This window comes from Panulirus ornatus, chromosome 11, assembly GCF_036320965.1.
Source record: "Panulirus ornatus isolate Po-2019 chromosome 11, ASM3632096v1, whole genome shotgun sequence".
Classification (NCBI taxonomy): Eukaryota; Metazoa; Arthropoda; class Malacostraca; order Decapoda; family Palinuridae; genus Panulirus; species Panulirus ornatus.
The window spans coordinates 15,759,765-15,831,853 of NC_092234.1; the positions used below are offsets into that span (position 1 = coordinate 15,759,765).

Below are 72,089 nucleotides of genomic sequence, written 5' to 3' on the forward strand. Positions count from 1 at the left end.
ACAGCTGTCATAACGACACTGTACAGTTGTACACACACCACACACAGCTGTCATAACGACACTGTACAGTTGTACACACCACACACAGCTGTCATAACGACACTGTACAGTTGTACACACCACACACAGCTGTCATAACGACACTGTACAGTTGTACACACACCACACACAGCTGTCATAACGACACTGTACAGTTGTACACACCACACACAGCTGTCATAACGACACTGTACAGTTGTACACACACCACACACAGCGTCACTGTACATGTAACCACAACACTGTACATGTACAGTTGTACACACACCACACACAGCTGTCATAACTACACTGTACAGTTGTACACACACCACACACAGCTGTCATAACACTGTACAGTTGTACACACACCACACACAGCTGTCATAACGACACCTGTACAGATTGTACATACCACACACATACAGCTGTCATAAACGACCACTGTACAGTTGTACACACCACACACAGCTGTCATAACGACACTGACAAGTTGATACACACACCACACACCAGCTGTCATAAACGACACTGTACATTGTACACACACCCCCCCACAGCTGTCATAACGACACTGTACAGTTGTACACACCACCACACACAGCTGTCATAAACGACACTGTACAGTTGTACACAACAACACAGCTGTCATAACGACACTGTACAGTTGTACTCCACCACCCAACACACAGCTGTCATAACGTCACTGTACAGTTGTACACACAACCACACCATCTGTCATAACGTCCTGTACAGTTGTACACACACCCACAACACAGCTGTCATAACGACCCACTGTACAGATGTACACCCACACCACCCACAGGCTGTCATAACGACACTGTACAGTGTACACAACACCACACACAGCTGTCATAACGACACTGTACAGTTGTACACACACCACACCACAGCTGTCATACGACACTGTACAGTTGTACCACACAACACACACAGCTGTCAACGTCACTACAGTACCCCCCACACACAGCTGTAAACGACATGTACAGTACACCACCACACACACGCTGTCATAACGTCACTGTACAGTTGTACACACACCACACACAGCTGTCATAACGACACTGTACAGTTGTACACACACCACACACAGCTGTCATAACGACACTGTACAGTTGTACACACACCACACAGCTGTCATAACGTCACTGTACAGTTGTACACACACCACACACAGCTGTCATAACGACACTGTACAGTTGTACACACACCACACACAGCTGTCATAACGTCACTGTACAGTTGTACACACACCACACACAGCTGTCATAACGTCACTGTACAGTTGTACACACACCACACACAGCTGTCATAACGTCACTGTACAGTTGTACACACACCACACACAGCTGTCATAACGACACTGTACAGTTGTACACACACCACACACAGCTGTCATAACGGCACTGTACAGTTAATTTTCAGTGTTACGTATAGCTTATCTTTGGGTATTATTTACCTTCGTTATGTCTCTTTGTACTTGTCTTCTATTGCCATTTGTTTATTTACGGTATAATTGCGCGTCTCTCTCTCTCTCTGTCTCTCTCTCTCTCTCTTTCTCTCTCTCTCTCTCTCTCTCTCTCTCTCTCTCTCTCTCTCTCTCTCTCTCTCTCTCTCTCTCTCTCGCCGTTGGCCAGGTGTGTGGGGTCTGGACCCGCTGTCTGCAGGACTGGGGCGAGGTTAGGTAGACAGGGAGACAGACGGCTGTATGGACAGATAAGACACTCGTGATTGCCACTCGTGGAACTTTGATAAAAGTTCACAAAAGAGAAAGTTCAAAATTGAGCCTTTTTTTTTTTGTATATATAATCCAGGTCTTCCTACGCGGGAGTGGATTCCTCATAAGCATTCTCATTCTCCTCCCGCTGACCCTCATAGTCGTCCCGGCTACCTTCATTTCGTCCCAGCAAGCCTCATATTTCTCTCTGACCCTCACTCGCCCTAGCTAGTAGCCTCATATTCGTGAGGGACCGTCTTGCTCGTCCCAGCAAGCCTCATATTCGTCCCAACCTTCCTCATTTCGTCTTAGTGACTCATAGTCGCCTCATTGAACCTCATGTTCGTCCAGTTCATATCAGTCCCATCAACTCCTACAAGACCAATACATTTACCTCCAAGATGATGAAACCTCTCTCAGAACATGAAGAAAATGTACCCCATCCTCCAGAACTGATAGATTTACCTCCATGATCATAAAATTTAGCCTTAAAATCGAATGAAATTACCTCAAGTCTTTCAGACACCTTAGAGTTAGACATAATATCCCTATTAACGAAATTATATCATAAAACCCGAAAAGATATACCGCGTCTCCTGCAAACATACGTAGATTTACCCTAATCTTCCTTCTAATTCTATCTTCATATTGAGCAGCCTACCCCCCTACTTCCCTCAAAACAAGTAGATCTACCACTAAGGCTGTGAAAGTTCAAGTTAAACTCGATGAAAAAACACCTCTGCAGCTCCTGCAGGAGCCCAAGTTGTACCTCCAGCGGTGTGGGAATATTCGTGTGAGGTTCTTGTGAGGTGTTGATGTTTACCTGAGGTGGTGAACTTGGTCGGCTGGAGGGGAGCCAGCGGTGCCTCCAGGTAGTACAGTTAACATACTGTCAGATATTTACCTCATGACTTCCCCCCTCTCACACTAACCTTACCTGTGGTGTACCTCATGCCTCCACCTCACACTCACCTTGCTTAGTATTTACCTCAGTACTTCACTGTACACACACACACCCCTTCACCAAGATCTGTTCCGTCCCTTCCCTTCATATTTCCTTTGCTTAAGATTTACCCCATCTCTTCCCGTCACACTCGCCCTACATAAAATGTACCCCATCTCTTCCCGTCACACTCGCCCCACATAAGATTTACCCCATCTCTTGATGGTCATCTTCCCTAAGATTTGCCCTTTATTCCACCCCCTCCTCACTCATCTTATTAAGATTCGCCCCATCACTTCCCTTCACACTGTTTCCCTTCAGGAGTTCGTGGTGTCCCATCACAAGTCCTTGGTCTTCCCGCTCCTCCCTCCCTTCCTTCCTTCATCTCGAGACCCGTGCCAGTCCTCAGGGGTCCTGGTTATCCAAGCCCAGGTCTAAAAGTTCCCTCTCAGGTCTTGCCATCACTTTTCAGGTCCTGGTGTCCGTAGGTGGATAACGTTTCTCCTCAGGTCCCTGGTGTACTTTCACAGGTCCTGGTGTACTTTCACAGGTCCTGGTGCACTTTCCCAGGTCCTGATGTACTTTCACTGGTCTTTATGTACTTTCACAGGTCCTGGTATACTTTCACAGGTCCTGGTGTACTTTCCCAGGTCCTGATGTACTTTCACGGGTCTTTATGTACTTTCACAGGTCCTGGTGTACTTTCCCAGGTCCTGATGTACTTTCACGGGTCTTTATGTACTTTCACAGGTCCTGGTGTACTTTCACAGGTTCTTGGTGTACTTTCACAGGTCCTGGTGTACTTTCACAGGTCCTGGTGTACTTTCCCAGGTCCTGATGTACTTTCACGGGTCTTTATGTACTTTCACGGGTCCTGGTGTACTTTCCCAGGTCCTGATGTACTTTCACGGGTCTTTATGTACTTTCACAGGTCCTGGTGTACTTTCCCAGGTCCTGATGTACTTTCACGGGTCTTTATGTACTTTCACAGGTCCTGGTGTACTTTCACAGGTTCTTGGTGTACTTTCACAGGTCCTGATGTACTTCACAGTTCCTCGTGTACTTTCACAAGTCCTGGTGTACTTTCCCAGGTCCTGGTGTACTTTCACAGGTCTTAGTGTACTTTCACAGGTCTTAGTGTACTTTCACAGGTCTTAGTGTACTTTCACAGGTCCTGGTGTACTTTCACAGGTCCTGATGTACTTCACAGGTAATGGTGTTCTTTCACAGGTCCTGGTGTACTTTCACGGGTTCCTGGTGTATTTTCAGAGGTCATGGTGTACGTTCACAGGTGCTTATGTACTTCATAGGTCATGATGTTCTTTGACGGGTCCATATGTACTTTAACAGGTTCCTGGTGTACTTTCCCAGGTCCTGGTGTACTTTCACAGGTCCTGATGTACTTCACAGGTAATGGTGTTCTTTCACAGGTCCTGGTGTACCTTCACAGGTCCTGATGTACTTCACAGGTTCCTGGTGTACTTTCACAGGCCATGGTGTACTTTCATAGGTCTTTATGTACTTCACAGGTCCTGGTGTGCTTTCACGTGTCCTTATGTACTTTCACAGGTTCCTGATGTATTTTCACAGGTTCCTGGTGTACTTTCGCAAGTACATGGTGTACCTTCACAGGTCCAAGATGTATTTTCACAGGTCCCTGGTGTATTTTCACAGGTCCTGGTGCATTTTCACTGGTCCTGGTGTATTTTCACTGGTCCTAGTGTATTTTCACAGGTCCTGGTGTATTTTCACAGGTCCTGGTGTATTTTCACAGGTTCTGGTGTATTTTCACTGGTCCTAGTGCATTTTCACAGGTCCTGGTATATTTTCACAGGTCCTGGTGTATTTTCACTGGTCCTGGTGTATTTTCACTGGTCCTGGTGTATTTTCACAGGTCCTGGTATATTTTCACAGGTCCTAGTGTATTTTCACAGGTCCCAGTGTATGTTCACAGGTCCTAATGTATGTTCACAGGTTCTAGTGTATGTTCACAGGTCCCAGCGTCTCTTCACAGGTCATAGTGTATGTTCACAGGTCCCAGTGTGTGTTCACAGGTCCTAGTGTATGTCCACAGGTCCCAGTGTATGTTCACTGGTCCTAGTGTATGTTCACAGGTCATAGTGTATGTTCACAGGTCCTAGTGTATGTTCACAGGTCCCAGTGTATGTTCACAGGTCCTAGTGTATGTTCACAGGTCCCAGTGTATGTTCACAGGTCCCAGTGTATGTTCACAGGTCCTAGTGTATGTTCACAGGTCCCAGTGTATGTTCACAGGTCCTAGTGTATGTTCACAGGTCCTAGTGTATGTTCACAGGTCCCAGTGTATGTTCACAGGTCCCAGTGTATGTTCACAGGTCCTAGTGTATGTTCACAGGTCATAGTGTATGTTCACAGGTCGTAGTGTATGTTTACAGGTCCCAGCGTCTCTTCACAGGTCCTAGTGTATGTTCACAGGTCCTGGTGTATGTTCACAGGTCCTAGTGTATGTTCACAGGTCCCAGTGTATGTTCACAGGTCCCAGTGTATGTTCACAGGTCCTAGTGTATGTTCACAGGTCATAGTGTATGTTCACAGGTCCTGGTGTATGTTCACAGGTCCCTGTGTATGTTCACAGGTCCTAGTGTATGTTCACAGGTCCCAGTGTATGTTCACAGGTCCTAGTGTATGTTCACAGGTCCTAGTGTATGTTCACAGGTCCTAGTGTATGTTCACAGGTCCCAGTGTATGTTCACAGGTCCTAGTGTATGTTCACAGGTCCCAGTGTATGTTCACAGGTCCTAGTGTATGTTCACAGGTCCTAGTGTATGTTCACAGGTCCTAGTGTATGTTCACAGGTCCTGGTGTATGTTCACAGGTCCCAGTGTATGTTCACAGGTCCCAGTGTATGTTCACAGGTCCTAGTGTATGTTCACAGGTCCTAGTGTATGTTCACAGGTCCCAGTGTATGTTCACAGGTCCTAGTGTATGTTCACAGGTCCCAGTGTATGTTCACTGGTCCCAGTGTATGTTCACAGGTCCCAGTGTATGTTCACAGGTCCTAGTGTATGTTCACAGGTCCTAGTGTATGTTCACAGGTCCCAGTGTATGTTCAGTGTATGTTCACAGGTCCTGGTGTATGTTCGCAGGTCCCAGTGTATGTTCACAGGTCCTAGTGTATGTTCACAGGTCCTAGTGTATGTTCACTGGTCCTAGTGCATGTTCATAGGTCCTGGTGTATGTTCACAGGTCCCAGTGTATGTTCACAGGTCCCAGTGTATGTTCACAGATTTTGGATCAGGTTTTGTAGTAGTGACGTGAGGCGAGGTTAGATAATGTTTAGTTCGTCTGTTTATTGAAATGTTGTGACTTAAGAACAAGATGTGTTTATGTCAGGTTAAGTTGTGCTGATGGATCATACGTGGCATCTGATCTCTTCAACTGTTAGGTCCTGCATCACTGAGGGTCGTCGTGACATGGTTAAGGGTTTGTTTGAGATTCGATAGTAGAAGTTTCTTGTTCACTATGTGAAGACGTATAGAAATACATAGAGATAGTAGAACACATGCGTACTCATACTTACTTAGATATTAGTGCATCTGCTTGCTAAAGATGTGTGATAATACAATAACAAAATATAATAATGTACGAATCATTTGGTAACCTCACATCATGTTAAGGTAGCAAGGGCTATTTCAACACATACGTTACGATCCCGTATACTTAACGCTGGAAAGTAGAACATAGGGTTGACGACCCCTCCTTATCAGTGAGCTATCAAGGGGTTATGTGGCACATCCTTCGTCAGTCCCTCCTGTCACAACCTGGTAATGATGATGATGATGACGTTCTAAACCAAACCTATCGTGACGTTACTCTGTTATATGAGGACGTCCAGGGACGGTGGAGGGCCAGGGACGGTGTTCAAGATATGGTGAACAGTTCACTCAAAAGTCTCGATTATGAGACAAAACGAATCATTTATTTAGGAATTTCAATGCCTTTTTCTTTGATTATTATCTAGAATATATTCAAATTCCTTACTTTTCTCTCGTTTGGGGAAAATCCCCCTTTATCGTCCACTGTGTGTGTGTGTGTGTACCTGGGAGAAATGTACCACAGATCCGCCGGGAGTTTACCACTAGGTAAACAATTTGGTAAACTCCAAGAGCGGAAGGAGTGATTATTTAGAATGGAAACCCGTCCAGATGTGAGTTGCCACAGATATAGCACGTGGCAACGGTGCCAACTCATATCTTTGTTGGCGTCCGCGTCTGCCAACGTATTACTTTATAGGGCTGATATTTTGGGGAGGTTGTGATGGTAAGGTGTTGTAGATGTTCACAACCGAGGGAGATACAAGTGGTGGTAGGTTAATGTAGGCTAGAGGAGGGTGATAGCGACGTGTGGCATCTGACGCGGCAAGAGATCTCGACGCCTAAGTTTGGATCAATAGGAGGCGAACGCCAGTCCGCGATGGCAGCGAGGATGGGACAGACGTGAGGTAATTGCGGGGCTCTCCTCTTGCTCTTTGGGTAAATATTTTGCTTCTTGCGATCTCCTGGTGTTGGTGATGCTACATAGTGGCAGCAGTGGTGTGATCTAGTGACGCCATGTGTACCAGTGGTGGCGGCGAGGCAGGACCTTCAACAGGGAGACGTATATTTGGGTTGCATTGAAGTCCTCGGCCGTCCGTCTAGCCCCAGGCCGAACCGAAACCTGTGAAGGGGAAGCAGGTGCCATATTCGTCGCCTTGTGCCTTACCTGGATACCTTACGACTCGTCAGACGTGATATTATGTGCAGGGAAGAGTAGGGAGAGTGTGGGAGAGGTGAGAGGTAGGGAGGGCCGGCGAGTATTTATAGCCGAGGTGAGGGAGGAGGTAGTGAGTGCCTTGGCTGGTGTGGCCGCCGCTAGCGGCGCGCAGTGCCACACCGCGCCAACTTCAAACTCCCCCGCACACGTCTCCCACACCGGCCGCCCTCTCCCCCCAGCCTTTGCAAATGAATTATTATACGAGAATACGCCTGTGTTAACGCGGGGGAAGTGCGTACTCTTCAGGGGGGAGGCCTTCGTGTGTAGACGTAATCCAGGATGTGCAGTGGCTGTAATAACAGTGATGGAACGTGACTACATACGCATGGTAGTCATGTGACTCACGCACTTCACGTCACCGCCAAGTGATACCTGCTTACTAAAGAGTTGATTGTCTCCCATATTAATGAGTGAGTGTCGACGTGATGACAGAGATGTGACTCTCGTGACACAGAGATGATGTGTGGCTTGCGACGCGCCACCTCACACTGGCTGAGGTGTAGGAGGGTTGAGTGTATACAGGACGATGATGTGCACGTAATGTGTGATGCATGATGGTCCGGTCTGCTCGTCCAGGGAGGCGCGTCCGATGATGGATGAAGTGTTACTGGTTGTCGTCATACGTGGTTATGATGTGCTGATGAATAACTGGAAAGTTGTGTAAATGAGGTTATAATTTTGATTTATAATTATATATGGCTACTTTTTTTTTACTTGATTTATAAGTAAGATATGGGAACGTTTTAGAACATGATGCAGTGGTTATATTGCTCTGTTCAGTGATGGTTATCACAGATGTTGCTTACTCTTATGACTGACGGAACATTGTCGTGTTTGGGTTGTAGTACAACTGTACAAGTGTCGTGTGGCCATGTGATGGTTGGTGTCATGTTATTTCAACGTGATGTAGTCAACCTAACGTATGTACGTAGTGTAAACGATCATTGATATTGTTTTTCCGTGTTTGGCTTGCCTCACATATGGGTCATGTTGCTTGGTAAATGATAGCTTTGTTGATTGGTTATGTGGCTGATAAGTCAACCACATGGTTTGCCCAGTCTGTTGGTTGCTTCATTTGTTTAGTTGCGTACCTATGCTTTCTCGTATTTGATGTAGTTGATGGTTTGTCATGGTTGCGTCATACTGTGGATGTTTCAAGTGGTGGTTGTACCATATATTGTGATCCATGCTTCATGTAGAGTGCGTTTCGTTGCATTCATCATATGTTCTTCACCATGTGGTGCTTTCTTCGTGTGTTGGTCACTTCATGTGGTGGTTATGTGGTAGTTATGTTGTGTGTGTTGCTCAATTCATGAGGTGTTTACATCATACGATGTTCACGTATGTGGTGACTGGTTCTGATTTGGTTACTTCATATTGGATTATGGAGTTGTTGCCTCTTGTGATTGTGAAATTTGCTTCAGATGACTGACAGCTTTGCTTCATGCAATGATTCCCAGACGTGTACATTATGTGATGGTTGCTTCATGTGTTTTAGCATCTTGTGATGGTTGCTTCATGTGTTGTTGTAGCATCTTGTGATGGTTGCTTCATGTGTTGTATCATCTTGTGATGGTTGCTTCATGTGTTGTAGCATCTTGTGATGGTTGCTTCATGTGTTGTTGTAGCATCTTGTGATTGTTGCTTCATGTGTTGTAGCATCTTGTGATGGTTGCTTCATGTGTTGTAGCATCTTGTGATGTTTTCTTCGTGTGTTGTAGCATCTTGTGATGGTTGCTTCATGTGTTGTAGCATCTTGTGATGGTTGCTTCGTGTGTTGTAGCATCTTGTGATGGTTGCTTCAAATGTTGTTGTAGCATCTTGTGATGGTTGCTTCGTGTGTTGTAGCATCTTGTGATGGTTGCTTCGTGTGTTGTAGCATCTTGTGATGGTTGCTTCATGTGTTGTAGCATCTTGTGATGGTTGCTTCGTGTGTTGTAGCATCTTGTGATGGTTGCTTCATGTGTAGTAGCATCTTGTGATTGTTGCTTCATGTGTTGTAGCATCTTGTGATGGTTGCTTCATGTGTAGTAGCATCTTGTGATTGTTGCTTCATGTGTTGTAGCATCTTGTGATGGTTGCTTCATGTGTTGTAGCATCTTGTGATGGTTGCTTCATGTGTTGTAGCATCTTGTGATGGTTGCTTCATGTGTTGTAGCATCTTGTGATGGTTGCTTCATGTGTTGTAGCATCTTGTGATGGTTGCTTCATGTGTTGTAGAATCTTGTGATGTTTTCTTCGTGTGTTGTAGCATCTTGTGATGGTTGCTTCATGTGTAGTAGCATCTTGTGATGGTTGCCTCATGTGTTGTAGCATCTTGTGATGGTTGCTTCATGTGTTGTAGCATCTTGTGATGTTTTCTTCGTGTGTTGTAGCATCTTGTGATGGTTGCTTCATGTGTTGTAGCATCTTGTGATGGTTGCTTCATGTGTTGTAGCATCTTGTGATGGTTGCTTCATGTGTTGTAGCATCTTGTGATGTTTTCTTCGTGTGTTGTAGCATCTTGTGATGGTTGCTTCATGTGTAGTAGCATCTTGTGATGGTTGCTTCATGTGTAGTAGCATCTTGTGATGGTTGCCTCATGTGTTGTAGCATCTTGTGATGGTTGCTTCATGTGTTATAGCATCTTGCGGTTGTTGCTTCATGTGTTGTAGCATCTTGTGATGGTTGCTTCATGTGTTGTCATCTTATGACTACATCATTTCAAGATTATGTGAAGCGTTCCATGTAGTGCTCCGTGTGTTAGGTGTTCTGTGAGATTACTGCTTCTCGATTTTTTTCATGTAATTACTGCATGTTAAAGTTGTTTCATGTGATGGTTACTTCACATGATAGTTCCTTAATGTAATGGTTGCTTTATGTGATGGTTGTTTCACATAATAGTTACTGAATGTAATGGTTGCTTCATGTGTTTGTTGTTTCACATAATGGTAATGCAATGGTTGCTTCATGTTATGGTTACGTTACATGATGGTCATTTAATGTGATGGTTACTTCACATAGTAGTTACTTAATGTAATGGTTGCTTCATGTGATGGTTACTTCTTATAATAGTTACTTAATGTAATTGTTGCTTCATGTGATGGTTACTTCACATAATAGTTAATGTAATGGTTGCTTCATGTGATGGTTACTTTACATAATAGGTACTTAATGTAATGGTTGCTTCATGTGATGGTTACTTTACATAATAGGTACTTAATGTAATGGTTGCTTCATGTGATGGTTACTTTACATAATAGGTACTTAATGTAATGGTTGCTTCATGTGATGATTGTTTCGTTTAATAGTTACTTAATGTAATGGTTGCTTTATGTGATGGTTACTTCACATAATAGTTACTTAATGTAATGGTTGCTTCATGTGATGATTGTTTCGTGTAATAGTTACTTAATGTAATGGTTGCTTCATGTGATGATTGTTTCGTGTAATAGTTACTTAATGTAATGGTTGCTTTATGTGATGGTTACTTCACATAATAGTTACTTAATGTAATGGTTGCTTCATGTGATGATTGTTTCGTGTAATAGTTACTTAATGTAATGGTTGCTTCATGTGATGATTGTTTCGTGTAATAGTTACTTAATGTAATGGTTGCTTTATGTGATGGTTACTTCACATAATAGTTACTTAATGTAATGGTTGCTTCATGTGATGATTGTTTCGTGTAATAGTTACTTAATGTAATGGTTTCTTCATGTGATGATTGTTTCGTGTAATAGTTACTTAATGTAATGGTTGCTTCATGTAATGTTTGGTTCGTGACCTGGTTCTCTCGTATGCTAGTTTATGTGATGGTTTGTATATGCGTCACCAGACGCAGGCTCTGTATAATGATCCTGATGATAACTGATGTGTTATCATGGTTGATCCATGTGATGTTTCTTCCACATATTGGTTACTTCATGTAATGAATGTTTCAGTTGATGGTTACAACATTTTATGGTTTTTACATATGATGGTTGCTTCATGTGATGGATCTATGATGGTTGCTTCATGTGATGGTCCTATGATGGTTGCTTCATGTGATGGATCTATGGTTGCTTCATGTGATGGACTTATGATGGTTGCTTCATGTGATGGTCCAATGATGGTTGCTTCATGTGATGGACCTATGATGGTTGCTTCATGTGATGGTCCTATGATGGTTGCTTCATGTGATGGACCTATGATGGTTGCTTCATGTGATGGACCTAGGACCTATGATGGTTGCTTCATGTGATGGACCTAGGACCTATGATGGTTGCTTCATGTGATGGACCTAGGACCTATGATGGTTGCTTCATGTGATGGACCTAGGACCTATGATGGTTGCTTCATGTGATGGTCCTATGATGGTTGCTTCATGTGATGGTCCTATGATGGTTGCTTCATGTGATGGTCCTATGATGGTTGCTTCATGTGATGGTCCTGTGATGGTTGCTTCATGTGATGGATCTATGATGGTTGCTTCATATGATGGTTGCTTCATGTGATGGACCTATGATGGTTGCTTCATGTGATGTTCCTATGATGGTTGCTTCATGTGATGGACCTATGATGGTTGCTTCATGTGATGGACCTAGGACCTATGATGGTTGCTTCATGTGATGGACCTATGATGGTTGCTTCATGTGATGGATCTATGATGGTTGCTTCATGTGATGGACCTAGGACCTATGATGGTTGCTTCATGTGATGGACCTATGATGGTTGCTTCATGTGATGGTTCTATGATGGTTGCTTCATGTGATGGACCTAGGACCTATGATGGTTGCTTCATGTGATGGATCTATGATGGTTGCTTCATGTGATGGTTCTATGATGGTTGCTTCATGTGATGGACCTAGGACCTATGATGGTTGCTTCATGTGATGGACCTATGATGGTTGCTTCATGTGATGGATCTATGATGGTTGCTTCATGTGATGGACCTAGGACCTATGATGGTTGCTTCATGTGATGGACCTATGATGGTTGCTTCATGTGATGGTTCTATGATGGTTGCTTCATGTGATGGACCTAGGACCTATGATGGTTGCTTCATGTGATGGATCTATGATGGTTGCTTCATGTGATGGTTCTATGATGGTTGCTTCATGTGATGGTCCTATGATGGTTGCTTCATGTGATGGTTCTATGATGGTTGCTTCATGTGATGGACCTATGATGGTTGCTTCATGTGATGGATCTATGATGGTTGCTTCATGTGATGGTTCTATGATGGTTGCTTCATGTGATGGTCCTATGATGGTTGCTTCATGTGATGGGCAGTGTGCGGTACGGGCAGTGTGCACTACGCACAGTGTGCAGTATGGGCAGTGTGCAGTACGCACAGTGTGCAGTATGGGTAGTGTGCAGTACGCACAGTGTGCAGTACGCACAGTGTGCAGTATATACTGGGCAGTGTGCAGTACGCGCAGTGTGCAGTATGGGCAGTGTGCAGAACGCACGGTGTGCAGTATGGGCAGTGTGCAGTACGCACAGTGTGCAGTATGGGCAGTGTGCAGAACGCACAGTGTGCAGTATGGGTAGTGTGCATTACGCACAGTGTGCTGTATGGGTAGTGTGCAGTACGCACAGTGTGCAGTATGGGTAGTGTGCAGTATGGGTAGTGTGCAGTACGGACAGTGTGCAGGATGGGCAGTGTGCAGAACGCACGGTGTGCAGTATGGGCAGTGTGCAGTACGCACAGTGTGCAGTATGGGCAGTGTGCAGTACGCACAGTGTGCAGTATGGGTAGTGTGCAGTACGCACAGTGTGCAGTATGGGTAGTTTGCACTACGCACAGTGTTCAGTATGGGCAGTGTGTAGTACGCACAGTGTGCAGTACGCAATGTGCAGTACGGGCAGTGTGCAGTACGCACAGTGTGCAGTATGGGCAGTGTGCACTACGCACATTGTGCAGTATGGGCAGTGTGCATTACGCACATTGTGCAGTATGGGCAGTGTGCAGTACGTACAGTGTGCAGTATGTGCAGTGTGCGGTACGCACAGTGTGCAGTATGGGCAGTGTTCAGTACGCACATCGTGCAGTATGGGCAGTGTGCATTACGCACAGTGTGCAATACGGGGAGTGTGCAGCACGCGCAGTGTAGTACACGCAGTATGCAGTACGGGGAGTGTGCAGTACGCGGTGTTCAGTCCGTGCAGTGTGCAGCACGCGCAGCATGCAGTACGGACAATGTGCAACACATACAGTGTGCATTACGCGCAGTGTGCAGTGTGCAGTACTGGCAGTGTGCAGCACGCGCAGTTTTCAGCACGAGGAGTGTGCAGTACGGACAATTTACGATACGGGCAGTGTGCAGTACGCGCAGTGTGCAGCACGCGCAGTGTACAGCATGCGCAGTGTGCAATACCGGCAGTGCACAGTACGCGCAGTGTACAGTACGTGCAGTGTGCAGCACGCGCACTGTGTGGTATGGAGTACGGGCAGTGTGCAGCACGCGTAGTGCAGTACACGCAGTATACATTACGAGCAGTGTGCAGCACGCGTAGTGTGCAGTACGGGCAATGTGCAGCACGCACAGTGTGCAGTACGAGTAATGTGCAGCACGCGCAGTGTGCAGCACGAGTAATGTGCGACACGCGCAGTGTGCAGCACGGGCAATGTGCAGCACGGGGAATACAGTACGCGCAGTGTTCAGTAAGTGTAATGTGCAGTACGCGCAGTGTGCACTTCAGGCAATGTGCGGTACGGGCAGTGTACACTACGTGTAGTGTGCAGCAATCTCAGTATTCAGTACGGGCATTTTGCAGCACGCTCAGTGTGCACTACGCGCAGTATGCAGTACGGGCAGTGTGCAGTACGCGTAGTATTCAGCACGGGCAGTGTGCAGTACGGGCAGTGTGCAATACGGGCAGTGTGCACTACGGGCAGTGTGCAGTATGGGCAATGTGCAGTACGCGCAGTGTGCATTAGAGGCAGTGTGCAGTACGCGCAGTGTGCAGTATGGGCAGTATGCAGTACGTTCAGTGTGCATTATGGGCAGTGTAAGTACGGGCAGTGTGCACTACGCGCAGTGTGCAGTACGGGCAGTGTGCAGTACGCACAGTGTGCAGTACGTGCAGTGTGCAGTATGGGCAGTGTAAGTACGGGCAGTGTGCAGTATGCGCACTGTTCAGTATGCGTAGTGTGCAGTACGCGCAGTGTGCAGTATGGGCAATGTGCAGTACGCGCAGTGTGCATTAGAGGCAGTGTGCAGTACGCGCAGTGTGCAGTATGGGCAGTGTGCAGTACGCGCAGTGTGCAGTATGGGCAGTGTAAGTACGGGCAGTGTGCACTACGCGGAGTGTGCAGTACGGGCAGTGTGCAGAACGCACAGTGTGCAGTACGCGCAGTGTAAGTACGGGCAGTGTGCAGTATGCGCACCGTTCAGTATGCATAGTGTGCAGTACGCGCAGTGTGTTGTATATTAATCCTCCCATGATGTCATTATTGTGCGTCAACATCACGTGAGGAGGTCACGTGCCGGAGAATGGGTAAGGTGAAGGGAAGACGAGGGGAAACATCTGGGGCGGTGAGGGGATTGTGGTAAGGTAAGTGAGGGTAGGGGAAGGCGGGGGGAGGGGAGTTAGCTGCCGGGGAAGGGGGTGTGAGCTGCGGTATGTGCCAGCGGAGGCTCACCGACACGATGCCTGACGGGCGCTGGGAATGGTGAGTGTGACGTGTGGGAAAGTGTGTGACGGGAATGGGGATTGTGACGTGATAGAGAGAGAGGGTGCTGGGAATAATAATAATAATAATGATAATGATAATTATAGTGATAGTATGTTACCTGACGTTGTTATTCAACTTGGCTTATCATTATATTCAAATTGAACACAGTTAGAGATTTTGATTGAACTTAATTTCTTTCCTCATCTTTCTCATCTGTTGACACATCCTAGTTTCGTATTGGGTCTGTGATTCGTCCTTGTAGTTCGAACCAGCGTTCCCATCGTCGCCAGAGCAGTATACCACAGCTTTGAGCCAGCTAGCCAGGTGCTGTGGCCGCATAGCATGACTCACAGCATGTGTATGCGATAGAATTTTTTTTACAGCATACATGTAATACACAGGTTTACCCTTGATGCAGCATAGCATGTTACATTACTGAACACAGAGCATAGCATAGCAGTTCCTATAGCATTGCCTCCAATACGCAATATATATATATATATATATATATATATATATATATATATATATATATATATATATATATATATATACACACACACACACACACACTCACTCACACAGGGTGGTAAATGTGGGAGTTTTTGGACACATTCAACAGTCCTTCAAAAGACTCACTCCATCACATCTTCACTTTATTTTTGTCTGTTCCCACATCCCTACGTGCGGCGCTCATCAGCGATGTTCCCATTTGTCCACATGATGTTGTTCTCACCTGTTAACCTCCATGTAGAACATGCTTATCCTCCCTGAAGTTTGCTGAAACTCGCTCTCTCCGAACTCTCCTCTGCCTTCATTCTCAGCCCCTTGCTCCCGCCTCTCGACCCCCTGCCGCTACCTCTTACATCTCCCTACAATTTGTAGTCCTCTCCTACAGTAACGCCCATACCTATCTCTAATTTGCTTTCACTTGCAACTTCCTCATTCCACCATTCACTACCCGTTCTCACACCAGTCCACCACCCACCGTCCGCGTACCACACACTTCATACATACATCCAGGCATTGCTTCCCTAAATACCCCCATTCCTCAAACTACTCCCCAGCTTTATTTACACTCACCTTTTGCCATTCTGCACTCAAATCTCTCCTGATATCATTGCACTCAAGGTTCTTTTCCAAACTCACTCACTCACTTTCACCACCTTCTTCCAACCCATAAAGTTTTTCTCTTTTCACTAATGGCTTTACAGACCTTCGCCCTCGTCTCCACTAGACATCCCCACGAGCTACCTCTCTCCAACACATTCAAATCTAAGAGTCTCTCCTCTGCACGCCAGTCAGTTGGTACATAATCCAGTAATGCCCACTTTCCATCACCTCTACTTACGTATGTGTATGTATGTCCCTCTCTTTAAACCAGGTATTGCCAATCACCAGTCCTTTTTCAGCACACAACTGTTTACCATTTTCATTCACAGTACTGGTCACCCACGCCTCCCCTCCCCTCAGTTGCCACATTACCTACTTGTGCGTTTAAATCACTCATGACTAATACTTGGTCCCTTGCATCAAAACTGCTAACGCACTCACTCAGCTCCTCCCAAAACACTCGTTTCTCCTCCTGAGTCCACTTGTTTCCAGGTGCAGAAGCACTGATCATCACTATCTCTCGTAATGTACTTTCAGTTTTACCCACAACAGTCTGGGGTTCTCATCCTCACAGTCTCTCACACATTCTCATAACTCATGCTTGAGCAGCATTGCTACCCCTTCCTTGCCGTCTTACCCCATCCATTAACTTTACCCCTGAAAACATCCTAAACCACGCCTCTCCTCCCTCTCTCCTTGAACATCAAGGTTTCTCTCCTCAAATATGCTGTCTTTCTCCATCTTCTTTTCACACACACACACGCATATATATATATATATATATATATATATATATATATATATATATATATATATATATATAAAATGTCTTTATGGGTCTCCCGCAGAATCTAGCCCAAGATGTAGTGATGTGTGTGGGGAGAGGGAGTGCAGGACAATTGAGCTGTAAGTGTTAAGTGTGTGTTCGTTGTGGTCGCTACGTCCTGGGTAAGATGGGTCGTGTTGAGTGGGTGTGTTGTAGTGGTGGCTGACGTCCACGACGGAGGAGGGAAAGTCTAGTTCGTGTGTGTGTTTATTGAGTGTGGCTTCAGGTGTGTGTGAGTGTGTGCGGTGGTTTAAGAGTGAGGTGGGAGGAAGTGGTTCAATGCTTGTTGCTTCATTTCAGTGTGGATTTGTCTCGTTTTTGCTGGGGGTTGTGTGGATGATGGGTGAGTAGGAGTTACTGAAGTGTGAGGCTGGGGTGAGGGTTTTTATCTCTACCTGGGGGTTGACGGGTAGTTACGCAGGGGGGTTTACGTAGCAGGGGTCCAGCCGTGTTGTAGAGACGACATGGGATGTAGACGGCAGTGTACATGAGCAGGGGAGAGTTGATCATACAATGTCTGGGTAAAGCTGGGTATTGTATATATAGAAGCACTAAAATAATTTCGGTTACTTTATAAGTAAATGGTTGGTACTTTGTCGTAAATGATGGTCGGTGTTTTGTAAATGATGGTTGGTACTTTGTGAATGATGGTTGGTACTTGGTCATTGATGGAGGGTTGGTATTGTGTAAATGATGGTTTGTAATCTGTAAATGGTGGTCCATACTTTGTAAATGATGGTTGATGCATTTTAAATGATAGTTTGTACTGTGTAAATGATGGATGTAATTTTGTAATTGATGGTTGGCACTTTGTAAATAATGGTTGGTACTTTGTAAATGATGGTTGGTACTTTGTAAATGATTGGTGGTACTTTGTAAATGATGGGTGATACTTTGTAAGTGATGGGTGGTACTTTGTAAATGACAGTTTGTACTTTGTAAATGATGGTTGGTACTTTGTAAGTGATGGGTGGTACTTTGTAAATGACAGTTTGTACTTTGTAAATGATGGGTGATACTTTGTAAGTGATGGGTGGTACTTTGTAAATGATGGGTGATACTTTGTAAGTGATGGGTGGTACTTTGTAAATGACAGTTTGTACTTTGTAAATGATGGGTGATACTTTGTAAGTGATGGGTGGTACTTTGTAAATGACAGTTTGTACTTTGTAAATGATGGGTGATACTTTGTAAGTGATGGGTGGTACTTTGTAAATGATGGGTGATACTTTGTAAGTGATGGGTGGTACTTTGTAAATGATGGGTGATACTTTGTAAGTGATGGGTGGTACTTTGTAAATGACAGTTTGTACTTTGTAAATGATGGGTGATACTTTGTAAGTGATGGGTGGTACTTTGTAAATGATGGGTGATACTTTGTAAGTGATGGGTGGTACTTTGTAAATGACAGTTTGTACTTTGTAAATGATGGGTGATACTTTGTAAGTGATGGTTGGTACTTTGTAAATGACAGTTTGTACTTTGTAAATGATGGTTGGTACTTTGTAAGTGATGGGTGGTACTTTGTAAATGACAGTTTGTACTTTGTAAATGATGGTTGGTACTTTGTAAATGTAAACTGTAAAATAAGCGTTTTTGTCTGTCCGCCTGTGGTCTGTTGACACTGTGGAGATGTTGCCACATGCACGACGATGATAGCAGCACGACCACCCTTGTACACACGACGGTACGACCTTACGAACACACAGGCACGACCCTCGATCGCTACCGCTGTATACGACCTTTTGGTAAACACGTCCTGACCCCTGACCTCAGGTTAAGGGTCATTGTACCGTAAAATGTCCCGTAAATACGACTTGGTCAAGGTGGGGTTACCACATGCTTCTGGTGTGGGTAGGTCAACAGAGGCCATCTTGGTGTACGTGTGGGAGACATGGCTGTGTTGTGAGTGGCAGTTGTGATGGAGGTTATTACAACACAAGGCACAGTAGGGCAACACTAGGTTGTTAAAGATGTTATGCGTCTACCTCTGGGTGATGGTAGATAGATAGGCTGATTTACAGTTGTAAAATAAAGATATGAAGTGAGGAGCGTGGTTCTGTAAATGACGTGGTGTGGTGACTAAAGGCAACTTGGTGATTTAAAGTCGTAAATCGTAGGTATGGCAGTGCGCATATCGCCTCAATGTCCACGATAACGAGAAGAAAAATACATTGGGTGTAATGTAAATTGTAGCAAAAAAAAAAAAAATATATAGAGGACAGGTGGTAGCTTTGTAAATGAAGTGATGATTTACAGTTTGAGGCCGTAGTAAATCATATATAAATAACTAACTGTAAAAATAGTGTACGAATTGTAAAAAGATGTAAAAAAAAAAAAAAAGGTATATAGATAACTAACTGTCGTGAAAATAATGTATACGAATTGTAAAAAGATGTAAAAAGAAAGGGGGAAAAAGAAAAAGAAAAGATAGGGCGTGGAGGACACCATTGTAAATGAGGTGGCACACGTGTGGTAGAGAGGTGGGGGGGGGGGGGGGAGAGGGGCGTTGGCTCCGCCCCTCCCCCCTCCCTCCTCCTCCACCAATCAATATCTTGCTGTATCACGCCTTTTCCAACACCCTCTCCATCTTTCTTTGGGGGAGGGGGGTCTTCCTTCTCCAACACTGGGTTGTTTCCCCGGCCCTGGGATCTACTCCAACACTGGGTTCTCCCCAACACGAGGCGCTCTCTCTCTCTCTCTCTCTCTCTCTCTCTCTCTCTCTCTCTCTCTCTCTCTCTCTCTCTCTCTCTCTCTCTGCCAGGTATAGAATATCTCCAACACAACACTGTATAATCTCCAACACAACACTATATAATCTCCAACACAACACTCTAAAGTGTATCTTGTGTATATTTGTCCTCCCGACCCTTCACCAACATTCCGCCGTCTCCCACACTCCTCCACCGCTCTCTCCAACACTGGCGCTTCAGAGTTCCCGATGGTTCTCCAACATTGCTGTGTGTGTGTTATATTAAGATGTGTCTTGGTGACCCAGGTTGAACATGACTTGCTGGTTCACAACACTCGTGTGTCTTCCGAATTCTGCCATCTACAACACTGCCACACCCATAGTGCTGCCATCTACAACACTGCCACACCCATAGTGCTGCCATCTACAACACTGCCACACCCATAGCGCTGCCATCTACAACACTGCCACACCCATAGCGCTGCCATCTACAACACTGCCACACCCATAGCGCTGCCATCTACAACACTGCCACACCCATAGCGCTGCCATCTACAACACTGCCACACCCATAGCGCTGCCATCTACAACACTGCCACACCCATAGCGCTGCCATCTACAACACTGCCACACCCATAGCGCTGCCATCTACAACACTGCCACACCCATAGTGCTGCCATCTACAACACTGCCACACCCATAGCGCTGCCATCTACAACACTGCCACACCCATAGCGCTGCCATCTACAACACTGCCACAACCATAGTGCTGCCATCTACAACACTGCCACACCCATAGCGCTGCCATCTACAACACTGCCACACCCATAGTGCTGCCATCTACAACACTGCCACACCCATAGCGCTGCCATCTACAACACTGCCACACCCATAGCGCTGCCATCTACAACACTGCCACACCCATAGCGCTGCCATCTACAACACTGCCACACCCATAGCGCTGCCATCTACAACACTGCCACACCCATAGCGCTGCCATCTACAACACTGCCACACCCATAGCGCTGCCATCTACAACACTGCCACACCCATAGCGCTGCCATCTACAACACTGCCACACCCATAGCACTGCCATCTACAACACTGCCACACCCATAGCGCTGCCATCTACAACACTGCCACACCCATAGCGCTGCCATCTACAACACTGCCACACCCATAGCGCTGCCATCTACAACACTGCCACACCCATAGCGCTGCCATCTACAACACTGCCACACCATAGCGCTGCCATCTACAACACTGCCACACCCATAGCGCTGCCATCTACAACACTGCCACACCCATAGCGCTGCCATCTACAACACTGCCACACCCATAGCGCTGCCATCTACAACACTGCCACACCCATAGCGCTGCCATCTACAACACTGCCACACCCATAGCGCTGCCATCTACAACACTGCCACACCCATAGCGCTGCCATCTACAACACTGCCACACCCATAGCGCTGCCATCTACAACACTGCCACACCCATAGTGCTGCCATCTACAACACTGCCACACCCATAGCGCTGCCATCTACAACACTGCCACACCCATAGCGCTGCCATCTACAACACTGCCACACCCATAGCGCTGCCATCTACAACACTGCCACACCCATAGTGCTGCCATCTACAACACTGCCACACCCATAGTGCTGCCATCTACAACACTGCCACACCCATAGCGCTGCCATCTACAACACTGCCACACCCATAGTGCTGCCATCTACAACACTGCCACACCCATAGCGCTGCCATCTACAACACTGCCACACCCATAGCGCTGCCATCTACAACACTGCCACACCCATAGCGCTGCCATCTACAACACTGCCACACCCATAGCGCTGCCATCTACAACACTGCCACACCCATAGCGCTGCCATCTACAACACTGCCACACCCATAGTGCTGCCATCTACAACACTGCCACACCCATAGCGCTGCCATCTACAACACTGCCACACCCATAGCGCTGCCATCTACAACACTGCCACACCCATAGCGCTGCCATCTACAACACTGCCACACCCATAGCGCTGCCATCTACAACACTGCCACACCCATAGTGCTGCCATCTACAACACTGCCACACCCATAGCGCTGCCATCTACAACACTGCCACACCCATAGTGCTGCCATCTACAACACTGCCACACCCATAGCGCTGCCATCTACAACACTGCCACACCCATAGCGCTGCCATCTACAACACTGCCACAACCATAGCGCTGCCATCTACAACACTGCCACACCCATAGCGCTGCCATCTACAACACTGCCACACCCATAGCGCTGCCATCTACAACACTGCCACACCCATAGCGCTGCCATCTACAACACTGCCACACCCATAGCGCTGCCATCTACAACACTGCCACACCCATAGCGCTGCCATCTACAACACTGCCACACCCATAGCGCTGCCATCTACAACACTGCCACACCCATAGTCCCTGCCATCTACAACACTGCCACACCCATAGCGCTGCCATCTACAACACTGCCACACCCATAGCGCTGCCATCTACAACACTGCCACACCCATAGTGCTGCCATCTACAACACTGCCACAACCATAGCGCTGCCATCTACAACACTGCCACACCCATAGCGCTGCCATCTACAACACTGCCACAACCATAGCGCTGCCATCTACAACACTGCCACACCCATAGCGCTGCCATCTACAACACTGCCACACCCATAGCGCTGCCATCTACAACACTGCCACACCCATAGCGCTGCCATCTACAACACTGCCACACCCATAGCGCTGCCATCTACAACACTGCCACACCCATAGCGCTGCCATCTACAACACTGCCACACCCATAGCGCTGCCATCTACAACACTGCCACACCATAGCGCTGCCATCTACAACACTGCCACACCCATAGGCTGCCATCTACAACACTGCCACAACCATAGCGCTGCCATCTACAACACTGCCTCACCCATAGTGCTGCCATCTACAACACTGCCACACCCACAGTGCTGCCATCTACAACACTGCCACACCCATAGCGCTGCCATCTACAACACTGCCACAACCATAGCGCTTCCATCTACAACACTGCCACACCCATAGCGCTGCCATCTACAACACTGCCACAACCATAGCGCTGTCATCTACAACACTGCCACAACCATAGCGCTGCCATCTACAACACTGCCACAACCATAGCGCTGTCATCTACAACACTGCCACAACCATAGCGCTGTCATCTACAACACTGCCACACCCATAGCGCTGCCATCTACAACACTGCCACACCCATAGCGCTGCCATCTACAACACTGCCACACCCATAGCGCTGTCATCTACAACACTGCCACACCCATAGCGCTGCCATCTACAACACTGCCACAACCATAGCGCTGCCATCTACAACACTGCCACACCATAGCGCTGCCATCTACAACACTGCCACACCCATAGCTGCTGCCATCTACAACACTGCCACAACCATAGCGCTGCCATCTACAACACTGCCACACCCATAGCTGCTGCCATCTACAACACTGCCACACCCATAGCGCTGCCATCTACAACACTGCCACACCCATAGCGCTGCCATCTACAACACTGCCACACCCATAGCGCTGCCATCTACAACACTGCCACACCCATAGCGCTGCCATCTACAACACTGCCACACCCATAGCGCTGCCATCTACAACACTGCCACACCCATAGCGCTGCCATCTACAACACTGCCATACCCATAGTGCTGCCATCTACAACACTGCCACACCCATAGCGCTGCCATCTACAACACTGCCACACCCATAGCGCTTCCATGCACAACACTGTCACAACCATAGCGCTTCCATGTACAACACTGCCACACCCATAGCGCTTCCATCTACAACACTGCCACACCCATAGCGCTTCCATCTACAACACTGCCACACCCATAGCGCTTCCATCTACAACACTGCCACACCCATAGCGCTTCCATGCACAACACTGCCACAACCATAGCGCTTCCATCCACAACACTGTCATAACCATAGCGCTTCCATCTACAACACTGCCACAACCATAGCGCTTCCATCTACAACTGCCACACCCATAGTGCTGCCATCTACAACACTGCCACAACCATAGCGCTGCCATCTACAACACTGCCACAACCATAGAGCTTCCATCTACAACACTGCCACACCCATAACGCTGCCATCTACAACACTGCCACAACTATAGCGCTTCCATCTACAAAGATCAAATGCCTTGTTTAATCTCGTTAAAAAATATGATCATTGTATTGACTGGAGTAACGCCATCTCAGTTATTAACTCTTAACTCCAGTACAACGAGAAATATCACTGAATCTTCTATTATTAAATACACAAAGAATTATAACCTTAATATTAGTGAAGATCTATACAAATTGGATAGCTCTATTGTTGATGAAATTTGTAAACAATTCCCAGGTACAGCTCACACCCAGGTACAGCTCACACAGAGGTACAGCTCACACCCAGGTACAGCTCACACAGAGGTACAGCTCACACACACGTACAACTCACACACAGGTACAACTCACACCCAGGTACAACTCACACACAGGTACAGCTCACACCCAGGTACAGCTCACACAGAGGTACAGCTCACACACAGGTACAACTCACACACAGGTGCAACTCACACACAGGTACAGCTCACACACAGGGACAACTCACACCCAGGTACAGCTCACACACAGGTACAGCTCACACCCAGGTACAGCTCACACACACGTACAACTCACACACAGGTACAACTCACACCCAGGTACAACTCACACACAGGTACAACTCACACCCAGGTACATTTCACACACAGGTACAACTCACACACAGGTACAGCTCACACACAGATACAGCTCACAGCCAGGTACAGCTCACACACAGGTACAGCTCACACACAGGTACAACTCACATCCAGGTACAACTCACACCCAGGTACAGCTCACACCCAGGCACAACTCACACACAGGTACAGCTCACACACAGGTACAACTCACACACAGGTACAACTGACACCCAGGTACAACTCACAGGTACAACTCACACCCAGGTACAACTCACACACAAGTACAGCTCACACACAGGTACAGCTCACACACAGGTACAACTCACACACAGGTACAGCTCACACACAGGTACAGCTCACACACAGGTACAACTCACATCCAGGTACAACTCACACCCAGGTACAACTCACACACAGGTACAGTTCACACACAGGTACAGCTCACACACAGGTACAGCTCACACACAGGTACAGCTCACACACAGGTACAACTCACACCCAGGTACAACTCACACACAGGTCCAACTCATACACGGGTACAGCTCACACCCAGGTACAACTCACACACAGGTACAACTCACACACAGGTACAACTCACACACAGGTACAACTCACATCCAGGTACAACTCACACCCAGGTACAACTCACACACAGGTACAGTTCACACACAGGTACAGCTCACACACAGGTACAGCTCACACACAGGTACAACTCACACCCAGGTACAACTCACACACAGGTACAGCTCACACCCAGGTACAACTCACACACAGGTACAGCTCACACACAGGTACAACTCACATCCAGGTACAACTCACACCCAGGTACAACTCACGCACAGGTACAGCTCACACCCAGGTACAACTCACACCCAGGTACAACTCACACAAAGGTACAGCTCACACACAGGTACAGCTCACACACAGGTACAACTCACATCCAGGTACAACTCACACCCAGGTACAACTCACACACAGGTACAACTCACACACAGGTACAACTCACACACAGGTACAACTCACACCCAGGTACAACTCACACACAGGTACAACTCACACACAGGTACAACTCACACACAGGTACAGCTCACACACAGGTACAACTCACACACAGGTACAACTCACACACAGGTACAGCTCACACACAGGTACAACTCACACACAGGTACAGCTCACACCAGGTACAACTCACACACAGGTACAGCTCACACACAGGTACAGCTCACACACAGGTACAGCTCACACACAGGTACAGCTCACACACAGGTACAACTCACACACAGGTACAGCTACACACAGGTACAACTCACACACAGGTATAACTCACACCCAGATACAACTCACACACAGGTACAACTCACACACAGGTACAACTCACACCCAGGTACAACTCACACACAGGTACAGCTCACACCCAGGTACAACTCACACACAGGTACAGCTCACACACAGGTACAACTCACACACAGGTACAACTCACACCCAGGTACAACTCACACACAGGTACAACTCACACCCAGGTGCAACTCACACCCAGGTACAACTCACACACAGGTACAGCTCACACACAGGTACAACTCACACACAGGTACAGCTCACACACAGGTACAACTCACACACAGGTACAACTCACACCCAGGTACAACTCATACACAGGTACAGCTCACACCCAGGTACAACTCACACACAGGTACAGCTCACACACAGGTACAACTCACACACAGGTACAACTCACACCCAGGTACAACTCACACTCAGGTACAACTCACACCCAGGTACAACTCACACCCAGGTACAACTCACACACAGGTACAACTCACGCCTAGGTACAACTCACACACAGGTACAACTCACACACAGGTACAGCTCACACACAGGTACATCTCACACACAGGTACATCTCACACCCAGGTACAACTCACACACAGGTACAACTCACACCCAGGTACAACTCACACACAGGTACAACTCACACACAGGTACATCTCACACCCAGGTACAACTCACACACAGGTACAACTCACACACAGGTACAGCTTACACCCAGGTACAACTCACAAACAGGTACAACTCACACCCAGGTACAACTCACACACAGGTACAGCTCACACATAGGTACAAGTCACACACAAGTACAGCTCACACACAGGTACAGCTCACACACTGGTACAGCTCACACCCAGGTACAGCTCACACCCAGGTACAGCTCACACACAGGTACAACTCACACACAGGTACAGCTCACACACAGGTACAACTCACACCCAGGTACAGCTCACACACAGGTACAACTCACACACAGGTACAGCTCACGCCCAGGTACAGCTCACACACACAGGTTCCTGCATTATCATATTTCGTGTTCAATCATATTCGTAATGGAGGACTTGTTTCATCCTTTCTTATCCTGGTTACATAAGATGGACGGATCTCGGGGCTGGCACTTCATCATACCAACTTGGGAAGTTTGTGTGTTGAGTCGTATCTTGTAAGTTGACGCGTTGCTCATCACTCGGTGCTTCTCTCTCTCTCTCTCTCTCTCTCTCTCTCTCTCTCTCTCTCTCTCTCTCTCTCTCTCTCTCTCTCTCTCTCTCTCTCTCTCTCTCTCTCTCTCATATGACCTTTTGGCCCCATGTACAAACACACGTAGCCAGGTGTCCATGTTCTCTGCCATGGTTGTCCCATTGATCATAACTGGTTCTTAGGCCAGAGTCCCGCACTTCACTGATGGACAGCCTTAACCCATTTCCAGAAGGCTTCTCCTACATGCGTCGTGTGTCCCCCACTAAGGTAATTATCTACCCGTCAAAGTAATCTCTCTCTAATATTCCTACCCGAATATCAACGTTTTTTTTTTTCACTAAGCTGCTGTGTAGCAGGGTTGAAACACCCCCTGGTCGTGCACAACATCCACCACCCTGCCCAGCCACACTGTCTCTTGTCTCACATGATGGCGCGTCTCTTAGCACCTCACAGGTCCCGTGTGTCGTACTTGAGCTGCGTCCTCTGAGATCAGTCGTCCATTTGTTTTCTGATCATCTTTTCCAATGTTTGACAGACCTCACTCGCTACATAGAGTGGTCCGTTTTGATAGACCTCACTCCCTACATAGGGTGGTCCGTTTTGATAGACCTCACTCCCTACATAGGGTGGTCCGTTTTGATAGACTTCACTCGCTACGTAGAGTGGTCAGTTTTGATAGACCTCACTCCCTACATAGGGTGGTCCGTTTTGATAGACCTCACTCGCTACATAGAGTGGTCCGTTTTGATAGACCTCACTCGCTACATAGAGTGGTCCGTTTTGACAGCGACCTCACTCGCTACATAGAGTGGTCCGTTAACAACATCCTGGTCTTCCTCAAAGATAGGTTCACCACGCACCCTTGCCCAAACTTCCCTTCCTCAAGCGACGTACTGACCAACACTTCAAGTGGACAGTGAACCATATCTGTACACTTCTTTAGCACTGATGGAGAAGTTTCAGTCATGGCCATGCCTCCTGCAGGAAGAACATGTAGTAGTCGTTGTAAACTGCTCCTGTCTCTTCTCTCTTATCCTGCTTGACTTATTCCTTTTTCTCTCATAACTTGCGTGTGCTGGTGGGATGTGGTATTGTCTTATCTTCGTCCCAGCCGACCGCTAAGGTCTTATTAGGCTTTTCGACCTCACGTACTGGACCTCTGTAGGAGCAGTTTAACGTCTCCATCTTCCCGAAGCTTCGTATAATTCAGAGAACTTTTCTCGGCGCTGAACCATCCTCCTTCGCAAGATGTTGCTCTCAGAAAGGATTCCGTTCTTTCTGTGTCGTGTGCTCGGCCACACATGACGCCTCTCAATCTCATTTCGCCTCTGGCCCTTTTTTCTTATATGCTTATTTTTTACCCCCATTATATCTGATGTAATCAGTACAAAATCAGTTTCTCCAGTCGGTGTACCATGTCTTCTATCTATACACCTTCGTTGTCAGTAGAAAATCAGTTTCTTCGTTCGGTTTGTGATATCGCTTATCCTGAGCGGTCATACTGCTGGGCCTACGTAGATGTAAGTTGTGGTTGTGATGAAGTTGTGTTTGTGTGTTTCATTGTTGTGTGCTACGTGAACGCGGTCAGACGAGGTAATGCACCTGGATACGCTGCTGAGAACGTGTGTCCCCTTGAGAGTCTGATTCACGCAGTCTCCTGATTATTGCAGTCCCCCCACATTATTAGTACTTGTTCATACCTGGTCGCCGTTTTCCGCATGAGCGATGCAGCGCCAGGAACAGACGAAAGAAAGGCCGCATCGCTCACATCTCGCTCTCGTGTATATATCAAGTCCCAGTTGGTTAATGTTCTGTAGGAGGATAAACAGATGACGGTCACCACTCAGCTCATCTTTCCCATACCAGTTTTCCTCCCAGTGTTTCCTATGGGATAAGGTCATCCCTCAGGGTTAACACAGACTTGAGGTCGTCCCTCATCGAGGGGGGGGGGGGGGTGGAGACAGTGCCATCCCACCTATAGCAGCCGTGCCATCATGCATGGCTCTGGACGCGTGAGGTCAGTCACATCGCATCTCTGCAGTAGGTTCTGTCTCCTCCAGCTGGGGGTCAACTTCCTTGTCCCTGATTACTTCCTGCAACTTTAATGTTTTTCATTTATTCAGAGATCGTTTACGTGTGTATACATATTTCCAGTCTCTTACACGCACACACGTACTCACACTCAATATATATATATATATATATATATATATATATATATATATATATATATATATATATATATATATATTTATTTATTTATATATTTATTTATTTTGCTTTGTCGCTGTCTCCCGCGTCAGCGAGGTAGCGCAGGGAAACAGACGAAAGAATGGCCCTACCCGCCCACATACACATGTATATACACACACGTCCACACACGCAAATATACATACCTATACATCTCAATGTACACATATATTTATACACACACACAGACATATACATATATACACATGTACATAATTCATACAGTCTGCCTTTATTCATTCCCATCGCCACCCCGCCACACATGGAATAACAACCCCCTCCCCCCTCGTGTGCGAGGTAGCGCTAGGAAAAGACACCAAAGGCCCCATTCGTTCACACTCAGTCTCTAGCTGTCATGTAATAATGCACCGAAACCACAGCTCCCTTTCCACATCCAGGCCCCACACAACTCTCCATGGTTTACCCCAGACGCTTCACATGCCCTGGTTCAGTCCATTGACATCACGTCGACCCCGGTATACCACATCGTTCCAATTCACTCTCTTCCTTGCGCGCCTTTCACCCTCCTGCATGTTCAGGCCCCGATCGCTCAAAATCTTTTTCACTTCATCCTTCCACCTTCAATTTGGTCTCCCACTTCTCCTCGTTCCCTTCACCTCTGACACATATATCCTATTTGTCAATCTTTCTTCACTCATTCTCCCCATGTGCCCAAACCATTTCAAAACACCCTCTTCTGCTCTCTCAACCACACTCTTTTTATTACCACACATTTCTCTTACCCTTTCATTACTTACTCGATCAAACCACCTCACACCACATATTGTCCACAAACATCTCATTTTGAAAACATCCACCCTACTCCGCACAACCATATCTATAGTCCATGCCTCACAACCATATAACATTGTTGGAATCACTATTCCTTCAAACATACCCATTTTTGCTCTCCGAAATAACGTTCTCGCCTTCCACGCATTCTTCAACACTCCCAGAACCTTTGCCCCCTCCCCCACCCTGTGACTCACTTCCGCTTCCATGGTTCCATCCTCTGCCAAATCCACTCCCAGATATCTAAACACTTCACTTCTCCCAGTTTTTCTCAAATCAAACTCACCTTCCAATTTACTTGTCCCTCAACCCTACTGTACCTAATAACCTTGCTCTTATTCACATTTACTCTCAGCTTTCTTCTTTCACACACTTTACCAAACACATTCACCAGCTTTCGTTTCTCACCCGAATCATCCACCAGCGCTGTATCATCAGCGAACAACAACTGACTCACTTCCCAAACTCTCCCATCTACATTATCATATATAATATATATATATATATATATATATATATATATATATATATATATATCCGTTTATGTGGCATTGGTGACCATATGATAGCTCCTGTCCCATGTATGTACACCAAGAGGCCACATACAACACGACGGGGGTACACAGCGGGTGCAAATAGTTCCAGGCACTTTTTCTACCCCAGGTAGAATGGAATGTAGGGGGGGAGGGATTTTCCGAAATAAGACCTTTCTATCTTAAACTACGTACTACCACGCGAAAGCAAATAACAACAACAAAAAACACAAGACACACACAACACACAAGCATCGGGGGGTGGGGGACTGTGCTGGGTGACAGTGAAAAACGAGTGATGCCAGATGCACTAACAGGTGGGAAGGTATTAGAGATGAGAGAGAGAGAGTGAGGATGCTGAGGAGGAGAGAGGAGAGAGGTTGACCACTAGACAAGCAAAGAGAAAGACACAGTGCAAAAACAGAGCCGAGTGGTAGAGGAATTCTGAGCCAAATTTGGAGGTAGAACCTCCTCGTGAGGCTGCTACACACCTCACATTGGGACGCTCTCACCTCCACAGCGGAGGGAGTGGGATCAGGCAGTGACTTGAAGAAAAAGGGGAAATCCTCTCCTAACTCACCTTACACTGGGTCATGTACTGTAGAAGCATAAAGTTTGAAAAGATGTGAAATGATAGATAGTAAATAAGGTGTGAGAGAATTTTAAGATAAAGTAATAATAATGATGAGTAATAAGGATATGTATGATAAAGAATGAATAGTAATATATAATGAATGTAATAATTGAGGTGATATAATATATCATGTATAATTATGATTATAATATGTATTTAGGATAATTAAGGTACAATATGAAAATGTATGATAAAATAATATGTGAATTATAGTTGAAAATAATATTATTAATGTGAGAATAGTTTATGGAATTAATAGCAGCCTAAAGCAATAGTGAACACAGAAGATACTTGATATTTGGTTTGTAATTGAACACTAGCTTAGACAGTAAAAACTAGGTTAATAACTGAAGTATGGAAGTAATGTAATTTTTCCGTTGTAAGTTCTGGTGTAAATTTTTTTTTGTTTTTTTTAATTTGTCCATGAATATTGAGACAAATGAGTAATAACAGGGAATGGAATGTTTTAACATAGTAGCGAATGGTATGGATGGTTTGGTGCTGTTGTGAAATGTTGAGATAGATTGAACCTTCATCCGAAACAAAATGGATGTATTTATTTTAACTTTTAGTTTAGTAAATCAATATTTATTGTTATTTGCCTTGGCTGCAACATATTGACAAGGTGATGGATGTGTTGGAAAGATGTGTGGAAGGAAGAACGTTATTCGGGAGCAAAGTGGGTATGATTAGAAGGGAAAGTGGTTCCAACATTATAATGGTTCGGAGGTGGGCTAAGATGGCTTGTGTGGGGATGGAATGTTGGAACAGATTGAGACAATATGAGTTGGAGGAGTTTGATCAAGTAAGTAATGAATGGGAGAGAGATGTGTGGTATAAAGAAAATTGGGTTGAAGAGGAGAAAGGATTTTGTGTGATCGGGGCTCTGAACATGCAGGAGGGTGAAAGGAGGGCAAGGAATAGAGTGAATTGGAGCGATGTGGTATACAGGGGTTGACGTGCTGTCAGTGGATATTTAATGTATGTGAAGGCATGTGAAGCGTCCGGGGTAAACCAAGGAAAGCTGTGTAGGTATGTATATTTGCGTGTGTGGACGTGTGTATGTACATGTGTATGGGGGGGGTTGGGCCATTTCTTTCGTCTGTTTCCTTGCGCTACCTCGCAAACGCGGGAGACAGCGACAAAGTATAAAAAAATATATATATATATATATATATATATATATATATATATATATATATATATATATATATATATATATATATATATATATATATATATATACACGTTTATGTGGACATTGCGTGACCATTATGATATGTCATCTGTCCCGCATGTATGTACACCACACAAGAGGCCACATACATACACACGTACCTACACAGCCAGTACTGTAGTTGCAGGCACCCACCCTTGCCCCAGGGTGGATGATTGTGGGGGGGGAGGGTCACTTTTCTCCGGAATACAGACTTTTGCTATCGTAAACAGACGTACTACCACGCGACACACACACACACACACACACACACACACACACACACACACACACACACACACACACACACACACACACATCCGGGGGGGTGGGGGGACCCTGTGCTGGGTGACAGACGACGATGATGCACAGATGCCACACAACAGGTGGAGAGAGAGAGAGAGAGAGAGAGAGAGAGAGAGAGAGAGAGAGAGAGAGAGAGAGAGAGAGTGGTTGACACCTACAGACAGACAAAGAGTAACAGACACACGTGCAAACAAACACAGACGCCCCGAGTGGGAAGAGGAATGACTGAGCCAAATGTGAAGGTCAGAACCCTCCTCCTGCTGCTGCTCCTCCTCCCACCGCCTCCACCCACCAGCAGGAGGAGGAGCAGTAGCAGGACCTGAGAGAAACAAGGGCGTGACATCCCTCCCTCTCCTCCTCCTCTCCACCTCACACTCGGGGCCAGTGTACTGTAACATCATCCAACGTTCTCTGAAACAATAATGGAAATAGTGATATTGATAATGAATGATAATGATAATTAATATGATAATGATTATAATAATGATGAGTAATAATGATAATGATAATAGTAATAGTAATAATAATGATGATGATGATAGTAATAATAATAATGATAATAGTAATAATAATAATGATGAGTAATAATGATAATGATAATGGTAATAGTAATAATAATGATGATGATGATAGTAATAATAATAATGATAATAGTAATAATAATAATGATAATAATGGTAACAATAATGATAATTATGATAATGATAATAATAATAATAATGATAATGATAATAATAATAGTAATTATAGTAATAACAATAATGTTATTAATGTAGAAACGTTTATTGAATTAATAGCAGCCTAAAGCAATATATGAACACAGAAGATACGCTTGTATTTGCGTTTGTATTTGAACACACGCTTATGGAGCCAGTCAGACTTCTGTAAATAACTTGAATATGGAAATTACTGTATTTTTCCTCTTGTAAGTTCCTGTTTTTTTTTTGTTGTTTTTTTTACATTTTGTCCGCATGAAATATTCGAGACCAAAACAAATGATAACAGAGGATGAACTTTTTAACAGTTCTACAACTATGTTATGGATGGTCTTGTGTCTGTTGTGGATGTATGTCTGATGTAGATTTAACCTTCATCGTAAACATTGTTAATGCTACATTTATTTTAACTTTTAAGTTTAGGTAATATCAATATATATTGTATTCTTGCCTTTGGCGTCCACCACTACAGACAAAGGTTCTGGGAGTGTTGAAGAATGTGTGGAAGGGGAGAACGTTATCTCGGAGAGCAAAAATGGGTATGATTGAAGGAATAGTGGTTCCAACAATGTTATATGGTTGCGAGGCGTGGGCTATAGATCGGCTTGTGTGGAGGAGGGTGGATGTGCTGGAAATGAGATGTTTGAGGACAATATGTAGTTGGAGGTGGTTTGATCAAGTAAGTAATGAAAGGGTAAGAGAGATGTGTGGTAATAAAAAGAGTGTGGTTGAGAGAGCAGAAGAGGGTGTATTGAAATGGTTTGGTCACCTGGAGAGAATGAGTGAGGAAAGATTGACAAAGAGGATATATGTGTCAGAGGTGGAGGGAACGAGGAGAAGTGGGAGACCAAATTGGAGTTGGTAGGATGGAGTGGAAAAGATTTTGAGCAATCGGTTCCTGAACATGCAGTAGGGTGAGAGGCGTGCCAGGAATAGAGTAAAATGGAATGATGTGGTATACCGGGGTCGACGTGCTGTCAATGGATTGAACCAGGGCATGTGAAGCGTCAGGGGTAAACCGTAGAAAGATTTGTGGGGCCTGGATGTGGAAAGGGAGCTGTGGTTTCGGTGCATTATACATGACAGCTAGAGACTAAGTGTGAACGAATGTGGCCTTTGTCTTTTCCTAGCGCTACCTCGCGCGCATGCGGGGGGATGGGGGTGCCATTTCATGTGTGGCGGGGTGGCGACGAGAATGAATAAAGGCAGCAAGTATGAATTATGTACATGTGAATATATGTATGTACCTGTGTATGTATATGTATGTATACGTTGAAATGTATCGGTATGTATATGTGCGTGTGTGGACGTGTACGTATATAAATGTGTATGTGGGTGGGTTGGGCCATTCTTTCGTCTGTTTCCTTGCGCTACCTCGCTAACGCGGAGACACCGACAAAGTATGATATAAATAATTATATATATATATATATATATATATATATATATATATATATATATATATATATATGATCCCTGGGGATAGGGGAGAAAGAATACTTCCCGCGTATTCCCTGCGTGTCGTAGAAGGCGACAAAAAGGGGCAGGAGCAGGGCGTTGGAAATCCTCCCCCTCTGTTTGACATATCCAAAAGAAGGAACAGAGAAGGGGGCCAAGTGAGGAGTTTTCCCCCGTAAAGGTTCAGCCATCTGTTCTAGAACGCTACCTTGCTAACGCTGGAAATGGTAAATATGTATGAAAAAAAACACATATATATATATATATATATATATATATATATATATATATATATATATATATATATATATATATATATATTTAAATTATTTATTTGTCGTTGATGAAAGGCCTTGATTAAATCGTGTAGTTCCTTGCGTCGTCTCGCTTTATTAAGAAAAGTATGTTACCTCAGGAGAGATGGTACACAGTGTTACTAGTGGTGACGCGTTACTCGTGAGGGAACCACATGAGTTGGGGAGTCTAGTAGCGGGGATTGGGTCTGCAACCCTGGGGACGAGGGATCGCATGCTGGAGGGAGGTGACGGGGGGCCAGAATGGTGTTGCTTGTTGACTTTCGTTGAACGAGACGATGCTGGGTCGGGCCAGTGGGTTGAGCCGGTCTTGGTGGCGGGTGTGAGGGCCACCAAGGAGGAGTTGGTCTTGCCGTTTCTGCTTTGTTTACCTCCCTTGTTGATGACGTAGGACGACACACTGACATGAAACCGTGAAGTGGACAGACAGACATGACACCGTGAAGTGGACAGACAAACATGACACCGTGAAGTGGACAGACAGACATGACACCGTGAAGTGGACAGACAGACATGACGCTGTGAAGTGGACAGACAGACATGACACCGTGAAGTGGGCAGACAAAAATGACCCTGTGAAGTGAACAGACAGACATGACACCGTGAAGTGGACAGACAAAAATGACGCTGTGAAGTGAACAGACAGACATGACACCGTGAAGTGAACAAACAGACATGACACCGTGAAGTGAACAGACAGACATGGCACCGTGAAGTGAACAGACAGACATGACACCGTGAAGTGGGCAGACAAAAATGACCCTGTGAAGTGAACAGACAGACATGAAACCGTGAAGTGGACTGACAGACATGACACCGTGAAGTGAACAGACAGACATGGCACCGTGAAGTGAACAGACAGACATGACACCGTGAAGTGGACAGACAGACATGACACCGTGAAGTGAACAGACAGACATGACACCGTGAAGTGGACTGACAGACATGACACCGTGAAGTGGACTGACAGACATGACACCGTGAAGTGGACAGACAGACATGACACCGTGAAGTGGACAGATAGACATGACACCGTGAAATGGATAGACAAAGATGACACCGTGAAGTGGACAGACAAAGATGACACCGTGAAGTGGACAGACAAAGATGACACCGTGAAGTGGACAGACAAAGATGACACCGTGAAGTGGACAGACAAAGATGACACCGTGAAGTAGACAGGCAAACATGACACCGTGAAGTGGACAGACAAACATGACACCGTGAAGTGGTCAAACATGAGTGTCATCTGTACGTGGAATGTGTGAGGTCAGGTCAGGGTCGAGGTTCCTGCGTGGGTCGTACTGACGTGAGAAGGTTGGACGGGAGGTGTGTGGCAGGCCGGCGCCCGCCCACCTATCTCTGAACACAGGAAGGATAACCACATGTGAGACTTCCTCTACGATAGGAGTCAGGACCTGGTGGCCGGGAGGGAGAGAGAGAGAGAGAGAGAGAGAGAGAGAGAGAGAGAGAGAGAGAGAGAGAGAGAGAGAGAGAGAGAGAGAGATCGTGGCTACACCAGGTAACCTGACGATAGACAGTGGCGTCTACCAGATACACGAGACGCAGAAGATGTCTCTAGTCTTGTGTGAGCGACGTATTGATCCACACCTGTGGTGGATGACGCTCTCATGATAGTGATCCACACCTGTGGTGGATGACGCTCTCATGATAGTGATCCACACCTGTGGTGGATGACGCTCTCATGATAGTGATCCACACCTGTGGTGGATGAACGCTCTCATGATAGTGATCCACACCTGTGGTGGATGACGCTCTCATGATAGTGATCCACACCTGTGGTGGATGAACGCTCTCATGATAGTGATCCACACCTGTGGTGGATGACGCTGGCATGACCACCTACCTGCCACGGGGTGAGGGAAGCCCGGCGCGCATGACGCACCGTGGCTGTAAGACGGTCGCAGGATGGCGAAGACTCGCCCCGCAGGAGGAGGGACGGGAGTGAGTGTGGGTGGGGACACACCGACGGCGTCTTGGCTGTCATCCTTCACGTGATAAGATGTTCTGTTCTCCGAAGAACAGTTGAATAACTGGGCCCCCTTTTGGAAGACAGCGGTGCGACCCTTGGGCCACGACAGATCGACCCAGAGGGAAGATGGCCCAGCGAGGGGGTCAGGTCAGCATGCCTGACTACATAATACCCAGTCGTACTCGTTAGGGTTGTACCGGGTTGATGCTGGCTGTTGTACCGGGGTTCACTGTGTGAGGTTGTCACGTTATCTGACACACTGATAACGAGGAGGCATTGTTACGTGGGCCCGGCCATCAGACGGTCACACGTCACACCTTGCATACGAACGTTACCCGTTCAAAAGGTTATTCACGAGAGACGGCGAAACCCGCTATCCACACCACACGGGGACATAGAGGACGAACCCCCATCCACACCACACGGGCACATAGAGGACGAACCCCATCCACACCACACGGGGACATAGAGGACGAACTCCCATCCACACCACACGGGCACATAGAGGACGAACTCCCATCCACACCACACGGGCACATAGAGGACGAACACCCATCCACACCACACGGGCACATAGAGGACGAACACCCATCCACACCACACGGGCACATAGAGGACGAACCCCCATCCACACCACACGGGCACATAGAGGACGAACCCCCATCCACACCACACGGGCACATAGAGGACGAACCCCCATCCACACCACACGGGCACATAGAGGACGAACCCCCATCCACACCACACGGGCACATAGAGGACGAACTCCCATCCACACAACACGGGCACATAGAGGACGAACCCCCATCCACACAACACGGGCACATAGAGGACGAACCCCCATCCACACAACACGGGCACATAGAGGACGAACCCCCATCCACACAACACGGGCACATAGAGGACGAACCCCCATCCACACAACACGGGCACATAGAGGACGAACCCCCATCCACACAACGCGGGGACATAGAGGACGAACCCCCATTCACACAACACGGGGACATAGAGGACGAACCCCCATCCACACCACACGGGCACATAGAGGACGAACTCCCATCCACACAGCGCGGGGACATAGAGGACGAACTCCCATCCACACAACACGGGGACATAGAGGACGAACCCCCATCCACACCACACGGGGACATAGAGGACGAACCCCCATCCACACAACACGGGCACATAGAGGACGAACCCCCATCCACACAACGCGGGGACATAGAGGACGAACTCCCATCCACACAACGCGGGGACATAGAGGACGAATCCCCATCCACACAACACGGGCACATACCTGCAGTACAATATTATCAGTTGTAAGTTAGCGACACCCTCGTAGGCATGGATTGACAATGTCCCATATACATTATCTCCTAACTTAACATCATTAAGGCATGTTAAGAACCTGTCAGCACAATTGATCATATCTCCCAGACTAACCCTAGACAGTGTAGTAAATTCATAAGTATAATGCTTAATTGTGTCCTTTTCCCAAGCAAAACCTCTTGCATTTATTATATCAAAGTCCTCACGACTAACTCCATATTTCCAGCCATTCGAACTTCCTGTATTGATGTAGCCACAATAACATTCTTCCGCTTCTTCTTGCAGTATGTATAGGATCCAACTCCACTAATTATATCATCCTACTAGCTTAACGTATCACCTGGCTATCACCTTATACTGCCACAGCTTAATGTATCAACCTGGACATTCCCTTGAAGTGCCACAGCTTAGTGTATCACCTAGCCATTCCCTCATACCGCCATACATAGCTCAGAGCTTTCTACACTAAGCTTATACTTATCAAGTCTGGTTTGTTTCGTGTTGTGAGAGACATGAGAGAGAGAGAGGGTGGTAGTCTACGTCTCTTGTGAGAGATGACGTGAGTACGAGGGACATGATGAGTGTTGGTGTCGTCAGTACTTGCTTTCCCGTCCAGTGAATTGATTTGTTTTTTTTACTTTCATAAGTTACTGTACTTTATAAGAAATTTATCCAGCCTTTCCGACGTTCGTGATATGTATACACTTGTTCGTTCGTGGTTGAAGCGACCACAGCCGTGTGAGTAACGGAGCCAGACAGAGTAGCTCACTATACCGTGAGATGTGTCTCAACATTGTGTTAACTCGAGGTAAATGTCTGGTGATAGTGTATCCTTATGAGTTGGATCCGAACCTGCGTTGTGTAGCCCCACAACCCGGGCGCCTGATACCACTGAGCCTTCCTGTCTAGGTTGGGTAACCTGCGTGACTCAGTGGTTTGTGGCGCCTTGCTTGTGTACTTATCAGCGAGGATGTCCCATCCTCCCCACACTACAGGTAATGCCTCCCTCAGGTAGCTGCTACTATGTTGATTCCTTACTAACTCGATCATTGGTGGAGGAGGCAATGTGTCTGGTATTCTAACATTATTATTAAGTTATGTATATTTAGATAGATAGATAGATAGATATGATAATTAACTTAATCTTCATCTTCCAGTAGTAGACCTAATGTGCTACTGAAACTGTGAATACATCTTCTCTGTGCCTGATAATCTAGAAATAGTGATTCTCCTTTCTAGTGTTGCTTACGATAGTTTCTAGTGCTTCATGATCTCATGGAAGTAGGGTTACCTGCATGAACTATTAGGGCTGGGTATTAGGTGAGGCAGAAGGCAGCTATGTACACACGCAGGGGAGTGCTGGTCAAGGAGGCCGCACGGCTGCGTCTGGCGTCCCTCGTGACCCGCCACTGTCGTTGCGAGGTTGGCTGGGGAACAGATTACCCAGCGACTCCTTGACCAGGACGAATACTTAGGATTGCTGCTGCTAGATCAGTAGGTGGCGGAGGAATGCTGATAGTGGTTGTGGTTTCTGTTGCAGGTGCTATCACACTAGTCTGATGGTGGCGGGTATCTTATACTTCCTTCACCACTAACTTTCACTCCTCAATCCCATCTTGACGAGCATCATCCCATCTCTACCAACATCTACACTATTTATTTTCCGCTCATCTAACTTCCGAGAGGAGGGAGCTGCGACATCATGCGTGCCAAACAGAACTTGAAGAAGTACCAGAAGAAGGAGAAACCTTACCTTCGGATCATGTCCAAGCCGCCTGGCAAGAACAAGAAGACCTCGACAAACACAAACAAGAAGAACGCCACCGGGGACAAGGAGGCGACAGACAAGCAAGACGCGGAGGAGCCGGGCGTCCCCAACGCAAACAAAGTGAACGAGAAGATAACCATAACTTCCAATACAACCAAGTCCAAGGCGACCACACTCAACTGTAGTCCAGCCAAGAGAAAAAACGTCGACAAGATAACGATCACTTCCTACACCGGGAAGGGGAAAGGAAATGCTGCTACAGCCGACCCGAGTCTGGCAGACGGGAAAGCTGCCGACAAGATCATCATCACCTCCTGTGCTGGGAAGGGTAAAACGACGGAGAAGGGCGCCGCGGCCGCCAGCCCCGCCAAGAGTAAAGTCAGCGAGGCGGGTAACGACGCACCACAACGGCCCAAGAAACTTAAGAAGGAAGGGAAAAAAACGGTGACTAAAAAGAAAGACACAAAGGCAGAGAAGAAACAAACTGGCAAAACACAAGGAGGAACCGTCACCAAGAAGAGTGGGAGTCAGGGAGGAGGCAAGACCTGTGTTCCTGAGGACAAGGTCCTGGACACCTCTGATAAGGAAAATGCTGGAGCTCCGGAAGGTCAGGACGCCACAGCTAACGCTAAAGATAAACCTGCCAAGGCCTTGGATAAAGCTGCCAAGGCCGTGGATAAAGCTGGCAAGGCCGTGGATAAACCTGCCAAGGCCGTGGATAAAGCTGCCAAAGCCGTGGATGATCATGATGACGATGACGATGATGATGATGACGATGATGAGGACGATGAGAGCTCCGACGAAACCGACAGCGGAATGGAGATCAACATTGAGGTGTTGGATGACGAAGGCATCTCTGACATGGACAACTCTGAGAAAGAGACCCACAAAGACCCGAGTGAAGAACACATCATCGTCCTCAAACGATCCAAGTCAGAAATGGATGAAAACAACAAGTACAGGAGGTTCGAGTGTGGAATATGTGGCAAGCGTTCATCTGCCAAGGCTGACCTTCTCAAGCATGTGCGCATTCACACAGGGGACAGACCTTACAAGTGCAAGATCTGCAACGCCACCTTCGTCCAGATTACCGCACTCCGAGGACACGAGACTATCCACACTGGGGAGAAGCCCTTCAGGTGTGACCTCTGCAACAAGAGCTTTGCCTTGAAAGACCGGTTAAGACTCCACATGAGGGTCCACACGGGCGAGAAGCCTCACAAGTGTGATCACTGCGACCTGGCCTTCGCCAGACGCAGCCAGGTAACCCAGCATGCCCGGGTCCACACGGGGGAGAAGGCCTACGAGTGCACGGAGTGTGGCGCCCGCTTCGCCTCCTACCACACCCTCAAGGGCCACCTGATGGCACACCGCGGCGTGAAGGAATTCCAGTGTGGCGCTTGTGGCAAGAAGTTCATCCGGGTGGAGGGCATGTACAAGCACATCCGCACTGTCCACCGGGGGTCGCGCCCTTACACCTGCAACCTGTGTGGCAAGGCCTTCAAGGGGCACCTGCAGCAACACATGAGGCTTCACCTTGGCATGCGGCCATTTGAGTGCTCGACGTGTGGCGCTACCTTCACGCAGAACTCCCAGTTGACTGTACATATGCGCATTCACACGGGGGAGAGACCATACAAGTGCCAAATCTGCGGTGCAGCGTTCGCACATTCGTCGGCGTGTAAAATCCACATGCGCTCACACACGGGAGAGAAGCCATTCCAGTGTGTGCTGTGTGCGGCAGCCTTCTCCCAGCTGCCCCACCTCAAGAAGCACATGAAGTGTGTGCACAACGCCGCCAAGCCGTACCTGTGCACCTACTGCAAGGAATTCTTCCAGACCCAGAGTGAGCTGGAGAACCACGAGCGGTTAGACCACGGCGTTGACAAGACGGCCGAGCAGGAGGCCGAGGAGATCGTCGAAGAGTCGACCTTGGCCCGACTGCGCAACCGCCTGGCCGTCCTCCTGTACCGCATCTCGTCCGAGGAGCGGCGGCTCAAGTTCGGCTTCGGCGCCCGTCTGGTGGACGACGTGCTCAAGCTGTCGCTGGAGTCGTCGGGCCACGTGCCCATCAACGACAAGACCCTCTCTCGCCTCGACGAACTGCGCAAGAACGTCCTCCTCCTCCTGAAGTGGACCATTCCGAAGGACACGATGGAGGAATACCACAGGAACAACATGACGGTAGACGAAGTCCTGGACATGCTCACCTCTTAATGACGTCATCCTGTGTAGGAAGGTCCATTACTCTCCCCATCTTCCCATGTGACGTCATCGGCGTCAGAGGCACTGCAGGGAAGACGTCACTGTCTGATGTTGCAGTGCCATCACCCTCGAAGGATTGTTCACGTCACCTGTAGTGTATATGCCTCCTGGCTCTTATACAGTGTGGTTTCTAACGGCCCTACATGATAATCTACAGTGGACTCCACAGTGTAATGTGACCCTAAGACTCTCAGCAGTGAAGTCTGACCACGACGCCGCCGTCAGCAGTGTAATGTTGACCCGGACAGTGTCCTCGATATTATGAGAAGTGATGAACTGTGCAATGTTGTATTTTATTATTAACTTTATACATGTTGTATGCACCTAACTCTCCCTGTCAGACGTTGGTGTCGAAAACTGACTCACATTCAAAGCTCTCACACACCCACAACATGAAATGTTGAGGAACGAAATAATATTTCTTAATTAAAAACCAAACCAATACTCTCCTGGTTGCTTGATATGAAGGAAAAGAAAATTTTGTAATTTATTTAAAGTAGTGTAAGATTTATGGTCTATCAAGCCATACATGGTATCATGATGTTAGTGTATAGATTACATGATTATTATGATTATGATTATTTTGTATATTAGTTTAGGTAATTATGATGGAGACCCTGAATTCATTGTTGCCATATGTGGGGCCTCGGCCAAGATGTCCCGTCTAGTCTTGACCGTTGAGGGCGAGCTGGGGCCCCACCTTGCTTAGTACAGTAAGGCTTGTGTCCTGGTGGGCGGGAGGTGGCTGCACCTGGTCTGACCTGCAGGCAGGAGGGAACCCGTGCACACCACCAGCCTCTCCCTGCTACACCAGGTGTAGTCTGACTCAGCTGGTCAGCTGGTCACCTCACCTCAGCTGGTGCCTTGCCTCAGCTGGTCACCTCATCTCAGCTGGTGCCTTGCCTCGGCTCATTGAGGTGGACCACTGTTGTGACGATTATCATGATGACCACGGACCGCTGGTTATGACCACGGACCGCTGGTTATGATGACCACGGATCGCTGGTTGTGATGACCACGGACCGCTGGTTGTGATGACCACGGACCGCTGGTTGTGATGACCACGGACCGCTGGTTATGATGACCACGGACCGCTGGTTATGATGACCACGGACCGCTGGTTATGAAGACCACGGACCGCTGGTTATGATGACCACGGACCGCTGGTTATGATGACCACGGACCGCTGGTTATCATGACCACGGATCGCTGGTTGTGATGACCACGGACTGCTGTTTGTGATGACCACGGACTGCTGGTTATGATGACCACGGACCGCTGGTTATGATGACCACGGACCGCTGGTTATGAAGACCACGGACCGCTGGTTGTGATGACCACGGACCGCTGGTTATGATGACCACGGACCGCTGGTTATGATGACCACGTACCGCTGGTTATGATGACCACGGACCGCTGGTTATGATGACCACGGACCGCTGGTTATGATGATCACGGACCGCTGGTTATGATGACCACGCACCGCTGGTTATGATGACCACGGACCGCTGGTTGTGATGACCACGTACCGCTGGTTGAGATGACCACGGACCGTTGTTTATGATGGCCACCGACCGCTGGTTATATTGACCACGGACCGCTGGTTATGATGACCACGTACCGCTGGTTATGATGACCACGGACCGCTGGTTATAATGACCACGGACCGCTGGTTGTGATGACCACGGACCGCTGGTTGTGATGACCACGGACCGTTGGTTATGATGACCACGGACCGCTGGTTATGATGACCACGGACCGCTGGTTATGATGACCACGGACCGCTAGTTGTGATGACCACGGACCGCTAGTTGTGATGACCACGGACCGCTGGTTATGATGACCACGGACCGCTGGTTATGATGACCACGGACCGCTGGTTATGATGACCACGTACCGCTGGTTGTGATGACCACGGACCGCTGTTTGTAATGATCACGGACCGCTGGTTATGATGACCACGAACCGCTGGTCATGATGACCATGGACCGCTGGTTATGACCACGGACCGCTAGTTGTGATGACCACGGACCGCTGGTTATGATGACCACGGACCGCTGGTTATGATGACCACGGACCGCTGGTTATGATGACCACGGACCGCTGGTTGTGATGACCACGGACCGCTGGTCATGATGACCACGGACCGCTGGTTATGATAACCATGGACCACTGGTTATGATGATCACGGACCGCTGGTTATGATGACCACGGACCGCTGGTTGTGATCACGGACCACTGGTTATGATGACCACGGACCGCTAGTTATGATAACCATGGACCGCTGGTTATGATAGCCATGGACCGCTGGTTGTGATGATCACGAACCGCTGGTCATGATGATCACGGACCAGTGATGACCCTCATCCCTGACTGCTGGACCTGAAACGGTTGTGTTACAGACCACCTCCCCCCCCCCCCGCCGGACGAACCCCCCCCCCCCCCCCCCCCCCCCCGCTACCCCCTACATTGGTGGTGCTTAATGTGTAATACGAACATCAATACTTGTGTTCTGAATTTGTGTGCCATGTGTTGCCCGAGACACAACTTTCTAGTCCCGTGATGGTGCCAAGGTATTGACCCACCGAAAGCAAAAGTGTATCCGTGTGTGTGTGTGTTGTGTGTGTGTGTGTGTGTGTGTGTGTGTGTGTGTGTGTTCCAGCGATGGCCTAGTCTGAATGTTGGTGCTATGAATAGTTTCACTTGCAATAAATACATGTCAAATAATTTGAATAAGCATGTGATTTGATATATATATATATATATATATATATATATATATATATATATATATATATATATATATATATATAAATGTGACTCGTTTTCTGTAAACCTTAATGTATCGTCTTGTATATGACAGAATATTTCTGCTCGGAATTTTTGTAATGATTTCTCCTTGTAACGCGTGCTTCAGGTGCGTAACACTGCTTGTAACACGTGCTTCAGATGTTTAACATTGCTTATAACACGTGCTTTAGGGGTGTAACATTGCTTGTAACACGTGCTTCAGGGGTGTAACAGTGCTTGTAACACGTGCTTCAGATGTATAACAATGCTTGTAACGTGCTTCAGGATGTAACAATCCTTGTAACGTGCTTCAGGGTTGTAACAATGCTTGTAACGCGTGCTTCAGATGTGTAACAATGCTTGTAACACGTGCTTCAGGGGTGTAACAATGCTTGTAACGTGCTTTAGGGGTGTAACAATGCTTGTAACATGCTCCAGGGATGTAACAATGCTTGTATCGTGCTTCAGGGGTGTAACTGCTCGTAACGCATGCTTCAGATGTGTAACACTGCTTGTAACACCTGCTTCAGGGGTGTAATAATGCTTGTAACGCGTGCTTTAGGGGCGTAACAATGCTTGTAACACTTGCTTCAGGGGTGTAACTGCTTGTAACACATGCTTCAGGTGTGTAACAATTTTTGTTGTATGCTTCAGCTTATGCTATGTATAGCCTATCATCCTTCATGTCTGAGTATTAACCTGACATTTTTTTTTTTTTTTTGCTTCAAATAACAATTCTTGCACTTCTTCCCTCCCTTACCTCTCCCTGCTTCCTTCGTGCAGTAGTTCTTGCTTTAAGTAGTAGCTGTGTTGCTTCATGTAGCAAACTCTGCTTCATCTAGCAGTGCCTGCTTCCTTCATTAATGTTGCTGTAAGAAGCAGGCAGATGTTCGATCACTGTAGCAAATTTTGCTTCATGGTTCACTTTATGCTGCATGTAGCATGATATATGCTACATCTAGCATGATATATGCTATATCTAGCATGACATATGCTACATCTAGAATATATGCTACAGGTAGCATGATGCATGCTACATCTAGCATGATACATGTTACATCTAGCATGATATATGCTACATAGCATAATATATGCTACATCTAGCATAATATATGCTACATCTAGCATGATACATGCTACATGTAGCATGATATATGCTACATCTAGCATACTATATGCTACACCCAGCGTGATACATGCTACATCTAGCATGATATATGCTATATCTAGCATAGTATATGCTACATCTAGCTTCATATATACTACCTCTAGCATGATATATGCTACATCTAGCATAATATATGCTACATCTAGCATGACGTATGTTTACCTTCGCTTAGTTCTTGCCTTCTTTAGCAATCATGCCTGGTGTAGCAGTGCTTGAGTCTGTACGTACTTTTCCTTCAGGCACAGCTTAGAAATGCTTCATGATTGCTTTGTTGTGGACCATACTGTATTTACCTAGATGTTCTTGATGAACACAGAGGAGGGTGAGGCTCCACCCTGATGTTCTTGATGAACACAGAGGAGGGTGAGGCTCCACCCTGATGTTCTTGATGAACACAGAGGAGGGTGAGGCTCCACCCTGATGTTCTTGATGAACACAGAGGAGGGTGAGGCTCCACCCTGATGTTCTTGATGAACACAGAGGAGGGTGAGGCTCCACCCTGATGTTCTTGATGAGCACAGAGGAGGGTGAGGCTCCACCCTGATGTTCTTGATGAACACAGAGGATGGTGAGGCTCCACCCTGATGTTCTTGATGAACACAGAGGATGGTGAGGCTCCACCCTGATGTTCTTGATGAACACAGAGGATGGTGAGGCTCCACCCTGATGTTCTTGATGAACAACATACAGGATGGTGAGCCGCTTCCTCCTCCTCTCTTCTCACCATTTCATCATCCTCTGTTACTTTACCTATTTCGTGGTGTTCGACTCCTGGTCTGACCACAGTTGTGCATGTGGTTGCTTTTGCTAACTGGTGGTGGTGGGTGGTGGGTGGTGGTGGCACTAGATGCTTGTGGATGTGGTGGTAGATGTGGTAGTGGTAGTCGTAGTGGATCCCTCCACTGGCGGTGGTTATCCCACTTGACATCCTCCCACGAGTCCTACACGAGGGAGCCAGCCTCCCTCAACCCGAGCCTTGGGTGTTGGTTCCTACGTCAGGAGCGGCCCAGCCCACCAACTCCTGGTCACCTGAACGCTGTTTGCTTCCATCGTTCGCCACGGCCATAAAGTATTGTGGATGTAAATTAACCACAGCGGACGAGCCAGTCTGTCACTCACATGTCGAGTAGGTGAACCTTGTACATATCCTGTCACTTGTTGTGGACGTGGGTGACGATGACGCACGTCATACGCTGTAGGATTTGTGTAATAAGGCAGTCGTAATACCGTCGTAGGATTGTGATCCAGTTTGTATACAGTGCGACAGGGATGCCAGGCGTAGGATGGAGGATCACTGAGGCGGGAGAGAGTGTCGGTCAAACAGCGTTCAGGTTCATGTGTGGTGTGGTACACTCGGGTGTGGAGGACCGAGGCTGGTGTAGGTCACCATGTGGTACAGTGGTGACCACCCGCCATGTGTGTGTGTGTGTTTCCGTAGACTCATCTTGGTGATCGTGGCGTCTCCTGCAACGTGAGAAAGTATTACGTCATACGGTACCTTATAGGTATTACGTCATGCGGTACATTTCAAGGAATATCATCTACGTTTTCCAGTGGCAGGCGTAGGTAAACGTGTCTATTTATTTATTGTTGCTTGTCTCGTCATTCGTCATGTACTCATGCAGATCTACTTAACTTTAGATACATTCTGTAAAAAAAAAGAAAAAAGAATTCTTTGTTGATCAATAAAATACGAAATGTGTTTTAGTATGAGTTTATCACAAACCTTCTTTACTACTCCCTCCTCAGTCACTGCTTCTGCTGTAGAAAAGAGTTTCCTACATCACGGGATTGTAATTGAGTCTTCTATCTCAACCACAATGCCTCGAAGTTGTGTTCTTAAGTACATAATGTTATTAATTAAAGTTCTGATAAATACGCTGATATGCTTCTCTGTCAGATGTATATAACAACAGTTTGATGCAAGACCATATTGTTCTTGGTAAAGACATCACAGAGCCAGCTGTGTTAAGTTTCGAATCAGAGCCAGCTGTGTGAAGTTTAGAATCACAGGGCCAGCTGTGTTAAGTTTAGAATCACAGAGCCAGCTGTGTTAAGTTTAGAATCAGCCAGCTGTGGTAAGTTTAGAATCACAGCCAGCTGTGGTAAGTTTAGAATCACAGAGCCAGCTATGTTAAGTTTAGAATCACAGAGCCAGCTATGTTAAGTTTAGAATCACAGACCAGCTGTGGTAAGTTTAGAATCACAGAGCCAGCTGTGTTAAGTTTAGAATCACAGAGCCAGCTGTGTTAAGTGATGGCGCAGTGCTGAAGGCTTGGGACTCAGATCAAAGCCCGTGTAGCCATACATTGTTCACACATGTCCCTGACACTTCCTCTTCTGCTGTGTTACATACAGTAGGTGTAGAGTCTTGGAAGAGGAGAGGCTATTGAGAGCAGTACAAGATTCAATCAACATGAACTTATGTAATGAAACCACATGTTTTCTGTCAAATAAAATCTTCAGGTATTTATCATTTGAGAATATCTACGAGTATTTTGACTGCTTGTAGTGCTTGTAAGAGATATTAGTTTTACTCCATTGTGCCAGTTAGACTAGGCAGAATAAACATTAAGGAAATATTGCTCTTAAGTGAAACATTACCATCATTAATTTTTTTGATTTAGAAAATGCTTGTGAGGAGTGTCTGACTCACTGAGACATTGTTACATGGGACACACGTCTCATATATTTCACAAGTTTACATCAGCATAATTAAGAACTTGATTAAAGAATACACTGCATATGCAGAAGTATAGTACGTGAAAATTTATGATATATATATATATATATATATATATATATATATATTTTTTTTTTTTTTTTTTTTTTACTTTGTCGCTGTCTCCCGCGCTTGCGAGGTAGCGCAAGGAAACAGACGAAAGAAATGCCCCCCCCCCCCATACACATGTATATACATACGTCCACACACGCAAATATACATACCTACACAGCTTTCCATGGTTTACCCCAGACGCTTCACATGCCTTGATTCAATCCACTGACATCACGTCAGCCCCGGTATACCACATCGCTCCAATTCACTCTATTCCTTGCCCTCCTTTCACCCTCCTGCATGTTCAGGCCCCGATCACACAAAATCTTTTTCACTCCATCTTTCCACCTCCAATTTGGTCTCCCTCTTCTCCTTGTTCCCTCCACCTCCGACACATATATCCTCTTGGTCAATCTTTCCTCACTCATCCTCTCCATGTGCCCAAACCACTTCAAAACACCCTCTTCTGCTCTTTCAACCACGCTCTTTTTATTTCCACACATCTCTCTTACCCGTACGTTACTCACTCGATCAAACCACCTCACACCACACATTGTCCTCAAACATCTCATTTCCAGCACATCCATCCTCCTGCGCACAACTCTATCCATAGCCCACGCCTCGCAACCATACAACATTGTTGGAACCACTATTCCTTCAAACATACCCATTTTTGCTTTCCGAGATAATGTTCTCGACTTCCACACATTCTTCAAGGCCCCCAGAATTTTCGCCCCCTCCCCCACCCTATGATCCACTTCCGCTTCCATGGTTCCATCCGCTGCCAGATCCACTCCCAGATATCTAAAACACTTCACTTCCTCCAGTTTTTCTCCATTCAAACTCACCTCCCAATTGACTTGACCCTCAACCCTACTGTACCTAATAACCTTGCTCTTATTCACATTTACTCTTAACTTTCTTCTTCCACACACTTTACCAAACTCAGTCACCAGCTTCTGCAGTTTCACACATGAATCAGCCACCAGCGCTGTATCATCAGCGAACAACAACTGACTCACTTCCCAAGCTCTCTCATCCCCAACAGACTTCATACTTGCCCCTCTTTCCAAAACTCTTGCATTTACCTCCCTAACAACCCCATCCATAAACAAATTAAACAACCATGGAGACATCACACACCCCTGCCGCAAACCTACATTCACTGAGAACCAATCACTTTCCTCTCTTCCTACACGTACACATGCCTTACATCCTCGATAAAAACTTTTCACTGCTTCTAACAACTTGCCTCCCACACCATATATTCTTAATACCTTCCACAGAGCATCTCTATCAACTCTATTATATGCCTTCTCCAGATCCATAAATGCTACATACAAATCCATTTGCTTTTCTAAGTATTTCTCACATACATTCTTCAAAGCAAACACCTGATCCACACATCCTCTACCACTTCTGAAGCCACACTGCTCTTCCCCAATCTGATGTTCTGTACATGCCTTCACCCTCTCAATTAATACCCTCCCATATAATTTACCAGGAATACTCAACAAACTTATATATATATATATATATATATATATATATATATATATATATATATATATATATATATATATATATATATACACACACACGCACACACACACACACACACACACAAGTAGCTAGGGGAGAAAGAATTCTACCTCCGTATTCCCCGTATGTCGTAGGCGACTAAACGGGGTGTGTGTGTGTGTGTGTGTGTGTGTGGGGGGGGGGGGGGGGGGTTGAGTGGAAACTATCCTTCTTTCAATTTCTAAAAGAGGAGACAGAAGGAGTCATGCGGGGAGCGCTCATCCTCCTCGAAGGCTCAGATTGGGGTGCCTAAATGTGTGTGGATGTAACCAAGATGAGAAAAAGGGAGAGAGGTAGTATGCTTGAGAAAAGTAACCTGGATGCTCTGACTGAGAGAAGCGAAGGTTAAGGGTAAAGGGGAAGAATGGTTTAGAAATGTCTTAGGAGTAAGGCCAGGGCTTGGTGAGAGGACAAGAGCAAAGGAAGGAGTAGCACTACTGAATCAGGAGTTGTGGGAGTATGTGATAGAGTGTAAGTAAATTCTAAGTTGACTTGGGTAAAAGTGAGAGTGGATAGCGAGAGATTGGTCTTTATAGATTCTTATGCACCTGGTCATGAGAAGAAAGATCTTGAGAGGGAAGTGTTTTGGGAGCAGCTGAGCGAGTGTGTCAGCAGTTTTAGTGTACGAGACCGGGTATTAGTGATAGGAGATTTAAATGCAAAGGTGAGTAATGTGGCAGTTGAGGATATAATTGGTGTACATTGGGTATTCAGTGTTGTGAATGAAAATGGTGAAGAGCTTGTGGATTTGTGTGTTGAAAAAGACTGGTGATTGGGAATACCTGGTTTGAAAAGAGAGATATACATAAGTATGCGTATGTGAATAGGAGAGATGGTCAAAGGGCATTATAAGATTACGTATTGATTGATAGGCATGTAAAAGAGAGACTTCTGGATGTAATTGTGCTGAGAGGGGCAGCTGGAGGGATGTCTGATCACTGTCTTATGGAGGCGAAGGGGAAGACGTGTTGAGGTTTTCGATAAAGAAGTCAGAATGATAGGGAGAAGAACAGTGGTGAGAGTAAGTGAGCTTGGAAAGGTGACTTGTGTAAAGAAATACCAGGAGAGATTGAGTGTAGAATGGCAAGAGGTAAGATCAAATGGAATTAGGGGAATGGATGAGGAATGGGAGGTATTTAGGGAAGGGGCGATGGCTTATGCAAGAAATGGATATGGCATGCGGAAAGTAGGAGGTGGGCAGATTAGAAAGGGTGGTGAGTGGTGGGATGAATAAAGTTGCTAGTGAAAGAAGAAAGGCGTTTGAGCGGTATTTACACGGAAGGAGTGCAAATGACTCGGAGATGTACAAGAGAAAGCGGTCGGAAATTTAGAGGAAGGTGCAAGGGATGAAAAGGGGCAAATGAGAGTTTAGGGTGAGAGAGTATCATTAAACTTTAGGAAGAATAAAAAGATGATTGTGAAGGAGGTAAATAAGGTGCGAAAGACAAGAGAACAACTGGGAACATCGGTGAAGGGGCAAAAAGGGAAGTGATAACTGGTAGTGATGGAGTGAGTATTTTGAAGAATTGTTGAATGTGTTTGATGATTGAGTGGCAGATGTAGGGTGTTTTGGTTAGGGTGGATTGCGAAGGGAGAGTGTCAGGGAGAATGGGTTGGTGAAGAGAGAAGAGGTGTTGAAAACCTTGCGGAAGATGAAATGCAGCAAAGCGGCGAGAATGGATGGTATTGCAGTTGATTTTTTTTCTTTTTAAGAAAGGGGTTAACTTTGTTGTTGAGTGATTGGTTGGTGAGGATATTCATTGTGTGTATGGATCATGGTGAAGTGCCTGAGGATTGGCGGAATGCATGTACAGTGGTGCCATTGTATAAAGGCAAAGGGGATTAATGTGATTGTTCAAATTACAGAGGCATAAGATTGTTGAGTATTCCTATGAGGGTATTGATTGAGAGGGTAAAGGCATGTACAGAGCAGCAGATTAGGCAGAAGTGTGTTTTTAGAAATGGTAGAGGATGTCTGGGTCAGGTGTTTGCTTTGAAGAATGTGTAGGAGAAATACTTAGAAAAACAGATGGATATGTACGTGACATTTATGGATCTGGAGAAGGTGTATGGTAGGGTTGCTAGAGATGCTTTGTGGGAGATCTTAAGAATTTATGGTGTGGGAGTAAGCTGCTAGAAGGAGTGAGTTTTTATGAAGGATGTAAGGCATGTGCACGATTAGGAAGAGAGGAGAGTTAATGCTTCTCAGTGAAGGTTGATCTGCGGCAGGGTTTGTGATGTCATGTTTTTTTTGTTTGTTTATGGATGGGTTAGTTAGGGAGGTAAATGCAATATTGGAGAGAGGGGCGTTTATGCAATCTGCTAGGGATGAGAGGGCTGGTAAGTCAGTTGGTGTTTGCTGATGATACAGTACTGGTGGCTGATTAGAGTGAGAAACTGCTGAAGTTTGTGACTGAGTTTGGAAGAGTTTGTAAAAGGAGAAAGTTAAGAGAAAGTGTTAATAAAAGCAAGGTTATAAAGTTCAGGAGGGTTGAGGGCCAAGTTGGGATGTAAATTTGAATGGAGAAAAATTGGAGGAAGTGAAATGTTTCAGATATTTGGGAGTGGACTTGGCATCGAATGGAGCCATGGAAGCAGAAGTGAGTCACAGGGTGGGGGAGGGGGCGAAGGTTCTGGGAGCGACGAAGAATTTGTAGACAGAGAGACCTTTATCATGGAGAGCAAAAATGGATATGTGTGAAGGAATAGTAGTTCCAACAATATTATATAGTTGCGAGGCGTTGACTATATGGGTTGTACGGAGGAGGGTGGATGTGTTGGAAATGAGATGTTTGAGGACAATACGTGGTGTGATCGAGTAAGTAATGAAAGAGTAAGAGAGATGTGCGATGATAAAAAAAAAAAAGAGTGGTCGAGAGAGATGAATAGTGTGTTGAAGTGGTTTGGATATATGGAGAAAATGAGTGAAGAAAGGTTTATAATGAGGATATATGCGTCGGAGGTGAAGGGAACAAGGAGAAGCGGGAGGCCAAACTGGAGGTAAAAGGATGGAGTGAAGAAGATTTTTTGAGCGATCGGGGGCTAAACATGTAGGAGGGTGAAAGGCGTGCACGGAATAAGGTGATGTAGAACGATGTGGTATACTGGAGTCCACGTGCCGTCAATGGACTTGACCAGAGCATTCGAAATGTCTGGGGTAAACCATGAGAAATGGTCTGTGGGGCCTGGATGTGGATAACGGATGTTTGGTTTCGTTGCATTACACATGACAGTTCATGTATGGATGCGAGCCGATGTGGCATTTCTTTTTGTTTCCTGGCGCTCCCTCGCTGGCGCAGGAGATGGCGATGCTATTTCCTGTGGTGCGGGGTGGCGCTGGGAGTGGTTGAGGGTGAGCGAGTATGAATATGTTCATGTGTATATATGTATGTGTAAGTACATATATGTATATGTGAGTGGATGTGTCTTCCTTCGTCTTTTTCCTGACGCTACCTCGCAGGCGCGGGAAACGGCGATCAAGTATGATATATATATAATCACTATAACTGCTCCCTTTCCCACCAAACCATTCTATAACCAAGCTCCATGTAGAAATAAAAAGCTTACATCAGCCCCACACTTCAGTTACCTCTACCCACACATCTCCCCACACCTGCAACAAATATGCCAGTGACAGAGCATAACAGACTCTGAAATACCTCGACGATCACAAAACAACCACCTCCCAACTCCATCACATCAGAAACTACACTCACTAGATAAGCACGAGTCGCACCTCTCGACTACGTTGTGGACATCACGCATCACTACCTCTGCCTCACACCCATGCCTCTCATGGGAAACTTTCAGACAAAAGACTCTCTACTACGTTTTCACGTCACGTGACGTGGAGGAAACACCAAGATGGTGTTTGTACGATAACCTTCAGTAGGAAGAAGACAGCGTCTCCCTCCTCCTGCACCGTTTGTACAACCCTGACCTAACCAAGACCCAAGATGGATGAGGCAAGGTAAACACACGGTAATTGTCGTCTCTGTACATGGCTGTAGGTTACTATATACGACAAGTGTTCACTGAGACGACGCTGTGCATTGTTCCACTGTACAGGTATTAGCTGATGCATGAAGGCAATGTTAAAGTTGATCATGTTCAGTAGAAGATACGGTGTCTGTGGATATGTCTAATACAATGTACGGAATTCCATCTCTATCCCTCGGCTGAACATGTGGGGAATCTTACATTGTCCATCTTGACAGTAAAATACTTAAACTGTTTGAGTTGATATGATATATACAGATCCTCTTGATAAGACCTACGTGGATGCATCTCTAATACACGGGTCAATAGGAATAAGATATTCCATTGTCTGCCGTGCTAGCTAAGTTCATGTGGAGATATCTGGTAACAGCGAATTTATCACGATGATTTTTCTTATTTATATGTAAGTTGATTACATGTGTATGTTCCCTGGGTGCCATTATTGGCACAAGTTTCTGCTGTTGTTTGTGGGTTACTGTAGCCTGGCGACCAGTCCAGCATCCTCAGTCTCTCCAACACGTTGCTTGGTGTAACTGCTCAAGCACGGATGTCATCCCTTCCCTCAACCTTAGGCTTCTGTCATTTGCATGTAATTTCGAAACATTGTATCTACAGATAAGTTTTGTCTCATGATAATAGATAATGATCGAGTTAAACCATTGTTTTCACTCAAGGGTAATGGAATGAAGACCGCTAACGACCCATCAAGTAATCACAGTTTATCTATAGACTTAAAAATACGACAAAACTTGTTTTGGGTCAACTTCGTGCACGCAAGGTGGCCAACCCACCTGCATTCTCCTTCCCCATCATTTCCATTCTCTTCAGTTCATATTTCCCCCCGTACATTCCAATTTGTCGCTTAGACCAAGTGTGACCTCTGACACACGAGAACAATCTTACTCTCTCGATCAAACTATAACCTCTAAACACCATAATATGCTAATTACCTGGAAATTAGTTTTTCCTAAGAAACATTAAAAGGAAGTCTAAACTTTCCAAATTGTAAAGTAACTTGGATACGCTTTGTGTAACGTACACCCAGTGATAGTAACTGTTAAACTTGGTCATGTTTTCATTTGCTATATATAATGTCCCAAGTTGCCCATTATGTTGCCAGGTAAGTTCGTTAGAGGCTGCAGCCAATGAAAACCTTTATGTTGGTATAGTTCGTGTTATTTATATAGGGCTGTGCACTCGATGTTCAGTCATGTGTATCTACTGTTGTGGCTAAGATTTTAACATGAATTTTGATAGGCATGTATTACAGGAACTTATATAGTTTCCCTTCAGTGTTATAGATCACTGAGAAACGTTTTCTGTAAAAGCTTCATTTGAGAGAGTTGATTTGTGGATGGGTACCTCTACTGGACAGGATGTAGGACAGTAGAACTCGCAGGCATTCACAAGTACGACCGCGATCATTTTGATGTGCCAACCTTCCTGTATTTGATGTTGATGTGGCATTGATGGTGTTGAGAGGCGCATTCCTGGGAACGTTGAAGTATTAGCTGATGCCAGTTACTCCAACGCCGACAATAGCAGTGATGCAGCCACAGGAGAGAGAGGAAAGGATAAGCAATACCAGAAATATTCAAACCTGTCCCCCAAGACTTTCTTTCATGGGAGGTTACAAACAAAAGACTTTTTTTATTTTCACGTCACGTGACTCGGAGGAAAACACCAAGATGGTGTTAGTACGACAACCTTCAGTAGGAAGAAGACAGCGTCTCCCTCCTCCTGCACCATTTGTACAACCCTAACCAAACCAAGACCCAAGATGGATGAGGCAAGGTAAACACTCAGTAATTGTCGTCTCTGTACATGGCTGTAGGTTGCTATGTACAAGTGTTCACTGTACACTGAGACGATTTACATTATTCCATTGGGAATTGGAACCATGTGGTATACCGGGGTCGACGTGCTGTCAGTGGATTGAACCAGGGCATGTGAAGCGTCTGTGGTAAACCATGGAAAGCTGTGTGGGGCCTGGTTGTGGAAAGGGAGCTGTGGTTGCTGGTGCATTACACATGAGTGTGAACGAATGTGGCCTTTGTTGTTTCCTAGCGCTACCTCGCTGGAAGAGGGGATGCTATTTCAGTCTCTAGCTTTCATGTGTAATTCACCGAAACCATAGCTCCCTTTCCACATCCAGGCCCCACAAAACTTTCCATTGGTTTACCCCAGACATTTCATATGCCCCGGTTCAATCCTTTGACAGCACGTCGACCCCGGTATACCACATCGTTCCAATTCACTCTATTCCTTGCACGCCTTTCACCCTCCTGTTTATTCAGGCCCCGATCGTTGAAAATCATTTTCACTCCATCCTTCCACCTCCAATTTGGTCTCCCACTTCTCGTTCCCTTCACCTCTGACACATATATCCTCTTTGTCAATCTTTCCTCACTCCTTCTCTCATTGTGACCAAACCATTTCAATACACCCTTTTCTGCTCTCTCTACCACACTGTTTCTATTACCACACATCTCTCTTACCCTTTCATTACTTACTCGATCAAACCACCTCCCACCACATATTATCCTCAAACATTTCATTTTCAACCCATCCACCCTCCTCCGCACAACTCTATCTATAGCCCATGCCTCACAGCCGTATAACTTTTTTGGAACCACTATTCCTTCAAACATGCCTATTTTTACTCTCTGAGATAACGTTCTCACCTTCCACGCATTTCTTCAATGCTCCCAGAACCTTCGCCCCCTCCCCCACCCTGTAACTCACTTCCGCTTCCATGGTTCCATCAGCTGCTAAATCCACTCCCAGATATCTGAAACATTTCACTCCCTCCAGTTTTTCTCCATTCAAACTTACCTCCCAATTAACTTGTCCCTTAACCCTACTGAAACTGATTACCTTGCTCTCATTTACATTTACTCTTAGCTTTCTTCTTTTATACTCTACAAAACTCAGTCACCAACTTCTGCAGTTTCTCACAAAAATCAGCCACCAGTACTGTATCATCAGCGAACAACAACTGACTCCCTTCCCAAGCCTTCTCATTCACAACAGACTGCATACTTGCCCCTCTCTCCAAAACTCTTGCATTCACCTCCCTAACAACCCCATCCATAAACAAATTAAACAACCATGGAGACATCACACACCCCTGCCGAAAACCGACATTTACTGGGAACCAATCACTTTCCTCTCTTCCTGTTCGTACATATGCCTTACATCTTTGATAAAAACTTTTCACTGCTTCTAGTAACTTGCCTCCCACACCATATAATCTTAATACCTTCCACAAAGCATCTCTATCAACTCTATCATATGGTCTTCTCCAGATCCATAAATGCTACTTACAGATCCATTTTTTTTCCTAAGTATTTCTCACATACATTCTTCAAAGCAAACACCTGATCCGCACATCCTCTACAGCTTCTGAAACCACACTGCTCTTCCCCAATCTGATGCTCCGTACATGCCTTTACCCTCTCAGTCAATACCCTCCCATATAAATTCCCAGGAATACTCAACAAACTTATACCTCTGTAATTTGAACACTCACCTTTATCTCCTTTGACTTTGTACAATGGCACTATGCATGCATTTCACCAATCCTCAGGCACTTCACCATAACCATACATACTTTATTTATCCTCACCAATCAGTCAACAACACAGTCACCCCCTTTTAATAAATTCCACTGCAATACCAACCAAACCTGCCGCCTTGCCGGCTTTCATCTTCCACAAAGCTTTCACTACCATTTCTCTGTTTACCAAATCATTCTCCCTAACCCTCTCACTTCGCACACCACCTCGACCAAAACACTCTATATCTGCCACTCTATCATCAAACACATTCAACATACCTTCAAAATGCTCACTCCATCTCCTCACTTCGCGACTACTTGTTATTACCTCCCTATTTGCCCCCTTCACTGATGTTCCCATCAGTGGTTTGGGAATGTCTTGGGAGTAAAGCCAGGGGTTGGTGAGAGGATAAGAGCCAAGGAAGGAGTAGCACTATTCTTGAAACAGGAGTTGTGGGAGTATGTGATAGAGTGTAAGAAAGTAAACTCTACATTGATATGGGTAAAACTGAAAGTGGATGGAGAGAGATGGGTGATTATTGGTGCCTATGCACTTGGTCATGAGAAGTGTTTTGTGAGCAGATGAGTGAGTGTGTTAGCAGCTTTGATGCACGAGACCGGGTTATAGTTATGGGTGATTTGAATGCAAAGGTGAGTAATGTGGCAGTTGAGGGTATAATTGGTGCACATGGGGTGTTCAGTGTTGTAAATGGAAATGGTGAAGAGCTTGTAGATTTGTGTGCTGAAAAAAGGACTGGTGATTGGGAATACCTGGTTTAGGAGAGATGGCTAGAGAGCGTAATTAGATTATGTGTTAATTGATCGGCACATGAAAGAGAGTTTTGGATGTTAATGTGCCGAGAGGTGCAACTGGAGGGATGTCTGATCATTATGTTGTAGAGGCGAAGGTGAAGATTTGTAGAGGTTTTCAGAAAAGAAGAGAGAATGTTGGGGTGAAGAGAGTGGTGAGAGTAAGTGAGCTTGGAAAGGAGACTTGTGTGAGGAAGTACCAGGAGAGATTGAGTGCAGAATGGAAGAAGGTGAGAGCAAATGATGTAAGGGGAGTGGGGGAAGAATGGGAAGGTATTTAAGGAAGCAGTGATGGCTTGCGCAAAAGATGCTTGTGGCATGAGAAAGTTGGGAGGTGGGCAGATTAGAAAGGGTAGTGAGTGGTGGGATGAAGAAGTAAGATTGTTAGTGAAAGAGAAGAGAGAGGTGTTTGGACGATTTTTGCAGGGAAGTAGTGCAAATGAGTGGGAGATGTATAAAAGAAAGAGGCAGGAGGTCAAGAGAAAGGTGCAAGAGGTGGAAAGGAAGGCAAATGAGAGTTGGGGTAGAGAGAGTATCATAAAAATTTTAAGAATAAAAAGATGTTTTGGAAGATATATATATATATATATATATATATATATATATATATATATATATATATATATATATATATATATTATTTTTTTATTTTTTTATTTTGCTTTGTCGCTCGCGTTTGCGAGGTAGCGCAAGGAAACAGACGAAAGAAATGGCCCAACCCACCCCCATACACATGTATATGCATACACGTCCACACACGCAAATATACATACCTATACATCTCAATGTACACATATATATACACACACAGACACATACATATATACCCATGCACACAATTCACACTGTCTGCCTTTATTCATTCCCATCGCCACCTCGCCACACATGGAATACCATCCCCCTCCCCCATCATGTGTGCGAGGTAGCGCTAGAAAAAGACAACAAAGGCCCCATTCGTTCACACTCATTCTCTAGCTGTCATGCAATAATGCCCAAAACCACAGCTCCCTTTCCACATCCAGGCCCCACAGAACTTTCCATGGTTTACCCCAGATGCTTCACATGCCCTGATTCAATCCACTGACAACACGTCAACCCCGGTATACCACATCAATCCAATTCACTCTATTCCTTGCCCGCCGTTCACCCTCCTGCATGTTCAGGCCCCGATCACTCAAAATCTGTTTCACTCCATCTTTCCACCTCCAATTTGGTCTCCCACTTCTCCTCGTTCCCTCCACCTCCGACACATATATCCTCTTGGTCAATCTTTCCTCACTCATTCTCTCCATTTGCCCAAACCATTTCAAAACACCCTCTTCTGCTCTCTCAACCACGCTCTTTTTATTTCCACACATCTCTCTTACCCTTACATTACTTACTCGATCAAACCACCTCACACCACACATTGTCCTCAAACATCTCATTTCCAGCACATCCACCCTCCTGCGCACAACTCTATCCATAGCCCATGCACCGCAACCATACAACATTGTTGGAACCACTATTTCTTCAAACATACCCATTTTTGCTTTCCGAGAGCGGGAGCGGGGGGCCAGAAATCCTCCCCTCCTTTTATTTTAACTTTCTAAAATTGGGAAACAGAAGGAGTCACGTGGGGAGTGCTCATCCTCCTCGTAGACTAAGATTGGGGTGTCTAAATGTGTGTGGATGTAACCAAGATGTGAAAAAAGGAGAGATAGGTAGTATGTTTGAGGAAAGGAACCTGGATGTTTTGGCTCTGAGTGAAACGAAGCTCAAGGGTAAAGGGGAAGAGTGGTTTGGGAATGTCTTGGGAGTAAAGTCAGGGGTTAGTGAGAGGACAAGAGCAAGGGAAGGAGTAGCAGTACTCCTGAAACAGGAGTTGTGGGAGTATGTGATAGAATGTAAGAAAGTAAATTCTCGATTAATATGGGTAAAACTGAAAGTTGATGGAGAGAGATGGGTGATTATTAGTGCATATGCACCTGGGCATGAGAAGAAAAATCATGAGAGGCAAGTGTTTTGGGAGCAGCTGAATGAGTGTATTAGTGGTTTTGATGCACAAGACCGGGTTATAGTGATGGGTGATTTGAATGCAAAGGTGAGTAATGTGGCAGTTGAGGGAATAATTGGTATACATGGGGTGTTCAGTGTTGTAAATGGAAATGGTGAGGAGCTTGTAGATTTATGTGCTGAAAAAGGACTGATGATTGGGAATACCTGGTTTAAAAAGCGAGATATACATAAGTATACGTATGTAAGTAGGAGAGATGGCCAGAGAGCGTTATTGGATTACGTGTTAATTGACAGGTGCGCGAGAGAGCCTTTTGGATGTTAATGTGCTGAGAGGTACAACTGGAGAGATGTCTGATCATTATGTTGTGGAGGCTAAGGTGAAGATTTGTATGGGTTTTCAGAAAAGAAGAGTGAATGTTGGGGTGAAGAGGGTGGTGAGAGTAAGTGAGCTTGGGAAGGAGACTTGTGTGAGGAAGTACCAGGAGAGACTGAGTACAGAATGGAAAAAGGTGAGAACAATGGAAGTAAGGGGAGTGGGGGAGGAATGGGATGTATTTAGGGAATCAGTGATGGAGTGCGCAAAAGATGCTTGTGGCATGAGAAGCGTGGGATGTGGGTTGATTAGAAAGGGTAGTGAGTGGTGGGATGAAGAAGTAAGATTATTAGTGAAAGAGAAGAGAGAGGCATTTGGACGATTTTTGCAGGGAAAAAATGCAATTGAATGGGAGATGTATAAAAGAAAGAGACAGGAGGTCAAGAGAAAGGTGCAGGAGGTGAAAAGGAGGGCAAATGAGAGTTGGGGTGAGAGAATATCATTAAATTTTAGGGAGAATAAAAAGATGTTCTGGAAGGAGGTAAATAAAGTGCGTAAGACAAGGGAGCAAATGGGAACTTCAGTGAAGGGCGCTAATGGGAAGGTGATAACAAGTAGTGGTGATGTGAGAAGGAGATGGAGTGAGTATTACGAAGGTTTGTTGAATGTGTTTGATGATACAGTGGCAGATATAGAGTGTTTTGGTCAAGGTGGTGTGCAAAGTGAGAGGGTTAGGGAAAATGATTTGGTAAACAGGGAAGAGGTAGTAAAAGCTTTGCGGAAGATGAAAGCCAGCAAGGCTGCAGGTTTGGATGGTATTGCAGTGGAATCTATTAAAAAAGGGGGTGACTGTATTGTTGACTGGTTGGTAAGGTTATTTAATGTATGTATGACTCATGGTGAGGTGCCTGAGGATTGGCGGAATGCGTGCATAGTGCCAATTGTACAAAGGCAAAGGGGATAAGAGTGAGTGCTCAAATTACAGAGGTATACGTTTGTTGAGTATTCCTGGTAAATTATATGGGAGGGTATTGATTGAGAGGGTGAAGGCATGTACAGAGCATCAGATTGGGGAAGAGCAGTGTGGTTTCAGAAGTGGCAGAGGATGTGTGGATCAGGTGTTTGCTTTGAAGAATGTATGTGAGAAATACTTAGAAAAACAAATGGATTTGTATGTAGCATTTATGGATCTGGAGAAGGCATATGATAGAGTTGATAGAGATGCTCTGTGGAAGGTATTAAGAATATATGGTGTGGGAGGCAAGTTGTTAGAAGCAGTGAAAAGTATTTATCGAGGATGTAAGGCATGTGTACGTGTAGGAAGAGAGGAAAGTGATTGGTTCTCAGTGAATGTAGGTTTGTGGCAGGGGTGTGTGATGTCTCCATGGTTGTTTAATTTATTTATGGATGGGGTTGTTAGGGAGGTGCATGCAAGAGTTTTGGAAAGAGGGGCAAGTATGAAGTCTGTTGGGGATGAGAGAGCTTGGGAAGTGAGTCAGTTGTTGTTCGCTGATGATACAGCGCTGGTGGCTGATTCATGTGAGAAACTGCAGAAGCTGGTGACTGAGTTTGGTAATGTGTGTGAAAGAAGAAAGTTAAGAGTAAATGTGAATAAGAGCAAGGTTATTAGGTACACTAGGGTTGAGGGTCAAGTCAATTGGGAGGTAAGTTTGAATGGAGAAAAACTGGAGGAAGTAATGTGTTTTAGATATCTGGGAGTGGATCTGGCAGCAGATGGAACCATGGAAGCGGAAGTGAATCATAGGGTGGGGGAGGGGGCGAAAATTCTGGGAGCCTTGAAGAATGTGTGGAAGTCGAGATATATATATATATATATATATATATATATATATATATTTTTTTTTGCTTTGTCGCTGTCTCCTGCATTTGCGAGGTAGCGCAAGGAAACAGACGAAAGAAATGGCCCAACCCACCCCCATACACATGTATATACATACGTCCACACACGCAAATATACATACCTACACAGCTTTCCATGGTTTACCCCAGACGCTTCACATGCCTTGATTCAATCCACTGACAGCACGTCAACCCCGGTATACCACATCGCTCCAATTCACTCTATTCCTTGCCCTCCTTTCACCCTCTTGCATGTTCAGGCCCCGATCACACAAAATCTTTTTCACTCCATCTTTCCACCTCCAATTTGGTCTCCCTCTTCTCCTCGTTCCCTCCATCTCCGACACATATATCCTCTTGGTCAATCTTTCCTCACTCATTCTCTCCATGTGACCAAACCATTTCAAAACACCCTCTTCTGCTCTCTCAACCACGCTCTTTTTATTTCCACACATCTCTCTTACCCTTACGTTACTTACTCGATCAAACCACCTCACACCACACATTGTCCTCAAACATCTCATTTCCAGCACATCCATCCTCCTGCGCACAACTCTATCCATAGTCCACGCCTCGCAACCATACAACATTGTTGGAACCACTATTCCTTCAAACATACCCATTTTTGCTTTCCGAGATAATGTTCTCGACTTCCACACATTCTTCAAGGCTCCCAGAATTTTCACCCCCTCCCCCACCCTATGATCCACTTCCGCTTCCATGGTTCCATCCGCTGCCAGATCCACTCCCAGATATCTAAAACACTTCACTTCCTCCAGTTTTTCTCCATTCAAACTCACCTCCCAATTGACTTGACCCTCAACCCTACTGTACCTAATAACCTTGCTCTTATTCACATTTACTCTTAACTTTCTTCTTTCACACACTATACCAAACTCAGTCACCAGCTTCTGCAGTTTCTCACATGAATCAGCCACCAGCGCTGTAACAATGGAAGTAAGGGGAGTGGGGGAGGAATGGGATGTATTTAGGGAATCAGTGATGGATTGCGCAAAAGATGCTTGTGGCATGAGAAGAGTGGGAGGTGGGTTGATTAGAAAGGGTAGTGAGTGGTGGGATGAAGAAGTAAGAGTATTAGTGAAAGAGAAGAGAGAGGCATTTGGACGATTTTTGCAGGGAAAAAATGCAGTTGAGTGGGAGACGTATAAAAGAAAGAGACAGGAGGTCAAGAGAAAGGTGCAAGAGGTGAAAAAAAGGGCAAATGAGAGTTGGGATGAGAGAGTATCATTAAATTTTAGGGAGAATAAAAAGATGTTCTGGAAGGAGGTAAATAAAGTGCGTAAGACAAGGGAGCAAATGGGAACTTCAGTGAAGGGCGCAAATGGGGAGGTGATAACAAGTAGTGGTGATTTGAGAAGGAGATGGAGTGAGTATTTTGAAGGTTTGTTGAATGTGTTTGATGATAGAGTGGCAGATATAGGGTGTTTTGGTCAAGGTGGTGTGCAAAGTGAGAGGGTTAGGGAAAATGATTTGGTAAACAGAGAAGAGGTAGTAAAAGCTTTGCGGAAGATGAAAGCCAGCAAGGCAACAGGTTTGGATGGTATTGCAGTGAAATTTATTAAAAAAGGGGGTGACTGTATTATTGACTGGTTGGTAAGGTTATTTAATGTATGTATGACTCATGGTGAGGTGCCTGAGGATTGGCGGAATGCGTGCATAGTGCCATTGTACAAAGGCAAAGGGGATAAGAGTGAGTGCTCAAATTACAGAGGTATAAGTTTGTTGAGTATTCCTGGCAAATTATATGGGAGGGTATTGATTGAGAGGGTGAAGGCATGTACAGAGCATCAGATTGGGGAAGAGCAGTGTGTTTTCAGAAGTGGTAGAGGATGTGTGGATCAGGTGTTTGCTTTGAAGAATGTATGTGAGAAATACTTAGAAAAGCAAATGGATTTGTATGTAGCATTTATGGACCTGGAGAAGGCATATGATAGAGTTGATAGAGATGCTCTGTGGAAGGTATTAAGAGTATATGGTGTGGGAGGCATGTTGTTAGAAGCAGTGAAAAGTTTTTATCGAGGATGTAAGGCATGTGCACGTGTAGGAAGAGAGGAAAGTGATTGGTTCTCAGTGAATGTAGGTTTGCGGCAGGGGTGTGTGATGTCTCCATGGTTGTTTAATTTGTTTATGGATGGGGTTGTTAGGGAGGTGAATGCAAGAGTTTTGGAAAGAGGGGCAAGTATGAAGTCTGTTGGGGATGAGAGAGCTTGGGAAGTGAGTCAGTTGTTGTTCGCTGATGATATATATATATATATATATATATATATATATATATATATATATTTTCTGCAGTTTCTCACATGAATCAGCCACCAGCGCTGTATCATCAGCGAACAACAACTGACTCACTTCCCAAGCTCTCTCATCCACAACAGACTTCATACTTGCCCCTCTTTTCAAAACCCTTGCATTCACCTCCCTAACAACCCCATCCATAAACAAAGTAAACAACCATGGAGACATCACACACCCCTGCCGCAAACCTACATTCACTGAGAACCAATCACTTTCCTCTCTTCCTACACGTACACATGCCTTACATCCTCGATAAAAACTTTTCACTGCTTCTAACAACTTGCCTCTCACACCATATATTCTTAATACCTTCCACAGAGCATCTCTATCCACTCTTATCATATGCCTTCTCCAGATCCATAAATGCTACATACAAATCCATTTGCTTTTCTAAGTATTTCTCACATACATTCTTCAAAGCAAACACCTGATCCACACATCCTCTACCACTTCTGAAACCACACTGCTCTTCCCCAATCTGATGCTCTGTACATGCCTTTACGCTCTCAATCAATACCCTCCCATATGATTTACCAGGAATACTCAACAAACTTATACCTCTGTAATTTGAGCACTCGCTCTTATCCCCTTTGCCTTTGTACAATGGCACTATGCACGCATTCCGCCAATCCTCAGGCACCTCACCATGAGTCATACATACATTAGATAACCTTACCAACCAGTCAATAATACAGTCACCCCCTTTTTTAATAAATTCCACTGCAATACCATCCAAACCTGTTGCCTTGCCGGCTTTCATCTTCCGCAAAGCTTTTACTACCTCTTCTCTGTTTACCAAATCATTTTCCCTAACCCTCTCACTTTGCACACCACCTTGACCAAAACACCCTATATCTGCCACTCTATCATCAAACACATTCAACAAACCTTCAAAATACTCACTCCATCTCCTTCTCAAATCACCACTACTTGTTATCACCTCCCCATTTGCGCCCTTCACTGAAGTTCCCATTTGCTCCCTTGTCTTACGCACTTTATTTACCTCCTTCCAGAACATCTTTTTATTCTCCCTAAAATTTAATGATACTCTCTCACCCCAACTCTCATTTGCCCTCTTTTTCACCTCTTGCACCTTTCTCTTGACCTCCTGTCTCTTTCTTTTATACATCTCCCACTCAATTGCATTTTTTCCCTGAGTGACTGAGTTTGGTAAAGTGTGTGAAAGAAGAAAGTTAAGAGTAAATGTGAATAAGAGCAAGGTTATTAGGTACAGTAGGGTTAAGGGTCAAGTCAATTGGGAGGTAAGTATGAATGGAGAAAAACTGGAGGAAGTAAAGTGTTTTAGATATCTAGGAGTGGATCTGGCAGCGAATGGAACCATGGAAGAGGAAGTGGATCATAGGGTGGGGGAGGGGGCGAAAATCCTGGGAGCCTTGAAGAATGTGTGGAAGTCGAGAACATTATCTCGGAAAGCAAAAATGGGTATGTTTGAAGGCATAGTGGTTCCAACAATGTTGTATGGTTGCGAGGCGTGGGCTATGGATAGAGTTGTGCGCAGGAGGATGGATGTGCTGGAAATGAGATGTTTGAGGACAATGTGTGGTGTGAGGTGGTTTGATCGAGTAAGTAACGTAAGGGTAAGAGAGATGTGTGGAAATAAAAAGAGCGTGATTGAGAGAGCAGAAGAGGGTGTTTTGAAATGGTTTGGTCACATGGAGAGAATGAGTGGGGAAAGATTGACCAAGAGGATATATGTGTCGAAGGTGGAGGGAACGAGGAGAAGCGGGAGACCAAATTGGAGGTAGAAAGATGGAGTGAAAAAGATTTTGTGTGATCGGGGCCTGAACATGCAGGAGGGTGAAAGGAGGGCAAGGAATAGAGTGAATTGGATCGATGTGGTATACCGGGGTTGATGTGCTGTCAGTGGATTGAATCAGGGCATGTGAAGCGTCTGGGGTAAACCATGGAAAGCTGTGTAGGTATGTATATTTGCATGTGTGGACGTATGTATATACATGTGTATGGGGGTGGGTTGGGCCATTTCTTTCATCTGTTTCCTTGCGCTACCTCGCAAACGCGGGAGACAGCGACAAAGCAAAATATATATATATATATATATATATATATATATATATATATATATATATATATATATATATATATATATATATATATATATATATTTATATATATTTTATTATTTTGCTTTGTCGTTGTCTTCCGCGTTTGCGAGGTAGCACAAGGAAACAGACGAAAGAAATGGCCAAACCCACCCCTATACACATGTATATACATACACGTCCACACACGCAAATATACATACCCATACATCTCAATGTACACATATATATACACACACGGACACATACATATATACACATGCACACAATTCACACTGTCTGCCTTTATTCATTCCCATCGCCACCTCACCACACATGGAATAACATCCCCCTCCTCCCTCATGTGTGCGAGGTAGCGCTAGGAAAAGACAACAAATGCCCCATTCGTTCACACTCAGTCTCTAGCTGTCATGCAATAATGCCTGAAACCACAGCTCCCTTTCCACATCTAGGCCCCACAGAACTTTCCATGGTTTACCCAAGACACTTCACATGCCCTGATTCAATCCATTGACAGCACGTCGACCCCGGTATACCACATCAATCCAATTATCTCTATTCCTTGCCCGCCGTTCACCCTCCTGCATGTTCAGGCCCCGATCACTCAACATCTTTTTCACTCCATCTTTCCACCTCCAATTTGGTCTCCCACTTCTCCTCGTTCCCTCCACCTCTGACACATACATCCTCTTGGTCAATCTTTCCTCACTCATTCTCTCCATGTGCCCAAACCATTTCAAAACACCCTCTTCTGCTCTCTCAACCACGCTCTTTTTATTTCCACACATCTCTCTTACCCTTACATTACTTACTCGATCAAACCACCTCACACCACATATTTTCCTCAAACATCTCATTTCCAGCACATCCACCCTCGTGCGCACAACTCTATCCATAGCCCATGCCTTGCAACCATACAACATTGTTGGAACCACTATTCCTTCAAACAGCCATTTTTGCTTTCGAAGATAATGTTCTCGACTTCTACACATTCTTCAAAGCTCCCAGGATTTTGGCCCTCTCCCCCACCCTATGATTCACTTCCACTTCCATGGTTCCATCCGCTCTCTGAGATAACGTTCTCACCTTCCACGCATTTCTTCAATGCTCCCAGAACCTTCACCCTCTCCTCCACCCTGTGACTCACTTCCGCTTCCATGGTTCCATCAGCTGCTAAATCCACTCCCAGATATCTAAAACACATTACTTCCTCCAGTTTTTCTCCATTCAAACTTACCTCCCAATTGACTTCACCCTCAACCCAACTGTACCTAATAACCTTGCTCTTATTCACATTTACTCTTAACTTTCTTCTTTCACACACTTTACCAAACTCAGTCACCAGCTTCTGCAGTTTCTCACATGAATCAGCCGCCAGCGCTGTATCATCAGCGAACAACAGCTGACTCACTTCCCAAGCTCTCTCATCCCCAACAGACTTCATACTTGCCCTTCTTTCCAAAACTCTTGCATTCACCTCCCTAATAACCCCATCCATAAACAAATTAAACAACCATGGAGACATCACACTCCCCTGCTGCAAACCTACATTCACTGAGAACCAATCACTTTCCTCTCTATCTTCACATACACATGCCTTACATCCTCGATAAAAACTTTTCACTGCTTCTAACAACTTGCCTCCCACACCATACATTCTTAGTATCTTCCACAGAGCATCTCTATCAACTCTATCATATTCCTTCTCCAGATCCATAAATGCTACATACAAACCCATTTGCTTTTCTAAGTATTTCTCACATGCATTCTTCAAAGCAGACACCTGATCCACACATCCTCTACCACTTCTGAAACCACACTGCTCTTCCTCAGTCTGATGCCCTCTACATGCCTTCACCCTCTCAATCAATACCCTCCCATATAATTTACCAGGAATACTCAACAAACTTATACCTCTGTAATTTGAGTACTCACTCTTATCCCCTTTGCCTTTGTACAATGGCACTATGCACGCATTCCGCCAATCCTCAGGCACCTCACCATGAATCATACATACATTAAGTAACCTTACCAACCAGTCAACAATACAGTCACCCCCATTTTTAATAGATTCCACTGCAATACCATCCAAACCTGCTGCCTTGCCTGGCTTTCATCTTCCGCAAAGCTTTTACTACCTCTTCTCTGTTTACCAAATCATTTTCCCTAACCCTCTCACTTTGCACACCGCCTCGACCAAAACACCCTATATCTGCAACTCTATCATCAAACACATTCAACAAACCTTCAAAATACTCACTCCATCTCCTTCTTACATCACCACTACTTGTCATCACCTCCCCATTTGGCCCCTTCACTGAAGTTCCCATTTGCTCCCTTGTCTTACGCACTTTATTTACCTTCTTCCAGAACATCTTTTTATTCTCCCTAAAATTTAATGATACTCTCATCCCAACTCTTATTTGCCATCTTTTTCACCTCTTGTACCTTTCTCTTGACCTCCTGTCTCTTTCTTTTATACATCTCCCACTCATTTGCATTTTTTCCCTGCAAAAATCATCCAAATGCCTCTCTCTTCTCTTTCACTAATAATCTTACTTCTTCATCCCACCACTGACTATCACCCTTTCTAATCAACCCACATCCCACGCTTCTCATGCCACAAGCATCTTTTGCGCAAGCCATCACTGCTTCCCTAAATACATCCCATTCCTCCCCCACTCCCCTTACCTCCTTTGTTCTCACCTTTTTCCATTCTGTACCCAGTCTCTCCTGGTACTTCCTCACACAAATCTCCTTCCCAGGCTCACTTACTCTCACCACCCTCTTCACCCCAACATTCTCTCTTCTTTTCTGAAAACCCATTCAAATCTTCACCTTCGCGTCCACAGGATAATGATCATACATCCCTCCAGTTGCACCTCTCAGCACATTAACATCCAAAAGTCTCTCTTTCACACGCCTGTGAATTAACACGTAATCCAATAATGCTCTCTGGCCATCTCTCCTACTTACATACGTATACTTATGTATATCTCTCTTTTTGAACCAGGTATTCCCACTCACCAGTCCTTTTTCAGCACATAAATCTACAAGCTCTTCACCATTTCCATTTACAACACTGAACACTCCATGTATACCAATTATTCCCTCAACTGCCACATTACTCACCTTTGCATTCAAATCACCCATCACTATAACCCGGTCTTGTGCATCAAAACCACTAACACACTCATTCAGCTGCTCCCAAAACACTTGCCTCTCATGATCTTTCTTCTTGGTGCATATGCACCAATAATTACCCATCTCTCTCCATCAACTTTCAGTTTTACCCATATTAATCTAGAATTTACTTTCTTACATTCTATCACATACTCCCACAACTCCTGTTTCAGGAGTACTGCTACTCCTTCCCTTGCTCTTGTCCTCTCACTAACCCCTGACTTTACTCCCAAGACATTCCCAAACCACTCTTCCCCTTTACCCTTAAGCATCGTTTCACTCAAAGCCAAAACATCTAGGTGCCTTTCCTCAAACATACTACCTATCTCTCCTTTTTTCATATAATTATCCCTAGGGATAGGGGGAGAAAGAATGCTTCACACGTATTCCCTGCATGTTGGAGAAGGCGACCAAAAGGTGTGGGAGCAGGGGGCTGGAAATCCTCCCCTCCTGTTCTACTTTCCCAAAAGAAGGAACGGAGAAGGGGCCAAGTGAGGAGTTGTCCTTTTTAAGGCTCAGCCATCTGTTCTTGAACGCTACCTTGCTAATGCGGGAAATGGCATGTATAAAAGAATATTTTTTTATGAATATACGCCATTTCCCACGTAGCTATGTAGCGTCAAGAATATCATTATAATAATCCTCGTTATCCAGTACTAATTCATTCAGAGCATTATCAGGAATGGGTGATGGTGAGGATGGAGGGAGACTTGTGGGAAAAATAGACTTATGATTAACAGCCTGGAAAATAAAATGTCTTTTTGAATGTAGTCTTTCCTTTTTTTTTTCTGTTTGTTGGTGACGTGAAAATGCTTAGGTTCTTTAATGTGTTGAAGTACTTATGATGACTATGCAATTTTCTGTTTTTTGTTTGGTTGATCCCCTATTGATTTATGGTATGCATCTATGGTGGGGTGGGGGGGCATCTCTTTGAAGAAGCTTGGTAATATTGCATGACTGTATGGTGGGAATGGTTCCATTTTG

At 45.6% G+C, this 72,089-nt stretch overlaps 1 protein-coding gene across 3 annotated transcripts; it reads left to right on the forward strand.

The window, feature by feature from the left end:
• The first annotated feature begins 7,135 nt into the window (after window positions 1-7,135).
• LOC139751312 (uncharacterized) lies at window positions 7,136-43,505 on the forward strand. Of its 3 annotated transcripts, none has more exons than XM_071666651.1 (2): window positions 7,136-7,179; window positions 40,179-43,505. In XM_071666651.1, exon 2 carries the CDS (start codon window positions 40,341-40,343, stop codon window positions 42,621-42,623), a length of 2,283 nt encoding a protein of 760 aa, XP_071522752.1. In that variant the 5' UTR covers window positions 7,136-7,179; window positions 40,179-40,340; the 3' UTR covers window positions 42,624-43,505. The 3 variants fall into 3 exon arrangements, with proteins under 3 accessions (XP_071522752.1, XP_071522751.1, XP_071522753.1); XM_071666650.1 differs by having other exon boundaries at window positions 7,139-7,210; XM_071666652.1 differs by lacking the exon at window positions 7,136-7,179 and adding an exon at window positions 7,572-7,900.
• The last annotated feature ends 28,584 nt before the right edge of the window (window positions 43,506-72,089 follow it).

Bases quoted from the DNA above. Each gene is read 5' to 3' on its own strand.
- LOC139751312 (XM_071666651.1), top strand. From the start codon at position 40,341: ATGCGTGCCAAACAGAACTTGAAGAAGTACCAGAAGAAGGAGAAACCT.